This window comes from Lampris incognitus, chromosome 10 (genome assembly GCF_029633865.1).
Source record: "Lampris incognitus isolate fLamInc1 chromosome 10, fLamInc1.hap2, whole genome shotgun sequence".
NCBI classification, from domain to species: Eukaryota; Metazoa; Chordata; class Actinopteri; order Lampriformes; family Lampridae; genus Lampris; species Lampris incognitus.
The window spans coordinates 27,670,752-27,735,717 of NC_079220.1; the positions used below are offsets into that span (position 1 = coordinate 27,670,752).

Genomic DNA, 64,966 nt, shown 5'->3' on the forward strand with positions numbered 1-64,966 from the left:
ATAAAGTTGTGGAGAAGTTTAAAGCAGGGTTAGGCTATAAAAAGATTTCCCAAGCTTTGAACATCTCACGGAGCACTGTTCAATCCATCATCCGGAAATGGAAAGAGTATGGCATAACTGCAAACCTACCAAGACATGGCCGTCCACCTAAACTTAGAGGCCGAACAAGGAGAGCACTGATCAGAGATGCAGCCAAGAGGCCCATGGTGACTCTGGACGAACTGCAGAGATCCACAGCTCAGGTGAGGGAATCTGTCCACAGGACAACTATTGGTCATGCACTGCACAAATCTGGCCTTTATGGAAGAGTGGCAAGAAGAAAGCCATTGTTAAAAGAAAACCATAAGAAGTCCCGTTTGCAGTTTGCCAGAAGCCATGTGGGGGACACGGCAAACATGTGGAAGAAGGTGCTCTGGTCAGATGAGACCAAAATTGAACTTTTTGGCCTAAATGCAAAACGCTATGTGTGGCGGAAAACTAACACTGCACATCACTCTGAACACACCATCCCCATTGTCAAACATGGTGGTGGCAGCATCATGCTCTGGGGGTGCTTCTCTTCAGCAGGGACAGGGAAGATGGTCAGAGTTGATGGGAAGATGGATGGAGCCAAATACAGGGCAATCTTGGAAGAAAACCTGTTGGAGTCTGCAAAAGACTTGAGACTGGGGCGGAGGTTCACCTTCCAGCAGGACAACGACCCTAAACATAAAGCCAGGGCTACAATGGACTGGTTTAAAACAAAACATATTCATGTGTTAGAATGGCCCAGTCAAAGTCCAGACCTAAATCCAATTGAGAATCTGTGGCAAGATCTGAAAACTGCCGTTCACAAACACTCTCCATCTAATCTGACTGAGCTTGAGCTGTTTTGCAAAGAAGAATGGGCAAAAATTTCAGTCTCTAGATGTGCAAAGCTGGTAGAGACATACCCTAAAAGACTTGCAGCTGTAATTGCAGCAAAAGGTGGTTCCACAAAGTATTGACTCAGGGGGGCTGAATACTTTTGCACACCGCACTTTTTAGTTTTTTATTTGTACTTTTTTTTTTTAAATCATGTATAATTTTCTTTGTACTTCACAATTGTGTGCCACTTTGTGTTGGTCTTTCACATAAAATTCCGATAAAATATATTTATGTTTGTGGTCGAAACGTGACAAAATGTGGAAAAGTTCAAGGGGTATGAATACTTTGCAAGCCACTGTACGTTTTCCCCTGTCACCACCTTGCAGTCTTCAATCCCTTTCAGATCGTGCCCTCTACATAAGATATAGTCCACCTGTGTGCACTTTCCTCCACTCTTGTACGTCACCATGTGTTCCTCCCTCTTCTTGAAATATGTATTCACCACAGCCATTTCCATCCTTTTCGCAAAATCTACCGCCATCTGTCCTTCCACATTCTTCTCCTTGACACCATACCTACCCATCACCTCCTCATCACCTCTGTTCCCTTCATCAACATGCCCATTGAAGTCCGCTCCAATCACCACTCATTCCTCCTCGGGTAAACTCTTCACCACCTCATCCAGCTCACTCCAGAATTATTTTTTCTCTTCCATCTCACACCCAACTTGTGGGGCGCATGTGCTGATGACATTCATCAGTACACCTTCACTTTCCAGTTTCATAATCATTACTCTGTCTGACACTCTCTTCACCTCCAGCACACTCTTGACATACTCTTCCTTCAGAATTACCCCTACCCCATTTCTCCTCCCATTTGCACCATGGTAGAAGAGTTTGAACCCACCTCCGATACTCCTAGCCTTACTCCCCTTCCACCTGGCCTCTTGTACACACAGTATACCTACCTTTCTTCTTTCCATCATGTCAGCCAGCTCTCTCCCTTTACCAGCCATAGTGCCAACATTCAAAGTTCCGACTCTCACCTCCACACTCCTACCCTTCCTCCTCTCCTGTTGCCTCAGGACATGCCTCCCCCCTCTCCTTCTCCTTCGCCCAACAGTAGCATAGTTTCCACCGGCACACTGCTGGCCAACAGTACCGGCGGTGGTCGTTGGTAACCCGGGCCTCGACCGATCCGGTATGGAAATCTTATTTATGATTCACATATTTGATTTGGCAAAGATTTTACGTCGGCTGTCCTTCCTGATGCACCTTCCTGATGCAACCCTCCCCATTTATCCGGGCTTGGAATCAGCACTAAGAATGCATTGGTTTGTGTATCCTCAGTGGCTGGGTTATATACTATATTATTATATTTATATTATATGTGTGTGTATATATATATATATATATATATACACACATACATTTTATAGATACACTCATACGTTCTTCGACATGGTGGAAAAAAATGTTAAAAAAAAATCAGAGGAGACACATTGCTTAAGCTTTGTTATCTTAGTCTGTCATCTCCAGTCAAACAAGGAGAGGCAGAGACGAGGTGCAGATAGATACAGGAGATGGAGAGGGAAGGAGAGCAGAGCAGGGCAGATGAAAAGCTGGGACAACTACGAGACAAAACAATTGACTGGGCAAACAAACAAGTGGGGAGAGAGACAGGAGCCAGACACCCTCATATTGACTGGTAGATAGATGCACATTAAAGAGGAAATTGGGGAACAGATAAGTCTTCCTGGAATGCCCACACATGCATTTAATGTGTTTAACTCTCTTTTCTGACCATAGCGATGATTTGGGTAGCAGAAAACAAAAATCTTTCCAGAAGTTTGGAGATAACATTCAGACTCAGAACCTGTTTTACGGTCTTTTGTACATATAAGGAAATTGACTCAGTTGGCTGGTTGCTGACATAAAACACATACTGTAGGAGGTAAAATGACAATATTAAATAAATAGCTAAGTTCTCTTTCTTTTATATTTTTTTTCTTTTTTGGGGGATTTTTTTCCCCTCATTTTTCTCCCCAGTTGTTCTTGGCCAATTACCCCACTCTTCCAAGCCGTCCCGGTCGCTGCTCCACCCCGTCTGCTGATCCGGGGAGGGCTGCAGACTACCACATGCCTCCTCCGATACATGTGGAGTCGCCAGCCACTTCTTTTCACCTGACAGTGAGCAGTTTCGCCAGGGGGGGACGTAGCGCGTGGGAAGATCACGCTATTCCCCCCGGTTCCCCCTCCCCCCAAACGGGCGCCCCGACCGACCAGAGGAGGCGCTAGAGCAGCAGCCAGGACACATACCCACATCCGGATTCCAACTCACGGCCGATTGTGTCTGTAGGGACGCCCGACCAAGTCGGAGATAACACGGGGATTCGAACTGGTGATCCCCGTGTTGTTATTAAATATCTAAATTGAGTAGGCTTCGGAAATTATTTTCACATGGACCAAACTAAGGTAGTTGTAGTGGTTGTGAAACCATGTGTTGTAATTGTTTTTGCCTCCCATGGTTTATTTTACCGACTTCCTCTTTATTCTGTTGAGATGTAATGTTATTAATTAATAATTTGTGTGAAATAAGGATAGGCCCAAGCGTTTATAAGACAGCATGTGGTGGGTTAAAAGCTGAGTGCAAGGCCAGGAGAAGATAACTTATTGACAGTTAAGGGAGGCTGGGCAAAGGGCCAGGGTCCTTCGGCTATTTTTAGGTTGCTGACTGTGTGAAAGCACACTCAATACAGGATTCATGATGCACTGCCAAAATCTGAACCTTTGCTGCATGGTTAGGGCTTGTGTTTTCCTGGACGTGCATTTGCATGCCTGCATTTGCAAGCATTCAAGTGCATACGTGTGTGTTTCTCTGTGTGTGCATCACTGTGCATGCAGATATGTAATACACACCCACATATCCTGCACAGAGTGCAGAACGGTGAGCATTTGTGTATATTGCGGCAGGGCCTGTTGATTGGCATCCACTGTGAGGAACTGCTTAAAGATGGACGTGTCATTGCAGAATCAATGGAAACCCTCTGCAGATTGCAAATGAGTGAGGCCCCGTGTGTCCGTGCTTGGTTTTGCTCTTGTTTCCTGTGTTTAGATATGAGCCGCCCTGAGAGAGACTCTTAGCAGTACAAGCAGTATAATTACTGAATATGGAAAAATGGGCCCACTGCTTTACCTCAGTCTGGGCCACAGACCTTTTACACTGCAACTGAGTAAACTTCTGTTGCTTTGGTCCGGTTTTGCACACACACCTCAGGGAAACAGCACCCTAAAGCAGAACTTCATGGGACTCATCACCGTGAAGTACAAACCAGTGACTGAATGTCATTGTCTTTATACTGTGTAAGACTTGTCCACTTGTCCTAATGTTCTGTCTTTTCACTATTGCAACTCTCCTGTACTCCTGCTGCCGTACCCGTGTGGTGTTTAGGTTTAATATTCTGTCTACTAGAAAGTAGCTGGTACACTTTGCGACCTGTGATGAGCACATTTTGTTTCATTTCTTTGGATTTTTTTTTCTGCCCTTTTTCTCCCCAATTGTACTTGGCCGATTACCCCACTCTTCCGAGCCTCCCCCCCTGAACAGGCGCCCCGACGGACCAGAGGAGGCGCTAGTGCAGCGACCAGGACACATACCCACATCCAGCTTCCCACCCGCAGACAAGGCCAATTGTGTCTGTAGGGACGCCCAACCAAGCCGGAGGTAACACGGGGGATTCGAGCCGGCGAGCCCCGTGTTGGTAGGCAAAGGAATAGACCGCTATGCTTCCCAGATGCCCCTTTGTTTCATTTCTACACCTGCATGACTGAAATGATAATATATCTGGCTTGACTCACCCTGACGCACACTACAGACCATCTAGTTCAATGTAAACAAAGTTCACATATAGAACCAGCAGAGCCAAGGCTCCGCTCCGGGATACGACGAAAACCCACTAACCAGTGACCATGATTTGGAAACCGATTTTGTGGACTTTTTCCTAGTGCCCATATCGATTTTATTTCTTTCGGACAATGGCGGCACCAAACTAGAACTTGTATTTGTTATCCCCAGGAAATCATTTTGTGTGTGCTTGGCACGTGTCCGAATAGTTAGTCTACTATTCAAAGTCCGTAGGGCAGATTGTGAAAGTGCATCTGTAGTTGATGAATGTAAACTGTGTGCTTTGTGTCACATTTTTTGATTTTCCATGGGTCATTGCAGATATGTGTTGTATTCCATACCCCCCCCCCAATTGTACTTGGCCAATTACCCCACTCTTCCAAGCCGTCCCGGTCTCTGCTGCAGACTACCACATACCTCCTCCGATACACGTGGAGTCGCCAGCCGCTTCTTTTCACCTGACAGTGAGGAGTTTCGCCAGAGGGACGTAGCGCGTGGGAGGATCATGATATTCCCCCCAGTTCCCTCTCCCCCGAACAGGCGCACCGACCGACCAGAGGAGGCGATAGTGCAGCGACCAGGACACAAACCCACATCCAGCTTCCCACCCGCAGACACGGCCAATTGTGTCTGTAGGGACGCCTGACCAAGCCAGAAGTAACACGGGGATTCGAACCGGCGATCCCCGTTTTGGCAGGCAACGGAATTGTATTCCATATTTACCATTGATTTGGTCTTGCGGGCATGCTCTCTGTGCACCCTTATTAAGCCAAACTGTATATTTGGAGTAACTATCCATGAAGGTGTCTTCATACATGCTCAGTAATCAAAAGGCATAAGGGTGGTGGGGATACCCGGGCACTTGGATGAGCGATGAAATGTTTCTCTCAATGAACGTTGTGTCTAGATGAACTGATTCAACTTTCCGGGACATCCATTAAGCTGGTGGACGCTGATGTTACGCAACTGCAAACGGAAAATGTCTCTTTTTAGCCAGTGAATGCCTTATTGTTTTGCACTCGTAATAAGGTATTAAGGTGACTTTTTCATATCTGAATTGTGTGTAGTGTAACGTGCATGGATAAATAGACACGGGTCGGATCCTTTAGTCGGCTGGTTAACGTTGTCGCTTGCGAAGCGGGAGACACGGATTCGCGTCCCGGCTGTGGCAACGTCTCCCAGGCTGCCCTCTGAATTCGCTACAGTATATTTCAATGCTTGCACAGTGCAAGTATTTACATTTTAAATGCTCTTCTTCGTACGAACACAGCTCGGAAAGCGTGTCAACGAGGTTGAAGTGGGTCTATTTAAGAATAGGTTTGCTACATGAACTGTATGTACATATGTGTGCGTGAATGTGTATGTGTGTTCTTGCACATGTGTTTGTTCGTGTGTCTTCTCGTGTTTCTTTAAGGGCTTGATCCAGGCTGTTGCTAGGTGCCATGACCTCTAAAAGCAATACTCGTGAATGCAGAGGGCGATGACTGGGGCTGTATTTTATTACTGGACCCCCCCCCCCCACACACACACACACCCGTGGCTAAATCTGTTCACTAACGCTGCATCAGCTCAAGGAACAATATCAAACTCCTTCCAGAAAGCCATTCTTTAGCTGCACAGAAGCAACAGAGGAGTGTGGGCTCCTCTGAATAGTTGAGTATTACAACTTTACTTCTTCAGCAAAACATACCGCAGCGAATTCGGGGGGCAACCGCAGCGAATTCGGGGGGCAACCACAGGAACTGCCACAGCCGGGACGCGAAGTCGTATTTCCCGCACCGCGGGAGACGTCGCTAACCGCTCGACTAACACGTGCGATCCGTTAGCTATCGGCCAACGTGTCTACTTATCTATGCACGTTACACTACCCTTCTCTCTGACATGACGGAACCCAACTCAACACGAAGGTTTAAAGAACGTCACAACCTGATAACGTCACAACCTGAAGTCCGACAACGTATTCTCATGAAACGTGATATCGTACGAAAAGTTATGCACCATTTTTCGTGGGTAATCCTACGAATGTCCCACGACACGCGATTCAGAGCGCATGCGCAATCCTCTGCAGCGCAGAACAGCTTCCCTCCACGACAGGTAAGGAAAGGCTACGTGTTGAAATTGCGAATTCAGGTAGCTAGTTTGCCATGAAACCAGTCGGTTTTGTCAACAAGAAAACAGTGTTTTGACAAATTTGACTGCTCAACGTTTTGCAGAGTAGCTTGTTACCAACTTCACTTGTTAAGATTCTGTAAGATTTGCTGACTTGTAACATAGCTATGATAGCTAGGCTAATGACAATGCTTCTCTGTTTCACAGATAACGTTAACCAGTTTTTACGGAAACCCTCGGTCCCAGTCCCTTGAAAAATAAAAACAACGGCTCTTTTAAGAGCCAACCTCTCTCTCTCTCTCTCTCTCCCTCTTTCTCTCTCCCTCTCGCTCTCTCTCTCACTCTCTCTCTCTCTCCCTCTCTCCCTCTTCCCTCTCTGTCTCTCCCTCTCTCCAGCTGTGTGTGTGTGTGGGCGCGTCTGTGTTGACTAGCTAGCAGTCATCCCAAAGTCATCCCTTGCTCAGAAATCCTCTGGTAAGTATTAGTGTGCACGATGCATAACATACTGAACATGTTCAGAAGTTATGTTAATGACCAGTATAGTTAATGTTCCAGCTGTAATGATGTGTTTGAGTTCATTATTGGAGGGCAGTTAGCCCATCTATTTATTTCACAATCTGCTTTTCAGTGTCCCAGATTAATGTAATCACACTGAAAGCAAAGAATTGTCTTTCAAAAATTGCATTTACTGGTATGTTTATAGGTGAAGCATTTAACAAGTATTTAAGGTTAGGGTTATCTGGCCAACGATTACGTGGGCTACATACAAATTTTAGTGCATCACTTTCCATACGCTTTACTACGACCAGGGAATGAGAATAGCCTGAGTCTGAAGTAACCCACTTCCAGCGTGGGAAGATGGCGGCGCGAATTCACGATTGCTGTGGCCTCACCCAGTAGCTTCCATGCAGTGTCTTTGTCCATGTCTGCGTTTTAAGTTTTGTCTTCGTTTGATGGCTGGGAGAGCTGGCGCAGGTCTGCTGCATCCTGTGGGTCCAGGGACCACGGCCCTGCCAGGAGCTGCGACCGAGGAGGTAACACCAAGGGCGGTCTGATAGGATGCGGAAGCGGGGCAGGCTAAGCTAACTACTAGTCCATGCAGACCGGCAGTTCCAATAACACCGAGGGCGGTCTGGTGGCAGTCTCACCTGGCGTTGACTGTGGTGTTTTTGGTGTTGTTGTGTGGAGTGTGACGGGGTGTGTCGAGGGTTTCTGGCTAGGAGAGCTGGCGCTGGATCTGTTGAAGGAGCCTGGTCTGCGGAGCCGGTGGGCCCAAGGACCGTGGCCTCTGTCTGGAGCTGCACCCGAGGAGGAAGCACCGAGGGCGGTCTGACAGGACGCGGAAACGGGGCAGGCTAAGCTAACTGCTAGCCCATGTAGACCGGCAGTCATCCTGGCTGGCGTTTGTTCCCTTGGACGGTGATTTTATTTATTTATTGGTTTAGATGGGATCTATGTGTTAGTTTGGATATAAGTGTTAGTTTGGACATGTGTGTTCTTGAAGTGCTTGTAGTTTTTGGATGTGTGTTTGTGTCTTTGTGTTCCCGATTCCTGATTCTTGCCTTTCCTTACCTGTTTTTTTTTTTCAAGGAATGGTTGCTTTTTCCGAGTCCTGTTTTAAACTCCCAGCAGGGTCCATTTTGAGAATAATGGTAGCACAAAAGGAGCCATCCTTACCGTTCCTAACCCCCCCACCCTCTCCCATTTGTGCCCCTCACCCCTGTTTGTTGCATTGCTTCTCTTGCCTTGAGCGGCCCATGACCCATCCTGCAGACAGAGCTGTGAGAAGAGCAAGGCTGCCACTGACAGGACCAGTCCTTTCCCGGTCCTGCTACCAAAGATACTGGACCTCGGCCCCGAGGAACTGAGCTGGGGAACGGAACAACACAGCCCTGCAACTCTGGTCAGATTTGTGTGTGTGCGTGCGCACGCGTGCACATATGCATGTGCACTTAAGCATGAGATAAAATAAAAAGGGATTGACAGAGGTTCTAGGCAAAGATGTGTATGAACCCAAAGAGTTGCCTCTATCTAACCTGAATGACCCCGGACTGCTTGCTGCTTGCTAATGTGACAGAGACTAGATTAACTCGCAGTACTATCCAGTGTCCTCCAAAAAAACTCAATGTGAATGGAACCATTCAACTGATGGTTATTTGAACACAAACACAGCAATATCACCCTTTATGCAACCCGTATACTTTCATTATCTGTGACTTGGCGCAACCCTTTTTATCTGCACTCATCATCCCAGCTGCAGTTGTCAATTGTTACAGTCAGCAGTTACTACCAAACAAAGACCAAGGCAGGGCAACAAAAGAGGAAAGACAGAGGGTAAACACACTGCTAGACAGACTAAATATCTGTGGCTTGTCTGCTGTGTGACAGAACCACAACCGAGTGCGGTGTGTGTGTGTGTGTGTGTGTATATATGTGTGTGTGTGTATGTATGTGCTCGTGTGCATTGGCAGCAAACATAGGGAACAAAAGCGTTTCAGCTCTGCGAAGCTCCGGTAGCCACAGCTGTTGTTGGTATTTAAACTTAATGCAGGTGTCAGTGCTGCCGTCTTTGTGGAGCTGTCAGTGTTCGTATATCTCCCAAGTCTCCTGCTGGGGATGAACAAACTCTGGAAATTTTGTGTGTGTGTTCATGTGTGTTTGTCTGTGTGCGTGTGTGTATGTCTAGTCAGCATGACCGTGAAGGAGGTATAGCAACATCTATAGGCCACCAGTCCTTCCTCCAGCACACAAGCCCCAGTCAGTCAGTCAGTCAGTCAGTCAGTCAGTCAGTCCGTCCAGAGGGAAAGTGGAGTCTGATGAGAGCTGAGTGCAGACAGCTCACTGGCTCCTCTGTTGTACTGACTAGACAGAGGCGCAGGGATTATCTTGCCGCTGCCGATGTGAGGAAATCGAATACTCGTGCAACGTTCAAAACGCAGAGCGAATGCGCTGTCATCATCGTCACCTTAACAGACTTTATTGCCAGTCTCTGGTCTTTTAAACTGGCCTCCACTTTGAGTTAGAGGTTGTCTAGCGGGCTCGGCTTGTGGTCGCAGCTGTCACGAAGGCACCGGTCGAGCTAACGGTGTGCAGAGAGCTGCTGGTGACATCCCACTCTTGTGTGTCCCTCGCTGGGTTTATTTTCAAATGGGATTGGGGCCTGTCAGCAGGCGGTCCTATTGCTGTATGAGCACCTGGGACCAGGCTGTATTCATGTCTGTTTGCAGAGGCTAGCCCACCCATACATGGGGGCTTCTAGTTCAACATAGGATGGTGGCTGAAGAAATTGTCTATCCACAAACTCCATCCATCCATCCATGATCTAAACCGCTTATCCTGCTCCCAGGGTCGCAGGGATGTTGGAGCCTACCCCAGCAGTCATTGGGTGGAAGGTGGGGAGACACCCTAGACAGGCTGCCAGTCCATCACAGGGCTCACACACACACACACACACACACACACACACACACACACACACACACACACACACACACACACACACACTCACACTGAGGGACAATTTAGTATGGCCGATTCAGCTGACCTACAAGTCTTTGGACTGTGGGAGGAAACCCACGTAGACACGGGGAGAACATGCAAAGTCCACACAGAGGACAACCCGGGATGACCCCAAGGTCGGACTGCCCCGGGGTTCGAACCCTGGACCTTCTTGCTGTGAGGCGACTGCGCTAACCACCGTGCCACCATGCCTCCCTATCCACAAATTCCATGCAACAAAAATACAAGTTAGCAGATTTTGTCAGTTCCTGGTTTTGTGTTTGGCATACTGTATCATATACACATAAATAAGATCAGTGCTCATCACACAAAAACTTCATGCGTTCCTTCATCTATCTTCTTGACAAGTGGCACTCAGCCATGATGGCACCAATGAAAATATCTATTGGGAACATCAGAGGATGAGTCAGGTGTAGGTGTGTAGGTGTGTGGTTCTATGCCTATGATTGTGGGAATGCTGTTGTGTGTCTATGTGTGAGAATATGTGTTACTGTGTATGTGTGCGATTAGCTGTAGTTTTTGTGCTTGTGCCCTAAACACATGACCTATGAGGTGTACAATGGCACCCTTATGGAAAACGCACTTGCTCCTAATGGGGGTGGACCAGAGTACAATCTGATCCAAAATATCCCTGTGAGAAACAAGGCTATGGTGGGTCTCCACCTGTCAGTTTGTGTGTGCATGTGTGTGCGCACACACGTGTATACATGTGTATTTGAAAGACGTTAGAGAGCAAAAGAGAGGGAGGATGAAGTTATCACTGTGGAAAAAGCTGTGCATGTGTTATACATCCTTACTCATGATATTTGTGTGTTTAATTTCCCATTGATATGCTCTTTAATAATTTACCGAGGATGACCTATTATATCAAGGTAGGTTGTGGCACGCTTGACTCGTTTCATTAACCCACAGGACTTATGGCCACTCATTTATCCATCGTGCTCAAGTGCTTTTCATTTTGTAGTTGCCGTGGCAAATAATCATTTTCGAGGTGTGGAATAAAGTCAAATGACGAATGGGCTGAGAGAGATGTATAATTCATCAGCCAGAGCCCGCGAGGCCCCGCGTTCCGTCTCGTTCAGGAGACCTGCAGCTTCAAGGCTAAGCTTTATGCGACATCTAGCGATCATGTGGCGCATTGCAGTTTCACTCTAAATTAATTACTGTGCCCTTCCTCCCAAAATGGTGTCCTCTCTTGCTTCACGATTCTCTTACAGGCAGAGGTGTAAAAACACGGCCCAGAAAGTAAAAACCCTAACTGGGTCTTTACTCCACCAATGTACTAAACCATCAGATTGCACTGACTAGTTTCCCAAATCAGCTGGTTTAATACATGGATGGAGTAAAGACACGGTTAGGGTTTTTACTTTCTGGACTGGGTTTTTACACCTCTGATTACAGGTTAGTTTAACATAAGTGAACAAGGTCTCACATTTTCACGAATGGACAGAACACATCTTCATGCACCGCAAAATGTATTCACTGGATTATCGCTTTTCCCCGCATTCGTAGTGGGGCCCGGAGAGTAACCTTGCCATTACGTATTGAATGCAGTGCAGCTTGAACTGAGGAGTTTACAATGTGCGAAACTGCGTCTTCTGGATGATTTCTCTTTGAATCCATTTATCACTTTGGCACATCTTTTTCTTTCCCCCTTAATCCCACTGGGCTCTCTAAAGTACAGCCGGCCAGGCCTGAGGTCAAAAGTCAGAGTTCATCTTCGAAACAGATTGCAATCCAACTCACCTCTGACCTCAGTCCCATAAGATAAGTGCAATGTGTAAGGAGGAATGTTTGTATGCGCGTGTGTGTGTGTGTGTGTGTGCACGTGCATGTGCACATTTGACCTTTTGAGGTTCTCTAATCCTCCAATACAGAGACAGCTCTTTGACCAATTCAGTTTCCATTCGCTCGATGTGATGCTTTAGTCCAGTGTTGGGTATTTAAATTTCATTTTCCCTTAAGAATCAGTACATGCAAATCCGCGGTTTCAGTTGTTTCATTTGTTTTGAGAATTTTCTGCAGTCAATAGATGAAATGAAACAAAATAAATAAAACTAGAATACAATGAAAAATAAATAAAATAAAATAAAAAAAATAAAATAAACTGAAATAAAGTCAATCTCCCCATTGGCATCAAGTTATTTAAGCTTCATCAGGTTGATGAAGACAATGGAAACAAGCTGGTTTCGGTTGGAGAAGTGAACAAAACCATCTTCTACTGGCAGGGTTTTGCCGCGGTTGTCTCAAGATGCAGCAGTAGATAAAAAACTGCTTAGATGGATATACGTTTTTCATGGACCACATATGTCTTCCCCTTCTGACTCAGGACACTTTTCTGCCCAATTTTCCTCCCCTGTTTCCTTTTCCATTGACATTGTCCACCGGCAGCAGAATAACGCTATAGTCTGATGGTGTTTCAGAGGGGGCTTACACTCTGACCATCTGATTTGATTGAAAAACATGATAAATCCCTCCCTGGCCTGGACGCTCAATCTCCCCACAACACCCACGTATAATGTCGTCCCACAAACCCACTTATTAATCCCAAAGCCTTTTTTTTTTTATTTTGTGGTCAGTGTGCCACAAATCCCTCCCTGCCTCATTTCCACCCAGCCCCCATCCACACTGTGTGTGTGTGTGTGTGTGTGTGTTGTGTCTGTATGAGACTGAGCTGTGGCACAGCTGGCATTCTCCTCCTGTAACCTGTTCTGCTCCAGACGGACTAATGACCAAAGTGCCGTCTAAAGTGTATGAACTCTCTGTACGTGGCCGTGTGTGGACCTTAATATTGCTGAAGGTCAGATGCACCAGGCTGACTACTGCTGTGATTCCCTGACCGAGTGCTTTGGCTGCATTGATATCGGATAGCCACGTATTCCACCTTTATTTGGATTTTGTTGGGCTTTGCGTTCCTGGAGAGAAAGCCTGTCCGACCATCCTTCCAGATAGTGCAGTGTCCTTCGGCCAGTTGGCAGGAGTCAGAACTGTGCCAAGGAGCAGGATGAGATGCCAAGGCAGTATCTGGAGACACACAAGTCTTTTCTTTTGTTGCATTGATGATGTGATTTATAGTCAAGTTTACTATTTGGACAAATGGCTGGGCCTTTGACCGGATTCTGACGAGCTGTTTGGAGGAGATAACTTGAAACGACACTTTATTTTGTTATTAGGGGAAGAAAAAAACAAAAAGCAGGCACTCCGCGTGGGGCTTAAAGTTTTTTTTCTTCTTCTTCTCTCTCTCTCTCTCTCTTCTCTGCACCAGAGAACACAGAGTCCTGCTTTCATCGGGCTTGGGATCAAACCGGCAGGCTTAACCAGACGCACAGCTACACCATGTTGATAAACTCGACTGGGGGATCAGAAAATTGCTCGAGCCCGGTGTGAGATAACATTTTAAGGAATAAAAGGCTTGCGCGCTCTCGGCGAAGCGCAGCATCAGGAGCAGCTAGCCGATGCGCGTCCCCGCCCCGGCAGAAGCCGCCCGTGATCCCGGGAAGAGTAGTTGGAACTGCGCTAGTTAAAGTTGGGGGGGCCAAAAAAAAACGGGGGGCGAAAAGATGCTGCCGTGCCCGGTGGAGAAAGAACAACCAACGATCTAGTTAACATAGCCTGTGCGGAGAAACGTGCCCAAAGTGAAGGATGATTTGCAAATTAGTCACTATTATCCTTTTCTGTGGGGGGCTCCAACACTGCTCATCACGTAAGTGCTGCGGAACGGCAGTTATTCATCTTCTCGTCTTTTATTTTGTTTGCATTGGTCTGTTGAGGAAGTGGCTGCAGCGACGTTCTTGTTCGTCGGATTGTGTGTGATAACATGTTTAACGTAAAAGAAGAAAAGTTGTGACGTAAAGGGCGGTAAGAAGTCAGTCAAAAAGACCTCCGGAGGGCAAACGAAGAAAGAAAGAGAAAAAAATGGCAGCACGGTGCGAAAGCCATTGGAAAGGATCTGGGCTGGTGGTGCCGGTGCTAAAATGGGTTTAGTGGAGGATCGGTGTGTTGGAGCGCATGGTGGCACGGGGGCTAGATAAGACGGGTCCTAGCGGAGAGTGCGGAGCGGTGCCGGGCTGGTCTGCATTGCAGTCATTTCACACGCCTGCACCCAAGTTTCTGCATCGTGCGGCTTCAGCTGTACCGCTCTGTTTGCGGTCACGGACAGTCCGTCACGTATTGTTCAATAGGACAAAACCCTCATTAAGTGGGTATATAGCCTCGTTACGAAATGCGTTGTGTGCACATATTTTCAGAGTGATGGAGGGGTTGGTTCAGTGCGGGACCACCCCACTGCAGCACTTCTCATGCCCTGTCCCCAAAAGCCGCATCCATCTTATGGGGGGGGGGGGGGGGGGCACACGAAACGAGGGGGAAGCATGTTTCCATCAGGCAGTGTGATGTGGGGGATTCAGCTGTGCAGAGGTGGTGATGTGTTTCTTACGTTATGGGTTTATGAAGACGTCTTTATTTGCCATGCTTTGTGCACGCCAGAATACCTTGTAATGTGACTTCAGTGTTGAAACGACACCAGCTAAATATCATTGGCTATCCATTTGGCTGCGCCAGATTGTGCCATATACTTTGCCATCTATGACTCATTAGTTTTCATGGCGGGGGGGGTGTGTGCCAACGTGTGAGTTGTGCAGAGAGTTTGTAATGTGAAGTCTTGACTGGTGGTCATCACATCTAATAGAAGTTGGAATTACCCGCGTCAGAGTCAGATGTAGCACACATTAACAGCTAATTGCTGAAGGGTGCGAGTCAGTATCCGCTGCCCTTTATATGGTGTGACCGGGGGTCAAGTGTGTCTCAAGGCCCGTCTCTGTTTTGCAGCTCTCGCAGCTGGATGTCGTCGTAAGGGGAGCAACCCAGCATTCCTGCAGTATACCAGTCTATGCCAAACTGTGATGGCACTGCAGCTGAATAATGGCTCTGATCCAGAAGTGTGTAGGAATGGAAAAAAACAACAACTTCTGAATATTTTTTTTCAAACTTGGCGTTGAAAGGTTTTGTGTACTATGCCATATTACGCTGAATATTTTAAGATATGTTACGTGCAAGGGAAATTAATCCCAGCAACCATGTTGTGGGAACAGATGGCATTTAATGTGCATCTAATATGATGAAAAAAGTGTCAGTCCACCCAGACTTCTGTCTTTTTGGTGTAGTTGTATTGAAAAGAAAACAAACGAGAAAGAATGATTTGTTGAAAATTACACCCCCCCCCGCTCCTTTTTCTCCCTAATTGTACCTGGCCAATCACCCCGCCCTCCGAGCCGTCCCGGTCGCTGTTCCACCCCCTCTGCCAATCCGGGGGGGGGGGGGTTGCAGACTACCACATGCCTCCTCTCATACATATGGAGTCGCCAGCCGCTTCTTTTCACCTGACAGTGAGGAGTTTCACTTGGGGGACGTAGCATATAGGAGGATCACGCTATTCGCCCTAGTCTCCACCCCCCGCCGAGCAGGCACCCTGACCGACCAGAGGGGGCGCTAGTGCAGCGACCAGGACACATACCCACATCCGGCTTCCCACTCTCAGACACGGCCAGCTGTGTCTGCAGGGACGTCCGACCAAGCCGGAGGTAACACGGGGATTCGAACCGGCGATTCCCGTGTTGGTAGGCAACGGAATAGACCGCCACGCCACCCGGACGCCCCCCCCCCCCCCCCCCGTTGAGATTTATCTGATCAGAGAATAACGCTATTGAAGTTTCTCCCTCATGGTTAGTTGAGTATGTGGAGGCTGGTGGGTCGGGTTTAGCAGGGGCAGGAGAGGTATTGCCCACATTTTTGCCAGCACCCTAATGCAGGCCGGGCCAGCTGCAAATCTGCTGTGCGGATGTGCGCAGTGGGGCTGTGCCAGATTAAAAATGGAGCTTCAGATCCCAGAACTCACTGGCCCAGCCAGGGGTAGGGCCAAGACACGCTATGGTGTAAGGTATGTGTATATGTGTGTGTGTGTGTGTGTGTGTGTGCATACGCGTGTCTCTTTGTGCGTGTGCGCGCGCATATGCGTGTCTGTGTGTTCGTGCGTGTGTGCACCTGCACATGCTTATACCGTGAGGGTGTGATGCACTTGCATATTCTTCCATGTTCCTGCAGTGTGCATGCCTTGTCTTTCGTCGCAGCTCAAGCTTTTCCGAGACAGGCTGTTTTGCTGCATGAAAAAAAAAAACAACTGATATTTCGGGAGGGGGAGACAAGATGCCTCATGAGGAAACTTTGCCGTTCTATATTTAGAGAATGAAGATGGTGCACACTGAGGTTTAAACTTATGTTTTAAGACGATGGGTGACAATGATGGGTGACTTTTGTGTGCATCATAAGTTTTTTTTTTTTTACATAGCCAGACACTCCCCGTTGTGATGCATGCCCAGGTATGAATAATTCAAACAAGCCCTCCGCCAGTGGGCCGCATAGATTCCCTCCCTCAATTCCCTCCGCCAATCCTTTTTTATGTCAGTTATTTCGTATTGCAACGTTCACAGGCCCGTTGTGCATGATCTGGTTTGTTGCATGAAACCTTAATAGTGTGGGACGCCTAGTAGAGGTGGCAGTGTACATATGCAACCAGCAGTAACGATGTGTCAGCCCAGCAAACAGGCCAGCTATTCTACAGTTGCAGCAGACTGATGAGTCAGCAGCAGCGGTCCTAGAAGTCCACACACCTTTAAGGCCGCTGCACCATTTCCCACGTGCAGCGTCTTCATGACAGCTGGAAAAAAAAGAGCGCTGGTACTGTCAGAGACAGTCAGGGAAGACAGAGAAAAGGAGGCATTATTAGACAGGGGGGAGGGGGGGCCTTGAAAACAAACACAATTTGCGACAATAATGTTGCACGTGGTCCTCAGGTGCACTTTAGCTACTGCGACACGACCATGCCTGCTTGAAAAGTGAGTGGAGAGAGAGAGAGAGAGAGAGAGAGTGAGAGATGTAAAATGGAAGGCTAATGGGAACCAGACGGAGATAATAGAGTGAGGGATCATGGATGGTTTGGGAGGGAGATAAGAAGAGAGAGAAGAAGGGAGGGTAGAAGATGCTTGTTGCGGGGAGATGTTGTGTGTATGTGTGTGTGTGTGTGCGTGTGCGAGCGCGCGTGTGACGTATCTGCAGAGAGGAGGAGCAGAGTAGTGAAGTGAAGTGTCCTCGGTTAACCTGCTCCGCTCTGCTCTGGGATGGAGCAACCTTCTTTTCATTCTTCAGCTCAACCCTGAATCCCTCAACAATAGCTGCAGTGAATAACAGACGGGCCTGCTATGCATTAAGATCGACTCTGAAACAGTGAAGGTCATATTTCCCCTTACTCAGTCCTTTCTTTTTCCAGCTGAGTGATCTACTCGTTCTTGCAGGAAGGGCAGCAGAGCTCACCTTCACATGACAAAGTAATGTACACTCGCTGCTACAGTAAGGCAATAAGCTAACGAGGCACGGATGGCGTTACTCAGGTTGTGTGAGGGCTTATGAGAGCAGGCGGGATGCACCAGATAAAGGATTTCCAAAAGGTTATTCATTCACATTTTCTCAATGGGCGCTCCTCTGCTTTGACGGCCATGTCCTCTGCTGCTTGACAAAAAGAGCTCGGGGATGTGGCCACCGTGCACCCATCTGCAGCCTGCACGCTAAACCTGCTAACAGTAGTGATGCTGTAAATCACAGGCCACTCTCAGAGAAATAACCAAGAAAAAAAAAAGGGGGCTTTTCTATATCTCTAGTTTGCTTCCTTGCCATGATAGTTTGCGATTAGATATGATCTACAACATGTTTAACACCACATGGGATAAATTCACAAATTACCTTGTGCCAAACAGGTATTTTGAATCCCTTGTGTTGCAGGGATAAACAACAATTATCTGTTAAAGGCGAATATAAGGTGGATATTGAATTATTGAATATGGTGCTATGTTTGCTTTGGTTATATTACTCAGCAGGACATTCAGTATTCGCCTTATATACTACAGTGCAAGATCTTCTGTTTTCTAATAAACAACTTTATAATCTACCTGAGAGGATTCTGACGGTGGGAGAGGCAGGTTTTGGGTCTGTACTGGGCTGCTGTACAGAAACATTCACATTAAAATGGACATTAATAGACTCAAAACTATTGTGGCGAATCCAGGAGGCAGTCAGGAACCGCCGCCGCAGCCGGGAAGCAAACCCAGGTGCGCTAACCAGTCAAGTAAAGGGTCGGACCCATTAGTTGACTGGTTAGCGTACTTACCCATGGTGTGGGCAACCCGAGTTTATTTCCCGGCTGTGGCGGTGGCTCCCGGCTGCCCCCCTGGATTCGCTACACTATTTTAATTTTAGTTCGAATCCCTGTGTTACCTCCGGCTTGGTCGGGCGTTCCGACGGACACAGCTGGCCATGTCTGTGGATGGGAAGCCGGATGTGGGTATGTGTCCTGGTCGCTGCACTAGCGCCTCCTCTGGTCGGTCAGGGTGCCTGTTTGAGGGGGAGGGGGAACTGGAGGGAATAGCGTGATCCTCCCACGCGCTATCCCCCTGGTGAAACTCCTCACTGTCAGGTGAAAAGAAGCGGCTGGCGACTCCACATGTATGCATGTGGTAGTCTGCAGCTCTCCCCGGAGAGGCAGAGGGGGTGGAGCAGCGACGGCTCGGAAGAGTGGGGTAGTTGCCTGGATACAATTGGGGGAGAAAAAGGGAAAACAAATTAGTTTTTGTCTAAATACTGTCATATTCATTAACCTATTTGCTTACCGGTCCTGGAGGGTATTTACCAAGGTGTCTGAAATGAGGCCGTCTGTTTCCTGCAGGCCGTCATCAAGTGATGGCGTGTTCAGCGACAGCAGAGACAAAAAGCGAGATTAGGTAGAATTACCGTCAGTTTTACTCGAAGTGCGTAGGGAAATGAGTGGACCTTGGTCATAGAGTGATGCTGATGATATGCGATTGAATTTTTCCCCCTATCAGTTCACCAACGTATTCTGTAAAGTGTGTAAACACAGCATCCATTGGATGTTGTCCATCTTGGGGGAGAGATCCCTCCTCTGTTGCTCTCCCTGAGGTTTCTTCCTATTTTTTCTCCCTGTTAAAGGATTTTTTTAGGGAGTTGCTCCTTATCTGATGCGAGGGTCTAAGGACAGGATGTTGTGTTGCTGTAAAGCCCCTTGAGGTAAATTTGGATTTTGTTAAAATGGGCTAATACAAATAAAATTGACTTGACTTGACCATAAGCACCAGCAGCACAATGGTTACACCTCTCACTGAGATACAGTTGAGGTCTACGACCCCATGGCTGCAGATTTGATGCTCCTGAGCTACATACAGCTTTTTTACATTATATAGCAAACACAAATGCTCGCAGACAGACAGACAAACTCATATCCATCTACAGCATGTGTGCGCGCACGCACACACGCGCACACACACGCACGTGCACACACACACAGAGGCTTGTTTTACACAACAAACGGGCATTCATGCATTAACAGACCTCTGAACTCGCCCCAGTTTGCTTGTTGTTCGGAGGCAGGAAGTCGCTGATGTGTGCTGAAAGCGAAGATGGTTCATCTTCTCACAGACAGTGAGAAGATGGAATAGTTAGGGCTGACCCCCCCCCCCCCGCGCACTCAAGTAGAAATGAAGTCATCGCAGTAAATAAACTCAATGTGGGATAGATATATACTCCGTGTGGGAGGACTGATGGCTAGATTGATAAGTGCTGCGCCACCTCCTCGTAAGGAGACATTCTGCGGTGGAAGAGGCACAGTGGATCCAGGCTCTGCAGAGGATGAAGCTGTCACTTCCCCAGCAGTACCTCTTACACACCAGAGGGAATAGATGACTTGGCCTATTCTCGGCTGAACGTCATTAGTTTAATGACGTATACCGGCTAATTAAAATGCAGTTGATCAATGCAGACTGCAACAGATCTCAGAACCCTCAGATGGGCCATGTTAAGGAGAATGCGTCGATCCACTAGTAGTCCATGGGCCAGACGATATTTCGGTACACTCAAGGTGGCAAAACTTACTTATAATTTTTGAAAGGATCCATGTCTGTAGATGATATTTTGGTATGATAACCATTCCTGAGTGGCAGCTGTATCACAGTTATCAGCTCATGAAGTTAACCACCCGCTAAACTAAATTGCATTTTAGACGCTGGTGCATATCCTGGTTTAGCCTCATGGTCAGGACATTTTTCAATGTTCTATAATATTGTCTTTGGTATCATTTTAAAGGGGACCTTCTTAGCTTTCATTCAAGCCCTGTTGTGGATATTTCTCACAAATATAGAGGTCACTTGAGCTCTTCAACCCGTCAATAACACACATCTTTCTGCAATTTTCGCCTAAACTATATACTTTCTTTTAGCCCTGTGGCATCTAGGAATATCAGGGACACAAAACACAAAAACTGGAATACTCACAGGACTGTAAAGATTCAGGAAATGTATAATATACCCATACTATTTCATTGTGTGAGGTGATTGTGAGCCTTAAATGAGAACTAGACCAAAGCCAGTTAGGTCACAAACTGGTCTCTATACATTTGTTTAAATACACAATCAAAATACATGATAAAAAGGAATACCATAGTGAGGTAATGAACTATTTTAATATTTTAAACAACATTGACATTTACATATACTTAGTCAATGATACATGTAATCCCATATCATTAGTGGGTATATGTAATGGTAATGGGTAGGGTAATGGGTATATGTGAATATGGTTACATTATTGTTATCAAGCTCTGGGTAACCAAGTCCAGAATCAACATCCTGTGCATCAATAGACTACTACCACAGTAATACCATCAGAATCATCACAGCCTTGTTTGTTTTTCGTAAGGACCCATCAGCATTTGCCAGTGCCCATGGTAGTGGGCCCAATGGGTAGGCAAGGACATCCTTCAGATTCACCTTCCTGCTTTCAGCCACCAGGATCATGTGACTGAAAAGGTTTCTATCTGCCTTCAGAACCACATCCTGTGCTTTCTTTCCATGAGCTTGTTTTGTGCTAACATTGGAGAATGTTTTCAGACTTTGCTTGGTCATCTTGTCGTGGAATTTCACAGGTGGTGGGTCTGCATCTAACCTTGTTTGCTGGAATGCTTGGTAGGCCTCTTCTCCTTTCTCAAGAGCTCTCAAGAGATCTATGGTCACATCAGGTGGAGCCATGTTGCCAGTGGAGAGGCTAACCAAATCAATCTCATCAGGGGACATAGGATTGAGCCAGTTATTCTCCATAAGGTCCATGAGAGACTGGACATCTGCTTCATCTCTCTTGATCCTTGGACTCTGTAGATCTGGATGAGACCATTTGCACCTGCCTTGACCTGTCAGGTCTCTCAGCTGTCTGAGGTACATGCTTCTATACTCAGCTGTGAGATAATATTTGGTCACAGCTCCTGGCTTCAAGCTGAATCCCTTTGTCCCTCCAGCTGTTTGGGTGTCTTTGTTCACCGTTTCTTCTATAGCTTGGTCAACAGGGATTCGGCCAAAGGGATTGGTGGAGCCCAGTTGGACTGAGAAGCCTCCTTCCATGAATTCTGTGTACACATCTGGGTGTGTGATGGGCAGCTCAGACATCTGGGCGTAGTAGTAGGGGAGGAAGCATGCATAATTCATCCTGTCATAAGCAAAGCACCATGGGATCATTGCTCGAATGCTAGCCAAGTGTAGCATCCAGTCTCCCTCTCTGGATGCTCGGATGAGCCCCAACAAGATTTCAACCATGTCCAAATAGGACATCCAGAAGTTCGAGAGGCTGCCGTTCCACCTCTAAGGAACTCACGGTAGACTTCAAATAGATCCATGATGCGTGTACAAGAGCTGTTCTCGAGGACCTCCTTCAAAGCATGTTGTGAGACTTCTTTCCCAAGGCTGTCAATGGTCTTCAGTGTCTCATTCAGGTGAATCATGTCATTCCTGTGAGTTTCTTCCAACCAGGACAGGAAACCATTCAAGGTCAGTCGCATGAGAGCCTCATACAGGAGCTTGTGTAGTCGCACTGCCCTGTTGTACTTGCGGCCATCCATAACACCAGCAATTGAGCCTTCTGCAATCATGCCAGACTCAATGCAGAGGTCTTTGAGTCCATCATCTTGGAAACGCTTTCCTATTATTGCCAGCAGTGTGCAGATGGTGTGGAATACCCCAAGCCTAACGATGATATCATGGAACTTGTCATGGTGTTTCCATGTGATCTCGACAGCCTTCGCATACAGGGCTTGGTCAAAGACACAGACAATCTTCCTCAGGCCTAAGCACTGCATGATGCTCAGTGACTGGTTAAGCACCTCGTTGACAGTAGACATTTGTGTCGCTGGAGCATTGATGGTAGGCAGATAGCCTATATTGTCGGGGATGACCGTCATCTCTCCTCGAGTCAGGATGTTGAAGCCTGTCCAGCTGCTGACTGACTGTTCTTCTTGTTGTGACATGCGTGCTAGGACCCAAAGAAGGTTTTTCTCTCTGGCAAGCTTAGTATTGGCTGCAGTATCGGCATCTGACTTTTTGCTTTGTGGTGGCCCTACCCGTTGTCCAGCATTGTGAGTTGGTAACATTGGTGGGGGTCCATCAATGCTTCTCTTCTTTGTTTTGGGAACAGTGGGCATGGGTTGGACAGGAAGTGGGTTGACTGGCTTTGCTTGCACAGCAATCCCATTGACTCTGTGAGATGTTCCCTCACCACTGACAGTTTCTTTAAGACGGTCGATATTGTCCCAGGCTAAAGTTGTGAATATGCCAGGATGGATGTTAGCTGGAAGGGCAATGCCACTCCCTGATGATGAGAGTTTCTGGAGACACAGGGCAGTGTTGATCTCTTCCATCTGTGAATAGGACACACTGTGACCAAGTCGGTTGAGGATGTTTATCAACTCTACATTTCCTGTCAACGATTTGACACTGAATGGCAGAACAATGTGCTTGGAAGGTATTTCCACATGTCACTGCATATACTATGTCATGGCCAAATGACTGCAGAAGGCACTGCACTCTCTGGGATGCATGATCAGGATCATTTGAGCCTGTGAGTAGAGAGTACAGGAAGATAATGAGCGACTCTGGAATGGTAGGACATTCTGCTTCTGGTTTGACTTCAGGCGGCCAGGTTTGAGGAACATCTTGACTTTTAATGTCTGCTCTCAATTTGATGGCTGCTTTGGCTATAACATCTTGTGCACTGACACTTTTCAGGGTCTGCAGCTCCCTTTTGAGAGACTGATTTTCTTTGGCAAGTTCCCTCATGGACAAGTTATCGGGATAGAGGAGGAATTTTCCTTTCTCATCAGGGAATATCTGCAAGGCTCCAGCAAACTCACTCTCCAGGTTTCGCCTTATGTGCTTCTTGGTTGATTCCTTGACTTGGGCAATGCCTTGGGAGTTCATTGAAGCTACCAGTCTAGAAGAGAGATCAGTCATTGTCATCACTTGAGGATTGCCAAAAAGCTCCATCCTGATGAAGAGGAACAGCTCATTGTATGCCTTATTCACAGCAGCTTCATACTGGGCTGCAGCATCATCATCTTCATTGCTGGCAACCTCTCCTTTGGAAACCTCTTCTTTGGTGTAAAGTCTATAGCATGACCTGTGGTAGTGCCCTTCAGCTGCTACAAGGTCTCTACTCACAATGGCAAGGATTCTGCTGTCCCTTTTCTTTGTGGCTGCACTCCTGATCTTTGCATCAGCTCGCAGTTCTCGACACTGCACCAGTACTTCTCTCGTATTCTGTGTCTTGGAATATTTGCTGTTTTTCTGACAAAATATGCACCCTGCATCATAAGTCCTAGATGTACTTGGAGCATGTCGAGCTACTCTCTTAGATTGTTTCTCTTCAGCAGAGACACAACTTTTCTTTTCTTTTGCAAGGAGGCCATCAAGAATTTGCTTCATAGTGAAGATACTGCGACACTTTCTGTGGTAGTAGATTGCTGGAATCTGTCCCTCAGGAATGTCTTTTGCCAGTTTCAAAACTGGTGCATGATTTCGTATCTGAGCTGCCCTGAGCAGAGTTCTCCATGACTCGACACTTTGTAGTGAAACCAGCTTATCTGTATCATCAGAACAGTGGATAATGCACTCCACCCGTGGGCGCTTTGGTATTGGGTAAAAACTTGCTTGTTCACCAGTGGCCATATTCAGTCAGTTTTCACTTGCCACATACAAACAAATACATGTAACTTAGGTGTATGAACACTACTAAAACAAAGTTTACTTTGCTTCACCAGCGTCATATTACCATTATTTATCTTACATAGCCACAAATAGATACATTACCTAGTTGCTATGCAACAGCTGTATTTTGTCCACATGAGGCCGCTAAAATCAACACAAGATGAAAGTTCCTCGTAGCCACTTTAACTAATCATATTAACATATACATTAAAAGAACATGCTAACATTATGGGAAATAAGCTTACAATCTTCTCCAGAGTGAGACAAGAAGATAGATACCAGTTTCCTCTATATGTGTTTAGTAGAAAGCTATCTGGCTGCATGTTAGCCTAGCTTAGCACAATGAATGGAAGTACACAGTACTGGTTATCCTTGGTTGTTGGCCAACTAAGAACTGTCCCAGAGTTTAAGCTAGGCTAATCAGTACCAGGGGTGTTGAAATGCTATATTTGTAAAAATCTGGGCAAATACACAACCGTGAGAGGCACAGAAACAGGTTTCCTGAAAGAAAAATGAAATAGCTGCTCATTTGGAAAGGTTATCATGTATTATTTTACTTCTGTTAGTGTACCAAATAAAATGGCACCAGTGAAGTTGTGTCACCTTGGGTGATATCGATATCTGGTCTGACCCATGGACTAACTGGCTTTGGTCTAGTTAGTTTCTTAGTAATAATGCCCTTCTAATTTAAGGTTCACAATCACCTCACACAATGAAATAGTATGGGTATATTATACATTTCCTGAATCTTTACAGTCCTGTGAGTATTCCAGTTTTGTGTTTTGTGTCCCTGATATTCCTAGATGCCACAGGGCTAAAAGAAAGTATATAGTTTAGGCGAACATTGCAGAAAGATGTGTGTTATTGACGGGTTGAAGAGCTCAAGTGACCTCTATATTTGTGAGAAATATCCACAACAGGGCTTGAATGAAAGCTAAGAAGGTCCCCTTTAAAATGATACCAAAGACAATATTATAGAACATTGAAAAATGTCCTGACCATGAGGCTAAACCAGGATATGCACCAGCGTCTAAAATGCAATTTACTTTAGGGGGTGGTTAACTTCATGAGCTGATAACTGTGATACAGCTGCCACTCAGGAATGGTTATCATACCAAAATATCATCTACAGACATGGATCCTTTCAAAAATTATAAGTAAGTTTTGCCACCTTGAGTGTACCGAAATAGGAAATTTTGGGCTCTGGCCCATGGACTATAGCATCTGGGCTCTACGCCTCCTCCTTCCTGGCCTCTCACTGAGATACAATTGAGGTTTACGACCCCGTGACTGCAGATTTGATGCTCCAGCTTTTTTACATTATGTAGCAAACACAAATGCTCACAGACAGAGAGACAAATACATACCAGTCTACAGCACACACATACACACACACGCACACATATGTTTTACACAACAAACAGGCATTCATGCCATTAACAGACCTATAAACTCGCTCCAGTTTGCTTGTTGTTTGTTCGGAGGGAGGAAGTCGCTGATGTGTGCTGAAAGTGAAGATGGTTCATCTTCTCACAGACGGCGAGAAGATGGAATAGTTAGGGCTGATTCCCCCCTGCGCATTCAAGTGGAAATGAAGTCGCCGCAGTAAATAAACTCAATGTGGGATAGATAACTCTGTGTGGGAGGACTGCCGGCTAGATTGATAACTGCTGCTCCACCTCCTCATAAGGAGAGAGGTTCTGCGGTAGAAGAGGCACAGTGGCTCCAGGCTCTGCAGAGGACGAAGTTCTGACTTCCCCAGCAGTACCTCTTATACACCAGAGGGAATTGATGACTTGGCCTATTCTCGGCTGAACGTCATTAGTTTAATGATGTCCATCCATCCATTATCCAAACCGCTTATCCTCCCACATCCCCGCGACCCTCAGGGTTGCAGGGATGCTGGAGCCTATCCCAGCAGTCATCGGGTGGCAGGCAGGGAGACACCCTGGACAGGCCGCCAGGCCATCACAGGGCAATTTAATGATGTATATCTACTAATTAAAATGCAGTTGATCAATGCAGAATGCAACAGATCCCAGAACCCTCAAATGGGCCATGTTAAGGTTGTATGAAAAGTTCATTGATCTTTTTTGCATTGTCCCTGCAGAATGTGTCGATCCACTGGTCTCTGGGCTCTACGCCTCCTCCTTCCTGGCCTCCTCCAGATATAACTTCCTCTACTCTGCCAATTTTGCCAAACTGTATGGTAAGTTGTCTTCTGGTGCCATATTTAATTGACCAACAAATTGGACCCTTGAGGATGGTCCATCTCATGTTTTCACTTTATTACTTAGATCATGATTGCATCTGTTATGAATTGTACTCTGAACTGTGCATGTATGTATGTATGTATGTATGTATTGTAATGGCCACATATGACTAGACTCGCTAGCCCTTGGCTAACGTGTTGGCCTGTTTAGTTGACTGGTTAGCATAGTTGCTTGTGGTGCAGCCGACCTGGATTTGCGTCCCAGCTGCAGCGGTTCCCGGCTGCCCCCTGAATTTGCTACAGTATGTATGTATGTACATGCTATGTGGTCATACTTCCATGCATCATCCAGGCCGAGTGCCTTTGAGATAACTCTAAAAGTAAGTGTTTGTTGTTTTACACAGGATTTCATATACTGTGGTTTAAGGGTTTAGCTTATGTTATGTGCTATCAGGTATCGGCTCTTTATCGCTGTCTCCCTCTTTGTCTCAATTCCTTTGCTTGTCACTGTCTCTTTCTTTTCCCCCTTCTATCTCTACATCCCCCCTCTCTGTCTCTCTCTGTGCCTGTATTTGTTTTCTCACCCACAGGAAGCAGTGGCTGGTCACCATCCCAGAGGGATCGGCAGCCATGGCTGCAGGTGGACCTTGGCAGGAAGTACAGGCTGGTGGCTATCGCCACCCAGGGCACCTTCAACTCCTATGACTGGGTCACCAAGTACACCCTGCTCTATGGAGACAGACCCGATTCCTGGACCCCTTACATCATGAGAGGGGGCAACTCGGTAGGTGGAGTGTAAAGACAGAACAGTCGGGGAGGCTGATGGTGGTTTCTCTATAGTTGCTCAGGTGGAATCTTTTATCACTCTGCAGATGAGCAGCTTTCCACAGCATGCATTATCACTAAGCAGACTTGTGCCAGATGCAGCACAGCATATTAGCTCCCTGCGCTGACATGCCTAATCTCTTCATTAGTTTTATCTCCAGTCAGATAGTAAACCCTAACACCACTGCAGTGTTCAATAACTCTCTCCCTTTCTCTCTTTCTCGCTCCCTCTCTCTCCCTCTCTCCACCATTCAGACAATGCCTGGGAACTGGAATTATTACCAGGTGAAGAGGAATGTCTTCCACTATGCCTTCACTGCCAAACACATTCGACTGCTACCTCTAGCGTGGAACACTGAGAACGGAGGGAAGATTGGTGTTAGACTGGAGCTGTTCGGCTGTCCCTATGGTAAACCCTAGCCAGATTTACCCACAGCCATCACACCCACTCCAAACCCGACCTGCTGACCATAAAGATCCAATCTGATAAGTGCCATGTGTGAAGCATTATATTTTTCTCAGTAAATGCTAAATAACTTGGCTCAGTATAACCATATTCACGTCAGCTTATTCAACAGAGATGCCTCATATCATTTTATAAACTACTAGTAAGTGACCCGCAACCAAGTTGCGGTGATCATGACGTTTATTAGCTATCCACCCGTCTAAATCTCCCTCCTCTTCATCCTGCCAGCTAACCGCCTTCCCCCTGCCCCTAAACCCCCCCCCACTCCAACTCCCTCCCCCAAAATGCTCAGAATCACTTGAAATGCCGAGAAAAGTGGTTTTTAGCCATTTTTAGAAAATGCATATTTTGCATAATTATGCATAATTATTATAATTATATTTTAATTTTCTGCTATTTTTCTGGTCCTCTCTGGAACAAGACCTACCACCTCCAAAAGAAATTTGGATCATAAATGCTTTAGTTTTCGGTCCCGCTATCTACATTAACACACACACACACTAACACCACACACACACACACATTCCGAAAATATATGAGTAGCAGGTGCGAAAGTACCCACACCTGTACGACACGTCACAGAGAGGATATATACCGCCGTCTCTTCAGTTTATTTTCTTGTAGAGCCAGCAGGCAAGAGCATGTCTGTCTCGTCGTCAGTGTCGGACGCCATGACAGAAGAGTGTAAACACGCAAGCATTGTGGGTAATGTAGTATTTCACGGACAGTTTTACAGGAAACTACAACGCGGAAGCGCGCTCGACTAGAAGCCCAAATGACTGCGGACATTCCTCGTGGAGTCCGCTCTGCGTGCGTTCCGCCCGAGTATGTTTGGGCCTTAAATCTGATTCATCAGATAAGACACTCGGACACTTCCACGCGCGTAACAGCGGACAACTTTATTGTTCGTCAGACCCGCCAAAACCCGAACCGCCCGCACGCGCTGATTTCCATTCAAAAACAGAAAACTTTATTGAGTTCACTTCACGTGACAGCCGCCATATACGCCCGTGCTCGACCCATGCAAATACGACTCTGACGTTGTGGTTTATTTCACGGACGCTTTGTATTTCCAACGCTGCTCGCTGTCTCCGACCGCCATCCAGCAACCCGTTAAGAACGCGAGGTTTGTGCGAACGGCGGAAAGAGCCGAGGCGTGACGTAGCCAGATCCCGCCATCTTGTTGAACTGCTCAGGATTCTGAAGGGATTCCACATATTTTATGCATATTCCGCATATTATGCATAATTTTAATGTTCTTCTATTTTTATAGGTGCCCCTGATCATCCCCGATAACCTCCAAAAAGAATCAAGGCCCCAAGTGCTTTAGTTTGGCTGTTTATAGACTCCCACACAGACACACACCAGACACACATTGTGAAAATACAGGAGTCGATTTCAGAATCAACAAAATCTGCTTTTATGTGCACCAAATATGGTATGCAGTATTTTGGTTGGTTAATGTCGCCATTAAGGCTCACGATCACCTCGTTCTAACCCAGTGTCATTGTACAATGCAGACGTATAATCTACTACTACTACTACTGCTACTACTAGTTTCGGCTGCTCCCGTTAGGGGTCGCCACAGTGGATCATATGTTTCCATCTCTTCCTGTCCTCTGCATCTTCCTTTGTCACACCAGCCACCTGCATGTCCTCCCTCATCACATCCATAAACCTCCTCTTTGGCCTTCCTCTTTTCCTCTTCCCTGGCAGCTCCATATTCAGGATCCTTCTCCCAATATACCCAACATCTCTCCTCCACACATGTCCAAGCCATCTCAATCTTGCCTCTCTTGTTTTGTCTTCAAACCGTCCGACCTAAATGGTCCCTCTAATATACTCGTTTCTAATCCTGTCCTTCTTCGTCACTCCCAGTGAAAAGCTTAGCATCTTCAACTCTGCCACCTCCAGCTCTGCCTCCTGTCTTTTCATCAGTGCCACTGTCTTCAAACCACATAACATAGCTGGTCTCACAACCATCTTGTAAACCTTCCCTTTAACTCTTGCTGGTACCCTTCTGTCGCAAATCCCTCGTGACACTCTTCTCCACCCACTCCACCCTGCCTGCACTCTCTTCTTCACCTCTTTTTTGCATTCCCTGTGACTTTGGACAGTTGACCTCAAGTATTTAAACTCATATGCCTTCGTCACCTCTACTCCTTGCATCCTCACCATTCCACTGTCCTCTCTCTCATTCATGCATAGGTATTCCGTCTTGCTCCTACTGACTTTCATTCCTCTTCTCTCCATTGCATACATCCACCTCTCCAGGCTCTCCTCAACCTGCACCCTACTCTCACTACAGATCACAATGTCACCTGCAAACATCATAGTCCATGAAGACTCCTACCTGATCTCGTCCATCAACCCGTCCATCACCATTGCAAACAAGAAAGGGCTCAGAGCCCTTTCTTCAATGCGGATGTATAACGACACCTTAAAAATGAATGATTCTCATAAATCCAAACTGAGCATTACATTTGCTACATACTGTTATCTCAGTCAGTGCTAACTACTAACTATGCTCTCTATCATTTGATATGCTGTGCATGCTAGTATATACTAGAACAGCATAAGCAAAATTTAATGTGGATTCATCAGCCATCTACTTATTTTAAGTCTGCATTTTGAACATTTTTTAAAACCTTTTTTTCCTTGCATGTTTCAGACTCCTATGTCCTTCAGTACAATGGGGATGACTCTGTGGTCTATATGTATCCCGGAAAGCGGTCCCATACGCTACAGGATCACTTTGCCATCAACTTCAAGACGCTGGAGCAAGACGGCCTGCTGTTACACAGTGAAGGAGTTCAGGGAGATGTCCTCACCCTGGAGCTGAAGAAGGGCCGTCTTTACCTCCATATTAGCTTAGGTAATGTCAGAGGCATTTAGTGAGGGAGAAAAATGTAGAGGATGTGATTTGTGAGGGAAATATTTGAATTACCAGGCCTGGTAATGGCATCGATTTTGTCAGAGGGATGGCTAGCTTTTCCAAAATCCTGAAATGTAGACGTTAGTCCGTTGTATCTGGGGGGAAGTCTTCAGCTCTGCCACTTAGATTAATGTGGAGAGCCCAGCCTACAGGTGTAATAATATGACAGCCTCAGCATTTGATATATTTTTTCTTGATGATCTGGATGTGGTTAAAGTGTCTCATTTCCTCTTTATTTCCCCATTTCCCACATTTTTCAGGGAGCAGCACCGTACACAAGATAGATGGTCGTACCACGCTGACCGCCGGCAGCATCCTCGATGACCAGCACTGGCATTATGTCACCATCAAGCGCTATGGTCGTCAAGTGAACTTCACGGTGGATAGTCATTCAGTGACGGCTGTCTGCAAAGGAGAGTTTACCTACCTGGACCTGGACACTCAGGTATCCCAATGGTGGATATGAATATTTGCCCAGAACGCAAAAGACAGCCACAACTTACAGTATGTGTGTCAATAGGCAGATAGCAGATGAGTTAGACATGATGGTGGACAAGGTTTGTATTCAGTGCATCAGCTATTGTAGTTTGCATTGATTTCCTACGGATTTCTAAGTGAGTTGTGATATGGCAACACAAGCACACCAGTTAATGTGAGATTCTTCTGGCTGGACTGGGGAGATATCGGTGTCTTAACAATGATAATGATCAAAACCTTTTTCTTTTGGGGCGTCCGAGTAGCGTAGCGGTTTATTCCGTTGCCTACCAACACAGAGATCGCCGGTTCGAATCCCTGTGTTACCTCCGGCTTGGTTGGGCGTCCCTACAGACACAATTGGCTGTGTCTGCGGGTGGGAAGCCGGATGTGGGTATGTGTCCTGGTCACTGCACTAGTGCCTCCTCTGGTTGGTCGGGGCGTCTGTTTGGGGGGAGAGGCAACTGGGGGGAATAGCGTGGTCCTCCCACGCGCTACTTCCCCATGGTGAATCTCCTCACTGTTAGGTGAACAGAAGCGGCTGTCAACTCCACATGTATCGGAGGAGGCATGTGGTAGTCTGCAATGACAAATCAGACTTACCAAATTGGCTTATATGGATACATAATCACAAGTATCCGTGCACGTTTCACGAGAATGGCTGGTGGCTGATGAAAGGTTTAATATGTGATTTGTAGTTGTATGTAGGTGGCGTAATAGAGAGCAAACTGCCCCACCTCCCTACCACGCCGAACTTCCGGGGCTGTCTGGAGAACGTCTTCTTTAACGGGATCAACATTATCGACATGGCTCAGAGAGAGGAGCCGCAGATACGGATACCGCGCAAGGTATCTATCAACTGTGACACGATCATTATCATAATGTCACAATATAATAATGGCCTGGCAGAAAGCTGGCATATTAATTTTTTTTAAATACTTTATTCTGTGTAGAGTATTTAAGTTTTATCCTTACTTTTTTCTATACAAAAGAATGGAGTATATATTGTTTTTTTTTTTTTTTCCCCAACAGAAAAAGATGCACTTTGCTTGTCGGGACATTCTGCTCAAACCGATGACCTTTGCTGGGCCCAACAACTACTTGCAGGTTCCCGGGTTTTTCAGGAAGCCGCGTATGTTTGTCAAGTTTAAATTCCGCTCTTGGGATTACACGGGACTGCTGATGTTTACACGCTTTGCTGATGACCTGGGTGCTCTGGAGCTGGGCCTGAGCGAGGGACAGGTCAACGTCACTATATTTCAGCCTGGCAAGAAGAAACTACAGTTTGCTGCAGGTGGGCCCATACAAATTCACATTCAAACTGGGATGTGCTTTATTGGTACATTTGCTGCCAAAGTGTAGTCAGTACATACTTATTTAGATTAATGTTACCGGGCATCCGGGTAGCGTGGCGGTCTATTCTGTTTGTAGCCCATTTTACCCCGTGACTATAGAGGGCAGGGCCCTAGGTTCTTTCACTATAAGCCATTACATTATACATTGCACATTAATCTTAGTTTGAGTTCCCTAATTATACCAATTCCCGTGAAATGAATGACCTTTAGGTGAATCAAACAAGACAAAGTTGCGACTCGAAATATTTAGTTATTGGAAAAAAAAAAAGAGAAACCAAAATAAATAGTGCATTTTCACTATATCAGGATCAATACAGTTTAAATGCAAAATTAAAGTAGGTACCTTTTTCAATATTCCAAATCAAACGCATAAAACATTAACTAAACTAAAGCCAGCATCTATCAAATTAATAAAGCGGTCCTCAAAAACCCACCCTCGTTGCAGGCCTGATTTCATGTGTCCAACCGATGTTATCTTCACTGTTGCGAGCTAAACGGACAAACGTACTGTAGAGATCGGGGTGATCTCCGCAGATTCAATAGAGTGGAATGGATGAACACCAGACAAAAATCTTCATACCTCAGCTGTAGTTTTATTGAGGACAGACATTGTTGTGATACAGGTCATGGTTCCAGCACTGAAAAGCGTATTATTACAAAAATTGGTGACGTAGGTTCACATGAGCGTCTACCCAAATGTAATACGTCACAAAATGAACGCCTAGGCAGCAATCACTACATACCCCCCCCCCCCAAACAAGGGCCGTCCTCGGGCCTCACTAGACGGGAGAGGAACTCAAATGTCTAGACTAAATTTAGTGTTTTGATGAAAATAAAAGACTTCCCCAGCACAATGCTCATAACCAGTATTCCCATATCCAACACTCTGCAGGTATACATACAGCTGCTTTTTCTTCTTTAAAGGCTTATAACAAACTCTTCAAAGAAAACAGAGCACGGTGAAAATGCTGAAATTGCTCATAGATTAAACTAAGTTGACTAAGCACCAGACTAAAAAACAAAACCAAGCCACTCATGGTTAGATGAAACCCCTTGTGTGAAAACAGGTCCTTAATTAGAACGAAATGAAAGACAGTGAACCCCGGTAAAAACAGAAAAGTAAAGGGCCCTTAACTCACAGATCAAACTTCTGAGCAAAATGAGGGTGAGACCAGTGATCAGAGGCCCAGTTAGAGGTCACTCTAGGTGTGTGTCTTGGCCTAAATGAGTATCGGGAGGAGTGAGCATTAGTCAGTGAGATCAATGGCCTACGTTCCTCCAGATCCGTCTCCACTGGTGAGACACCAAGGCTAGCCGACTGTTCTGGCATTGCCGGGCGCTCCTCACTTTCCCCAACTGTAGGGCCAATGTCTTCCCCATTGCCAAAGAGGAAGTCAAACCCGTATTCCTCCTCATCATCATTTCTCCAGCTGTCCGACTCACGGCGGTCAGTCTCTGTTGTTGTCAGAGAAGGATTTTGTGGAGATTGTGCATCACCACCCTAAGTGAAGAAGGGTAGGAGGTTGAACACATGATGAAGTCCAGTGTTGGAATTGTCTGAGACCCTAGAAAATTTGTAATTCAAGTCCGACATCACTTGTTCAACCCTGTAGGGACCCTTGTACAAAGGGGTCAATTTGGTAGTAGAACCGGCAGATGTGTCAAAGCGTGGATGAGTTCTCAGCCAAACCAAGCCTCCGATCTCGAATGTCACCTTTCTCCTTTTCTTGTCATAGAGACATTTCTGTGTTTCATGACTGGCTGTCAAAGACTGGCGCACATGATCATATGCATCCCGCAGAGCGGCAGACAGCTCAGACTTGTAGACTTCCACAGTCTCTGGAGTAGGTTCCAGCTCAAATTGCATCCACAGGTCCAGTGACGTGTTGAGATCCCTGCTGTACAAGAGGAAGGCAGGGGAATCACCCGTGCTCTGATGAGGAGCCGTTCTCAATGCAAAGGAGATAAGTGAAAGGTGACAGTCCCACTCCCTGTGTTTAGACCCAACATAAGCTCTGATTGCAGTTTTTATCATCCGATTCACTCTCTTAGTTTGGTTGGATTGCAGGTGGTAGGCTGTAGTCAGCCTGTGGGAAGTCCCCAATGCTGCCGTGACTGACTCGAACATGTCGCTGATGAACTGGACACCCCTATCTGACACCGGGTGTTTTAGTGCGCCATGTCTGGTGAAGACCTCAGAAAGGAACTTATCAGCAGCCACATGAGCAGATGCTTCTTGCATTGGGCAGATCTCAACCCACTTAGTGAAATAGTCTACGAAGACTAGAATGTATTCGTTTCCCCATGAAGACCTTGGCAGGGGCCCCATAAAGTCGACTCCCACGAACTCCCAAGGGAAAGAAGCCACCGCTCATTGTAGGAATCCAGCATACCATGTAGTGAACTGATAGTAGTGTTAGTGGCCTGTAGTGTATGCAACTGCTCCTTGTCAGTCAGCACCAACAGGGGTTGGCTCCTGAGGTTCAGCAATCCTACTGTAGCATAGCTGGGGAGTAAGTCAATGACGTCACCCGGTGAGACTGGATTGCGGGACAGTGCATTGGAGACTGAGTTTGCTGCTCTGGGTTTGTGGACAACTTCGAAATCAAAGTCATAGAGTTGAAGGCACAACCGGGTTTGCTGACCTGATGGGGTCAGCTTTGACATCAGTCATTGCAGATTGTTGTGGTCTGTCACTACTGTCACACAGGTCCCCTCAGTGTAGGGCTGGAAATGTTCCAGGGCCCAAATCACACCGAGGCATTCCTTTTCTGATGTGGAATATTACCGCTTTGACTTGGAGAGGGTGCGGCTCGCATATGCCAATGCTCTCTCATGGCCACTTTCATCAGTCTGGATCAAAGCTGCACCCAAACCAATATCACATGCATCTGTGTGAATGGCAAACGGTTTCTCAAAGTTTGGGAGAACCAAGACTGGCGCCGTACACAGTTTTCACTTGAGATCATATAGGGCCAGCCGGCAGTCACTAGACCACTTGAATGGGGTCCCTTCCCTTGTCAGCGCAATGAGGGGTTCAGCAACCTCCGCATAGCACTGGATGAATCTACTGTAGGAGCCAGTCATGCCAAGGAATTGTTTGACTGTACGGGGCCTTAGGAAGTCTTTGATGGCACCGACCTTGTTCTCATCTGGGCTTACGCCTTCCTGAGTGACAACGTAGCCCAGGTACCGAAGGGAGGGTTTGCAGAAGTGACACTTCGAAAATTTCAAAGACAACCCGGCATTAGCCAGGCAAGTGAAGACTGTTGAGGTCTTCCAGGTGTTGTGAGAAGGTAGGTGAAGCAATGACTATATCATCCAGGTAGACCACACAGCATTTGTAGGACAGACCAACAACGACTGCATTCATCAGTCTCTGAAATGTCACAGGGGCGTGTGATAGACCGAATGGCATCACCCTAAATTGATATAAACCCATGTGACAGACGAAGGCGGTTTTGGGGCGAGACTCAGGGGCCACGGCCACTTGCCAGTATCCTTGTGTGAGCTCCAGAGTTGAGATGTACTTCCCCCAAGCTAGAAAGTTCAAGGACTCAGCCATTCTAAGGAGAGGGTATGAATCTTTGACAGTGGCTTTGTTCACTTTTCTGTCGTACACGCAAAAAAGTGGTTTGGTGTTGTCATGACTCTGCCTGTCTACAATTACAACAGGAGATGTCCACATTAGCAGGCTTGATAACACTGTCAGCCAGCATCTTGGAGACCTGCTCCCCAATTCTCCTTTTCTGTGGGGAAGTGTGGTAGGGTGGTAGGCACATTGGTTTAGCCGGGCCCGTACAAGTCTGTCTGCATTCTCTTCTTCACCTCTCTTCTGCACTCCCCATTACTTTGGACAGTTGACCCTAAGTATTTAAACTACTACGCCTTCGTCACCTCTAATCCTTGCGTCCTCACCATTCTACTGTCCTCCCTCTCATTCCGCATATGTGTCCTGTCTTGCTCCTAATGACTTTCATTCCTTCTCTCTCCAGTGCATACCTCCACCTCTCAAGGCTCTCCTCAACCTGCACCCTACTCTTGCTACAGATCACAATGTCATCCGCAAACACCATAGTCCACGGAGACTCCTGCCTGAGCTCGTCCGTCAACCTGTCCATCACCATTGCAAACAAGAAAGGGCTTAGAGCCGATCCTTGATGTAATCCCACCTCCAACTTGAATCCATCTGTCATTCCAACCACACACCTCACCATTGTCACACTTCCCTCATACATATCCTGCACCACTCCTACATACTTCTCTGCAACTCCTGACTTCCTCATATAATACCACACCTCCTCTCTCGGCACCCTGTCATATGCTTTCTCTAAATCCACAAAGACACAATGTAACTCCTTCTGGCCTTCTCTGTACTTCTCAATCAACATTTTCAAAGTAAACATTGCAACTGTGGTGCTCTTTCGTGGCATGAAACCATACTGCTGCTCGCTAATTGTTACCTCTCCTCTTAACCTAGCTTCTATTACTCTTTCCCATATCTTCATGCTGTGGCTAATCAACTTTATACCTCTGTAGTTGCTACAGCTCTGCACATCGCCCTTATTCTTGAAAATCGGTAGCAGTATGCTTCTTCTCCACTCCTCAGGCATCCTCTCACTTTCCAAGCTTGTGTTAAGCAATCTATTTAAAAACTCCACTGCCATCTCTCCTAAACATCTCCATGCCTCCACAGGTATGTCATCAGGACCAACTGCCTTTCCACTCTTCATCCTCTTCATAGTTACCCTCACTCCACTGCACTTCCTGATTCACTATCCCTACATCATCCAACCTTCACATGCTACTACACCAGCTAGCTTTGCTAACTAGCGGGCTAACTTTTTTTTCCATTCTTTATTGAACACATTTTCATATACAACGGTACAGACAAAGACAAAGACAACAGAAAACAAAAATAAAAAAGAGACACAAAAAAAGATTACATTTTACAATGCCAGAGTTTGTGTTATACGCAGCATATTAAATTCGCCTAGTAATTTAAAGGTCTTAATAACATTAAGTAACATTACAATAACATTATAACTATATTAATGTATTATTATAATTATATATAATTATTTTATAATAACATTATAATTACAATAATATTAAGTAAGTAACAGTAACATCTAACCGACGTTCACTTTACATCCACCAGTATTGCACTCATAGCTTACAACTTCGAATAATGTGCGATTAAATTTGTAAACCATAAAACTGAAATTTTTCCTCTTCACAAGCATTGAATCTACCATCTGACCCCTTCTCTCTTCCCTTCTTCACATCTGCTTGCCTGTAAAATAAAACATATATAATCATATTTGAAATAACATTGAACATTTCAACATATTTCAACCATATTTCAATATAGTACAACTGTACCAAAATAATAAACTTAAAAGAAACCAAAATAATAATCGGGTTACACGTTGCCTGCCAACACGGGGATCGCTGGTTCAAATCCCCGTGTTACCTCTGGCTTGGTCCCTCGGTCCCTTGGTGTCCCTACAGCAGTGGTTCTCAATCTTTTTGGGGTCCTGGACCCCCTGCGTATTTTTGATCTACCCTGAGGACCCCTCCACCTGATCTTGGGAGAGGGGTGTTGCAATTTGTAGAAACAGTAGAAACTGCATTTTAAATTGCATTATGGCATTTACTCACTCTTTGGGGCAAAAATAAGAGCTTTCAGTTGTAACTTAGATATAGTTAACAAAACAGAATTCTTATGCAGTAACTTTCAGATATATGTAACAAAACAGAATATGTATTCAGTAACTTTCAGATATATGTAACAACAGAATTTTTATGCAGTAACTTTTAACAATGCAAACGGGAGCGAGGTCTCTTATTAAAATACAATAAATTACACTTGTGAAACAGATGTAATTAGAGAAAAAAGTCCTGTTACCCTTTATAGTTTAGGTAGATAAAGGTCTCAGTCACATTTAAGTAAAATAATCCTATTTCTATAAATGTCATAGGATCTTTTTTTAAAGATATTTTATTTTCACGGACCCCTTGCAATTACACCACGGACCACTAGGGGTCCGCGGACCCCCGGTTGAGAAACACTGCCCTACAGACACAACTGGCCATGTCTGCGGGTGGGAAGCCGGATGTGGGTATGTGTCCTGGTTGCTTCACTAATGCCTCCTCTGGTCGGTCTGGGCGCCTGTTCGAGGGGGGGGGGGGATAGCTTGATCCTCCCATGCGCTACATCCCCCTGGTGAAACTCCTCACTGTCAGGTGAAAAGAAGGGGCTGGCGACTCCACATGTATTGGAGGAGGCATGTGGTAGTCTGCAGCCCTCCCCGGATCAGCAGAGGGGGTGAAGCAGTGACCAGGATGGCTCGGAAGAGTGGGGTAATTGGCTGGATACGATTGGGGAGAAAAGGGGAGGAAAAGCAAAAAAAAAAAAAAAGTTACCAATCTTGACAACATGACACAAACTTGAACAATTGTTGGCATATTTTTATTTCTCTTCTATTTCTCTCTTTGCCAGAGATCAAAAATAAAATTGATAATAATGATTTAGTGATGTATAGGAATATGACTTTGTGTTGTGACCGCTTTTGAGTTATAAATGAATCATGATAAATAGATTTATGAATTTTATGTAAATCTCAATGTGATCCAATCTGATCTTGCCTCCCCAGGGTACCGACTTAATGATGGCTACTGGCATACGGTGGATTTGGCTGCCAGAGACAACCTGCTGACCCTCACCATTGACGAAGAGGAGGGCTCCCCGCTGAAGATCACCAACCCCTTCACAATACGCACAGGGGACCGCTACTTCTTCGGAGGTGAATTTCGACTCTATCATCGTGCGATTCTTGGGATCAAAGAAATATCGTTTATCATTCCATACATACCCACATGCTCCTGTGTTTCCGCCATCAGGATGTCCAAAGACAAACAACACGATAAGGAAGTGTGAGACAAAGCTGAACCATTTCCACGGTTGCATGCAGCAGATCTACATTGATAATGAGCAGCTGGACATTGACATTATACTGCAGCGCCAGTGGGGGCGCTATGCTGAACTGCTCCTAGGCACCTGCGGCGTCACTGACAGGTACAGGAGATGGGTTTAGCTTTATCTATAGCATGTCTTTGATAGAGCAGAGGGAAGCATCTGCTGGAAGAATTGCTAAACACGTCACTTAGCTTTGAATGACACATCAAATAATGACTCAGATATCTACCAGAGACTGATGATCAAGATCAGAACCAGAGTTAAAATCAGAATCAGAAAATTTCTATTTTTACCGGTGATAGTCTACCCCCTATTTTTCTCAGGGCCTATGCCAGGCCATGCATAGCTTATATCCCCCTGTTACATTATCCTCATATTCTATTTTAATACTCTTGTTAGATAAAATGGGTTGGTACCATCCATATATCAGGTGAAATGACTTAATAGTTAAGATGTCACGTGTTTAGGGTTAATGACACTACTACTACTACAACTACTACTATTATTATTACTACTGCCACTATTACTACTACTGCAACTACTGCTACTACCACTATTACTATTACTACCACTACTATTACTACCACTACTACCACTACCACTCCTACAACTATTACTATTACTACCAGTGCTACTACTACTCCTATAACTACTACTACTACCACTACTGCCACTATTACTACTACTACCACTATTACTACCACTATTATTACTACTACCACTACTACTACTACTCCTACAACCACCACAACCACTACTACCACTATTACTATTAGTACCACTACTACTATTACTCCTACAACTACTACTACTACTACCACAACTACTTCTATTACTACAACAACAACTACTACTACTATCACTACTACCAGTATTACTACTCCCACAACTACTACTACCACAACTACTACCAGTATTACTACTCCTACAACTACTACTACCACAACTACTGCTATTATTACTACTACCACTATTACTAATTACAACCACTACTACCACCACTCCATGACTACGCCTACAACTACTACTACTACCATTATTACTGCTACTACTACTACTACAACCACTATAATAATAAGAAATTAAACTTATATAGCACTTTTATAACACTCAAAGTCACTTTACAATACTACTACCACCACTACTACTACTCCTACAACTACTACTACAACAACTACTACTGTTATTACTACTACCACTACTACCACTATTACTTCTACAACTACTACCACTATTACTAATTACAACCACCACTACTACTACCACTCCACGACTACTCCTACAACTACTACTACTACCACTACTACCATTATTACTACTACTACTACTACCACTATAATAATAATAATGAATTAAACTTATATAGCGCTTTTCTAACACTCAAAGTCACTGTACAATACTACTACCACCACTACTACTACTCCTACAACTACTACCACTACCACTACTACCACTACTACTACCACTACTCCTACAACCACTCCTACAACTACTATTACTACTAACACTATTGTGACTACAATTTCAACCACTTCTACTTTTACTACTACTACTGCTGCTACTACCACTACAATTAACCAGTACTTTGAAATTAATTGATACATTTAATTTATAATGCAATATTTGTGAAGAAACAATTCTCAAACCTCTAGAAATTATGTAAGAGCAGTGCAGAAACAAATAAAATGAAGACCACTTCAAAGCAAAAGCATGAAATAAGGTCATTAATCCTTATGCACACTCTAACAATGGATTTGAAATCATTCTCTACAGCCTCCTCTAAAGGTAGTCCTATGTGTTATTTACAGATGTACCCCAAACCCATGTGAACATGAAGGAAGGTGTATCCAGTCCTGGGACGACTTCATTTGTCTGTGTGAGAACACCGGGTATAAAGGAGAAGTGTGTCACATGTGTAAGTACTGCCTGCAGCATGCGGCTTTCCACCTTTAAATTTCAAAAGCCACATAATGCCAAATATCTCCCTGGTATTAATTATTTTGTCTTTCCCTGAACAGCGGTTTATAAAGAATCATGTGAGGCCTATAGACTTAATGGCAAATATTGGTCGGGCAACTACACTATTGACCCTGATCTCAGCGGACCCCTGAAACCATTTGAAGTGTACTGCAAAATGAAATGTAAGGAATCAGTATCGTTCATAATTTATCTGATCTACAGGTACAGCCACACTGGATTTTCTTCTTTTGTCATGATGACGTGGAATGGATATGCACCCTATCTCTTCAGACTTGCAAAATTCTCTGTGGGTTGTTAATGAATATTCAGAGAGCATAAGTCAAGTTTCCAAATTTCAGTGTCATGTTATCAGGAAATGTTCTCAAATTCCATGGGAAATTAAATTGTTGTGTATAACAAGATAAGGCTGTCAGTGTTTGGTGTTTGTGTGTGTGTGTGTGTGTGTGTGAGATAAACAGTGAAGAGGAAAATGGTACAGACATCAGGAGGCAATATTCTTCAGCAGGGCCAATCTAATCATTCTCATCCATTAACTTTGTGTGCTGTCATTCCTCAGGCAGGTCAGGGTCCATTGGCTCTTGAATTGCCTTGTTTGTGGAACAAATGCATTCCATATTTGATGGGTATGTCTTCTGTCTTGTGCTTGTGCACAGCGTATAAGGCTTGGACAGTAATAATGCATGACCGCGTGGATAAGACGGCAGTGACTGGGAGCACTGTGGACCGGCCGTTCATAGGAGATGTCAACTACTGGAATGCCTCCTGGGATGAGGTCACTGCTCTTGCCAACACATCCATGTACTGTGAACAGTGGATTGACTACTCCTGCTATAAGTCACGCCTCCTCAATACACCTAGTAAGTAAGATTGACCCACGAATTGTGATGTACAGCAGCGGAGATTGGAAACTCTATTCAAATGGAAGTTGTGAATTTACTTGATTACTCATCCAAACGCCGTGTCCATTATTTCTACTTCTTTTAGATGGACGACCTTTTGGGTTCTGGGTTGGTCGTAACAATGAAAGTCACTATTACTGGGGTGGAACGTTTCGTGAGGTCCAAAAGTGTGGCTGCTCTATCAACCAGACCTGCGTTGACCCCAAATTTCAATGCAATTGTGATGCTGACTATAGACGATGGTGAGGGAATGTCTCTCACAGAGATGGACAGTTTTAAAATGGGGTCCGTAATATTGATGGAGAGATGTAATATCAGTGAATGTGGCTTTACAGGCACTCGGACAAGGGCTACCTGGACTTTAAGGACCATCTCCCAGTGAGGAAGGTGGTAGTCGGAGACACTAACAGAACTGGCTCACAAGCATACTTCGTAGTCGGTCCGCTCCGCTGTCATGGCGACAGTAAGTGTAGATGAAATTGGTCATAAAATGAAGTATAATGTTTTCAAATGGCTTGGGATTTCATTTTAATCACTCCCTCACTGCCTCCCAAAAGGAAACATTTGGAACACCGTAGCCTTCACAAAGCCCACTTACATAACCTTCCCAACCTTCAAGCCCGGCCCCAGTGCTGACATCTCCTTTCACTTCAAAACCTACCGACACAACTGTGTCTTTCTGGAGAGCTCTGATGACCACCTTCGAAACTTCATACGTGTTGAGCTCAACAGTGAGTTACACTGATCAGATCTGTTCACTACAAATCTAAATAACAAAGGAAAGGTTTTTCTGAGTCCTTAACAGCAAATGTCTTTCTGTTTTTTTTCTTTCCCCGTGTCCACTTACAGCTACCCATAATCTTTTGTTTATATTTATGGTTGGCGATGGCATCCTTAACGTGACCCTCAATTCTCCTGTGCCGCTTAATGATAATGAGTGGCACTTTGTCCAGGCTGAGATCAACGTGAAACTTGCCCGCATCAAAGTTGACTACCAGCCGTGGACTGTCAGACGCTTCCCAGCTCAAACCTTCGTCACAATGAAGTTCACACAACCTCTCCTTGTCGGTAGGTTGCCCAAACTAAATTTAGAGTGATGAGTGGTATTTCAGTTTAGCATTTATACCACATAAAGCCAATTGTTCTGAGGCAAGCAGTGTATAAAGATGAATCACTACAATAGCATCCTGCTCACCCAGGCGCAGCCAACAAAACCCACAGACCTTTCTTGGGCTGTCTGCGAGGCTTACGGTTAAATGGTGTGCCTCTGGACCTAGAGGGGAAAGTGAATGAAGAGCAAGGTATTCGGAGGAACTGTACTGGCCAGTGTCTAAATGCTACCATACCATGTCGCAACAGTGGCCAGTGTATAGAGGGCTATGTCTCATACACGTGTGACTGTAACAACACAGCTTTTGATGGTTTCTACTGCCATAAAGGTAAGTTCCCATAGTTCCTTATCATCACTTAAAGCATTAATGCCATCGGCAATTTTAATCTAGAACACTTTTTATAATATTTGGTCAAACTCTTTCTACATCCCAGCAGCTATTAGAGACAGCACTGAGAAAGAAATCTGGTCTCTGTGGCCACCCTAGCCACTGTAAACGGACAGAGAACATTTTCTCTGTACCTGCTCCTTATTAGCAAGTCAGGAGAGTTTGTTGCAAGCCAGCATATCCATTGATCCCTACTTACTGTCAATCAAGTTGCATGTTCATGAGGCTCTTAGGTAAAAGTGAGAGGGTAGATTCTTTTGCAGGATGTTTTCAAAATGTAGCTAGCTTTTGCTAACTTCTGCCCAGGATCGCTTACAACAAAATTAAGTGTTCATTAGTTTTAGCATCAAACTACCCAAAATGGAATTAGATTTAGCCTGTAGTAAAGTTTGTTGTAAAAAAGTGCTACAGAAATAAAGCTTCTAGTTATGATAATGATGATTATGATTATGTCTGCCAAGATATTGGAGCCTATTTTGAAATCGGCTCGTGGCTGCGATACAACATTCGAAAAAAGCCCATATCAGATGAGGCAGCATGGGCCAACTGGATCGATCCGCACTATGACAACTTCAGCCTGGGCTACAATGACACGGCAGATGACATCGAGTTCAGTTTCAGCACCCTCCACACCCCAGCTGTGTTGCTCTACATCAGCTCCTTTGTGCAGGACTACATGGCTGTCATCCTCAAGACTGACGGTAAGAGACATTTGTATCTGCCATTCAAGTACATGCACAAGCTGGGTTGGAAAGTTTTTCAGGGTATGGTTTTTCAAACTGTTCACCTAACCTGATGTCCTCCAGTAAACACAACCCTAAAGTCCTGTTTGACACCATCAACAACACTGTCACTTCTGCACCTCCTGATGTGCCTGTCTTTTCAAATAATGATTGCAATAACTTTCTCTTTTTCTTTGTGGATAAGATTAGAGATTTCAGGGTTAGCGTCATCCCCTCTTCTACTCCCCTTTCTGCTTGTCCAACTTGGACATCAATTTTAGACCGCTTCGCTCCTATTTTCCTGCAAGGCCTCATTGATCTGGTGGGCAGCATGGAACCTTCCTTAATCCCTGTAGATATTTTACCTGGCAATCTGGTTGTGTCCCAGCTTATTATAATCATGTAGTTGTTCAGGCATTTCTGGAAAAAAAACAAAAACAAAAAACAACTAACCTTGATCCATCCTTTCCCAAAAACTATAAGGCTATATCTAAGCTGCCTTTTATCTCAAACATTTTAGCAAAAGTTGTTGCCAAACAGCTCACTGCTGTCTTGACTGAACACAACATTTTAGATAAATTCCAATCTGGCTTCTGTCAGAAGCATTCCACTGAAACAGCTTTTCTCAGAGTCTCCAATGACATAATGATGTCTTCTGATGGGGGTGAATGCTTTGTTTTAGTGCTTCTGGATCTTAGCGCAGCTTGTGGTACTCTAGATCACAGCATCCTGACGGAAAGGCTTAGGCAGTGGGTGGGTGTCTCTGGGTGTGACCTGGACTGGTTCTCATATCTCTCGGATAGGAATTTTTCTGTGATGCTTGGTCCTTACATGTCTGAAACTGCTGCTCCTTCCTATGGTGTGCCTCAGGGTTTTGTCTTTGGTCCTATATATTTCCTTTGTATATGCTTCCCTTAGGTCATATTATTGGCAAATTTAAACATACCTCATATCACTGTTACACTGATGATATTCAGCTGTATGTTTCTTTTAAGCCTGATAAGACTGACAAACTGTTTTGCACAATTGTCTTACAGCTACGTAAATGCAGATAAGACTGGGGTTCTTGTCATTGCTTCAGATAGTATAGTTTCCAAGGTTACTCAGTGTATTGGGTCTCTTTCTTCAGCTGTGCAGTCTGATCTAAAAAATCTCGGTGTTCTATTTAATCAGGCTATGTACTTCGATCATCATCATCATCATCTTCTTCTTCTTCCTGCTTGCTTGCTTGCGCCCCTTAGGGGTCACCACAGCACATCATCAGTTTCCATCTCTTCCTGTCCTCTGCATCTTCCTCTGTCACATTAGCCACCTACATGTCCTCCCTCACCATATACATAAACCTCCTCTTTGGCCTTCCTCTTTTCCTCTTGCCTGGCAGCTCCATCTTCAGCTTCCTTCTCCCAATATACCCAGCATCTCTCCTCTGCACATGTCCAAAACATTGCATTCTCGCCTCTCTTGCTTTGTCTCCAAACTGTCCAACCTGACCTGTCCCTCTAATATACTCATTCCTAATCCTGTCCTTCTTCGTCACTCCCAACGAAAATCTTAGCATCTTCAACTCTGTTACATCCAGCTCTGCCTCCTGTCTTTTCGTCAGTGCTACCATCGCCAAACCATACAACAAAGCTGGTCTCACTACCTTCTCTCTAACTCTGAGTGGTACCCTTCTGTCTCAAGTCATTCCTGACAAGTCTCCACCCACTCCAACCTGCCTGTACCCTCTTCTTCACCTCTCTTACACACTCCTCATTACTTTGAACAGTTGACCCCAAGTATTTTAACTCATCTACTTTCACCACCTCTACTCTGTGCAACTGCACCATTCTGCTGTCTTCCCTGTCATTCACACATATGTATTACCTCTTGCTCCTACTGGCTTTCATTCCTCTTCTCTCCAGTGCATACCTCCACATTTCCAGGCTCTCCTCAACCTGCTCTCTACTCTCACTACAGATCACAATGTTATCCGCGAACATAATAGCCCATGGAGACTCCTGCCTGACCTTGTCTGTTAACCGTCCATCACCATTGCAAATAAGAAAGGGCTCAGAGCCGATCCTTGATGTAATCCCACCTCGACCTTGAACCCATCCATCAATCCTACCACACATCTCACCACTGTCACATTGCCCTCATACATATCCTGTACCACTCTTACATACTTCTCTGCCACTCCTGACTTCCTCATGCAATACCACATCTCCTCTCTCGGCACCCTGTCATATACTTTCTCTAAATCCATGAAGACACAATGTAATGCCTTCTGGCCTTCTCTATGCTTCTCAATCAACACTCTCAAAGCAAACATCATGTCAGTAGTGCTCTTTCCTCGCATGAAACCATACTGCCGCTTGCTAATCATCTCTCCTCTTAACCTAGCTTCCACTACTCTTTCCCATAGCTTCATACTCTGGCTGGTCAAATTTATACTTCTGTAGTTACTACAGCTCTGCACATCACCCTTATTCTTGAAAATCAGTACCAGTTCACTTCTTCTCCACTCCTCGGGCATCCTCTCACTTTCCAAGATTGAGTTAAACAATTTAGTTAAAAACTCCACTGCCATCTCTCATAAACACCTCCAAGTCTTCTTCTCCTTCCTTAGTGTCCAGCCTCTCATATAACTCGCCATGCACCTTTTCCTTTGCCTTCACCACCTCTCTCTTCACCTTATGCCACATCTCTTTGTACTCCTGTCTACTTTCTTCATTTCTCTGACTATCTCACTTCTACTTCACCAACCCCTTCCTCTGTATACTTTCCTCTGTCCAGATGACACACCAAGTATCTTCCTAGCTGTCTCCCTCACTATTTCTGCAGTAGTTGCCTAGCCAGCTCTTCACTACCACCCAGTGTCTGCCTTAGCTCCTCCCTGAACTCCATACAACAGTCTTCCTTCTTCAGCTTCCACTATTTGATCCTTGGCTCTGCCTTCACTCTCTTCCTCTTCTTGATCTCCAAAGTCACCCTACAGACCACCATCTGATGCTGCCTAGCTATGTTCTCCTTTGTCACCACCTTGCAGTCTCAAATCTCTTTCAGATTGCACCTCCATCTTAAGATATAATCCACCTGTGTGCACCTTCCTCCACTCTTATTCATCACCCTGTGTTTCTGCCTCATCTTGAAATACGTATTCATCACAGCCATTTCCACCCTCCATCACCTCCGTTCCATTCACCAACATGCCAACTGAAGTCCGCTCCAATCACCACTCGCTCCTTCTTTGGTACATACTCCACCACTTCATCCAACTCACTCCAGAATTGTTCTTTCTCTTCCATTTTACACCCAACTTGCAGGGCACATGTGCTGACAACATTCATCATCACACCTGTAGCGTAGGCAGAAATCACAGTTTGGGTGGGCACAGAGAAAATTAGGTGGGCCTGGTCCGTCCAAGACCAATCATACTTAATAGGTTCTGAAACGAATATTTCAACTAAAATAGGCCATTAAAACTATACTTGCCTGAATGCACCACAGTTTAATCATACAAGGCTTGTACGTCATCAGAGGTAATGTTACAGGCACCAAGATGAACATTAACAGCCTCGCATAGCTTGGAAGAGCAGCCACATATTCACATATATACAGCTGACGGACGCAACAGTATTATTAATCAAGCATATGGATAGAGGTATACAGAGGGCTGCTGACACAGGGGAACACTGGGTCAGTTATCCTGGGCTCTGGGTCAACGGAGAGTCCCACTCTGACGGCTCCCTCAGCTGCCGCCACTCTATCAGCCCTCAGAGCGCATGATAACAGACGCTGTATAACACCACTGGAGCAGGGGGGCCCGCGTGAGCCCGGTCAGGATTGAGGTCCAGACTAGAAAAGAGGTTTACATACACACCACTTATGTTTGGGCTGTTTCAGGTCTCAGTATTTTTTTTCTATGTAAATCTGATGTATTGTATGTTCAGATCATTAAATAACGAGTTTGTCATCGATTTTTCATGGACAAGTTCAAAGCATTAAAGCTGGGATTTGGGAATAATAGCATGTCTCTAATATGATTGAATTTTGGTGGTGGGACTACCCTTTAATTAGCCTGTATTTGGATTAAATGACGTGTGTGAGAGGAGACCTCTTTTTCAGTATGTAAATGGAACAAGCATTGTGTGTGCGTTATGGCCAGTCAGCAACCTGTGCGCGGTCAGGGGGTGGCTGTGGAGATCATCTTGTCCTGGGCACTAGCAAGACACACAAACATAGCCACATGAACCACACACACACACACACACACACACACACACACACACACACACACACACACACACACACACACACACACACACACACACACACACACACACAGTGTTGTGCAGGAATGCATTGAACATGTTCATGTTTTTGATGAATGGTGAACTGAACCTATCCAGTTTGCAACTAATGAACATGAACGTGAGCATTGTTTACTCCCACAGGAGGGGGGTGGTGGTGGAGGTTAAATTTTTATGCAAATTGTGCCCACCGGGTCTAAAAAAGAGTCCGAATGTCAGCCACATCGGTAACAAATTTGAAATGACACAGCGAGTTGAACCCGCCTACCATTGAAGTAGCTAAAAAAAAAAACCCGGAAGAAATGAACTAGTTCATTTTTTTGGGACTGTGGAGTTCAAAATTGTGAACAATGAACGTGAACTAGTTCATTTTAATCCGTGTGAACTAAATTTTGAGCTAGCTCTTCTGAAGTGTAAATTTGCACAACGCTACACACACACACACACACACACACACACACACACACACACAGACAGAGGAGCTTAAAACTTAAGGTTTCCCATCTGTGCACACCTGAGCTAGAGATGATCACTCATGCTTTTATATCATCCCGGCTAGACTAGTCAAGTCAAGTCAAGTTAAGTCAAGTCAAATCAAGTCAAATGCCTCAGCAAGTTGTCCCTGGACCGCCTACACCTCACATCACACCCATCGTATCTTCTTTACTTTGGCTTCCCATCAAGTTGAGGATTCATCTTCAGCTTCTTATTTTCACGCCCTGCATTGTCAGGCACCTGTGTACGTCTGTGACCTGCTCCATCCTTATATCACCAGTAGGTCACTTCGGTCTTCTGACCAGGGCTTACTGGTTGTCCCTCGCTGTCGCCTGAAAACAAAAGGTGATCGTGTCTCTGAAGTTGTGGCTCCGATACTATGGAGCGCTCTTCCTATAGACATAATATCTGCCATCTCTGTCCTTTAAAAAGTAGCTGAAGATTCTTTTTTTCAAACTGGCCTTTTTCTCGCCTCGTGCTGTCTAGTGATTGCAATTTTGTGTGTTTTTAAGGTGTTTTGTTCCTTATGTTTTATGGTTTGTTTCTTTTTTTTAATACTGTTTTTATTGTCTTATTTTTAACAATTTTACTCTTGTGAAGCACTTTGTGACCTTGCTCTGTGAAAGTTGCTATATTAAATAAACTTTACTTAATTACTTATTTGCCATATGATCATATGGCATTAGTATTTGTAATCAAATGCATTTGTAAAAAATGCATATGATTCAGTACCGGTGTGAGAAGATGGCGGCATGAACTTACGTTTGCAGCGGCCTCACCCAGTACTGTCCATGCAGTGTCTTTGTCCACGTCTGTGTCAAAGTTGTCTTCGTTTGATGGCTGGGAGAGCTAGCATTGGATTGGCTGGGGGAGCCTGGTCTGCTGCGTCCGGTGAGCCCAAGGACCACGGCCCTGCCCGGAGCTGCGCCCAAAGAGGCAACACCAAGGGCGGTATAACAGGACACGAACGCGGGGCAGGCTAAGCTAACTGCTAGCCCATGCAGACCGGCAGTTCCGACAGTCATCCTGGCTTGTGTTTGTTTCCTTGGACAGTGAATTATTATTATTATTATTATTATTATTGATATGTTGAGTATATGTGTTTTTGTAGTTTTTTTGTAGTTTGGATGTATGTGTTCATGTAACTTGGATATGTGTTTTTGTCTTTGTGTTTGCACTGCTGTGGGCTGGTACATTTCATATACGCAAGTGCATGAAATGAAACAACAAATGAATGTTCCTGATTACAAAATGCATTTGTAATAAATGCATTTTCATAATATACAGTATAGGTCCTTTACTTTGTTTTTTTTGTTTTTTTTTGTGAGTAATATATTGACATAATTTTTGCAATATGTTGAATGCATGTCTGAAGAACTTTGAGTCAAACCATTTGATGATTTTTCAGATGGGAATATCCTATTTAATCAAGAAGGGCTATATATTTTTTTATCATATTATTCATATGCGTAATACAGACATGGTGCAATAATTACCTACCAATGGAAATAACGTTGTATTTCGAAAAAAATATTTGTATGTAGATAACTGCAGACTTTAAAAGTTGGTGTTACTGGGCATCCGGGTAGCGTAGCAGTCTATTCCATTGCCTACCAACACGGGGATCACAGATTCGAATACCCATGTTACCTCCGGCTTGATTGGGCATCCACACAGACACAATTGGCCGTGTCTGCGGGTGGCAAGCTGGATGTGGGTATGTGTCCTGGCTGCTGCACTAATGCCTCCTCTGGTCGGTCTGGGCGCCTGGTCAGGGGGGAGGGGGGACTTGGGGAATAGCGTGATCCTCCCACGCGCTACATTCCCCTGGTGAAACTCACTGTCAGGTGAAAAGAAGCTGCTGGCGACTCCACATGTATCGGAGGAGGCATGTGGTAGTCTGCAGCCCTTCCCGGATCAGCAGAGGGGGTGGAGCAGTGACTGGGACGGCTCGAAAGAGTGGGGTAATTGGCCACATACAATTGGGGGTTCATGTTGACATATCCTCACTGTTCCCCAGTATCAGTGCATTAAATCGTTTCCTTGAGGCAGAACCACACGGTTAAACGCCAGTCACTCTTTACATTATTATCTGATGAAATGCAATGATTCTTCATCATATGCTAATACTAAGATAAAGATTATCTTGTCATCACTCACTTTACAGGAACCCTTGATCTGAGATATAAGTTAGGGCTGATAACCCACAAGTACCAGCTGACCCATCGAAACCTTGCAGATGGATACCCTCACTATGTCAACATAACCAGACACAACAGGACTATCAAGACCCAGGTAATGCAGCAGTTCTTTTACACTTTGAACATTGTTTAACCATGAAAAAGTGCCTTGAAAATTAGATATTCTGATTCATTTACCTGTAGGTGGATTACATGGAGCCCATAGTGGAAAAGATAACCTTAGTAGAGGATGCAAGATTTGATTCCCCCAAGTCCATGTTCCTGGGGAGAGTGATGGGTAAAAGTCTTACAGAAATTCACATATACCAGTTATTCCTTTTGACATGTTAAACCACTTAACACTCTGTGATTCTTTAAAGGGGACAGCCTTTTAATGTTTTATTGCTACTGTGCTCTGACAGAGGTTGGTGACATTGACTATGAGATCCAGAGACATAATGCCCCAGGCTTCATAGGCTGCATATCCGGGGTGAGGTACAATGTCTATGCCCCTCTGAAGACCCTGTTCAGGCCAAACGAAACAGACCCTCCGGTAACCGTCCAAGGTTATGTGTCCGAGTCCAACTGTGGCGCCTTCCCTCCCATCCTGGGTTATGTACCATGGGAGGTGGATCCCTGGTTCACTGGAATAGGTGAGATTGTGTGTCTCTCACTTCACCAAGATATAGCTAGAGTTTTTGTGCATGAATAATTACCATGGCATTATTATGACATATTTATAAGTGTACCTTTTCCCTTCCAGAATATATCTATATTCACGATGACTTGGGTTTGTTCTGGATAACAGGTGAGTTTTTACCATACTTTTATACAGTCTTGTTAGATATCGTCTTAAAGGTACCAAGACGATGTGGTATATTTCTACCCTGTATCTGTATTGCATCATTTTGAGCTCAGCACTGGTGGATCTTACTGGTAACCAGCATGGAATGACAGTGATGGATTTAGTTATACTGTAACGACCATGGATGACTAGACTCGGTATCCCTTGGCTAACGGGTCAGACCCTTTAGTTGACTGGTTAGCGCAGTTGCCAGTGGTGCAGGCGACCCGGGTTCACGTCCTGGCTGCGGTGCTGGTTCCCGGCTGCCCCCTGAATTCACTACAATACGTTTCAAGCTTCAGATGCTCTTCCTTTCCTCTCTCTCTCTCTTTCTCTCTCATTCCCTTTTACTCCCCACTGACATAGAGCGTAGTTTAAAATTCCCTTCCTGTTTTCCTCAAATCCCCTAATCCCAAACTAGTGGGGGGTTGTCAGGTTCCAAAGCAGGCTTTTGAGCATTTATTCAAGCCTCTGACATAAAGGCAATAAATGATTGCTTGCCTGTCAGAAGCAAATACGTGGTCAAAGGAGACAATTTTCATTAAACTATTCCTCACTGTGTCCAATGCATGCACTACAGTGCAGTGAAAATACAGTAAACCTATTTGTCTCTCACAGAAACGAATGGGCAAATATCAGAAATCAACTGTCTTTTGCTATGCATGAAATAGACCATTTTTCTCTGTCTTCATGGCTTTGTAGGTAACACCACTACTTGATATCAAATTCCCCATCCATTTCATACTTGTGGGCACACAGTGCCTCATTACCAGGTAAATGATGGAGACGGTCTATAGCACAGTAGCACAGATGCAGGAGAGAAAAGCAAAACATCTCCCCCTTATTGATTTTGAAAGGCATCCCAGGATTAGACAATGGCTCCTGACTGTCTACTCCACCCCTGTCTGATACACCTTACTGGATCAGCTATATTTAGTGTGCACACCCCCGCCCCCCTTTCATCTCTGATATATGCTCTATCTCAATAGATCATTCAGATGCGGCATTGTTAAGATAATCCAGAACATCAGTATGTCATGACAGATTAGCCCACTGTACAGGCATCCTGCAATGACCTCCTATGATCTCTGATAATCAGGCATCATCCCTGCTGGCTGTGCTGCTACTAATGATGTTCTGCATGTGGAGAAATTACACCTCTAGGGTCTTTTGGCAGTGTTGGTGATGTTTGGGGATAAATCTGCAAAAATGATTCGTGGAATGCAGTATCATTTCTCATATTGGTATCAACATTCTGCTCAGGGCTCCCCCGCCATAATAATTATATATATACACACACACACATACATATATACACACACATATATACATATATATATATTTAATGTATGCAATTTCATGCAATTTTACATTATGTATCAAGACTCATGCACTCTTTATTTTACTGCTAAAATCTGGCTTGTGGTGACATTTTAATTATCAATTACCTGCACCTGCAAAAACAATTTAGGCTCTATGACAAAAACTCTGGTTCCTATGGAGACATTTGACCACAGTTTGTCACACTTATCAAAACACTAATATCTTTTGATTTGAAACTTATACAAATTTTAGGTACTGCCCCCAAGGTGTAGCACAGACTTGCTGTACTTGCAGTATTGATGCAATATTTATTTTAAACATTTCACCATCTGCTATTTACTATTTGGTTTACAGTCCCCTATTTGATGCAGGAGGGATTATATAATTGTATTACAATTGAGTCTATATAATAACAATTTATGTAAAATACCCAGCTGAATGTATGAAATCAAATGACTTAATTCAAGATAATCTATAGTAAAATTACAACGTTTTTATACTTACATATATTTAGGCAACAGTGAATAAAAGTTTTCCATGTGTACTTAAGAAAGCCAGAATTATTGTTGTTTTTGCTGTAATAATTTCTGCATCGTGTATCAATCCCCTCAACTCTTCACCTGACTTGTGTTTGCGCCACGCTGCTCCACCTCCACCCTCCATTTGGCTCTGAAGGAAGATGAACAGTATGCATCTTGATGCATGCTCAATAACCCAGGTGTAGAAATCCCAGGAAAGTTGAATTAGTTTCATCACTCATCTAAGTGATTTTGGCATTCTCAGCTGACTGCAGGTACCCCCAACCTTATAAACAGCACAGTTGCAAAATGACCGAAACTGTGTCTCTCACACCGGTTTCATATCACCATTAATTAGAAACACAGTGGACACGTGTACTATTCAAAGATTGGGTCATAGCTGCAATCACAACATTGTAAAATGGCGACAGATGCACTCTTAGCCCCCCATCCTCAAGGATGAGGCTGTTCACACCCCTTGATAGGGAGGAACGCTGGTTTGAGCAGGGAGTCAAAGAGGCCATCTATATAAAGACGGAATGACCATCCCTGAACCGAGGAGAGGGGCTAAGAGTACATCTTTCGGTTTATAAGGTTATGGATACCTGCAGTCATCTGACAACTGATGAAGTCACTTACAGTGGTGCTTGAAAGGTTGTGAACCCTTTAGAATTTTCTATATTTCTGCATAAATATGACATAAAACATCATCAGATTTTCACACAAGTCCTAAATGTAGATAAAGAGAACCCAGTTAAACAAATGAGACAAAAATATTATACTTGGTCATTTATTTATTGAGGAAAATTATCCAATATTACATATCTGTGAGTGGCAAAAGTATGTGAACCTTTGCTTTCAGTATCTGGTGTGACACCCCCCCCCCCCATGCAGCAATAACTGCAACTAAACGTTTCTGGTAATTGTTGATCAGCCCTGCACATTGGCTTGGAGAAATTTTAGCCCATTCCTCCATGCAGAACAGCTTCAACTCTGGGATGTTGGTGAGTTTCCTCACATGAACTGCTTGCTTCAGGTCCTTCTATCACATTTCGATTGGATTAAGGTCAGGACTTTGAATTGGCCATTCCAAAACATTAACTTTATTCTTCTTTAAGCATTCTTTAGTAGAACCACTTGTGTGCTTAGGGTCATTGTCTTGCTGATAGACCCACATTCTCTTGAGATTCAGTTCACGGACAGATGTCCTGACATTTTCCTTAAGAATTCGCTGGTATGGGGCATCAGGGTAGCGTAGTGGTCTATTCCGTTGCCTACCAAAACGGGGATTGCCAGATCGAATCCCTGTGTTACCTCTGGCTTGGGTGGGCATCCCTACAGACACAATTGGCCGTGTCTGCGGGTGGGAAGCCGGATATGAGTATGTGTCCTGGTTGCTGCACCAAGGAGAGGGGCTAAGCCTCCTCTGGTCAGTCGAGACATCTGTTCAGGGGGGAGTGGGAACTGGGGGGGAATAGCGTGATCCTCCCATGTGCTACGTCCCCCTGGAGAAACTCCTTACTGTCAGCTGAAATGAAGCGGCTGGTGACTCCACGTGTATTGAAGAAGGCATGTGGTAGTCTGCAGCCCTCCCGGAATCGGCAGAGGGGGTGGAGCAGTGACTGGGACGGATTGGGAGAGTGGGGTGGTTGGCCAAGTCCAATTGGGGAGAAAAGGGGGGAAAAAAAGAATTCGCTGCTATAATTCAGAATTCATTGTTCCATCAATGATGGCAAGCAGTCCTGGCCCAGATGCAGCAAAACAGGCCCAAATCATGATACTACCACCACCATGTTTCACAGATGGGATAAGGTTCTTATGCTGAAATGCAGTGTTTTCCTTTCTCATTTAAACCACAAAGTTCTATTTTGGTCTCATCCGTCCACAAAACATTTTTTCCAATAGCCTTCTGGCTTGTCCACGTGATCTTTAGCAAACTGCAGACAGGCAGCAATGTTCTTTTTGGGGAGCAGTGGCTTTCTCCTTGCAACCCTGCCATGCACACCATTGTTGTTCAGTGTTCTCCTGATGGTGGACTCATGAACATTAACATTAGCCAATGTGAGAGAGGCCTTTAGTTGCTTAGAAGTTACCCTGGGCTCCTTTGTTACCTGGCCTACTATTACATGCCTTGCTCAAGGAGGGATCTTTGATGGTCAGCCACTCCTGGGGAGGGTAAAAATGTTCTTGAATTTCCTCCATTTGTACACAATCTGTCTGACTGGATTGGTGGAATCCAAAGTCTTTAGAGATGATTTTGTAACCTTTTCCAGCCTGGTGATCATCAACAACACTTTTTCTGAGGTCCTCAGAAATCTCCTTTGTTCTTGCCATGACACACTTCCGCAAACGTGTTGTGAAGGTCAGACTTTGATAGATCCCTGTTCTTTAAATAAAACAGGGCTCCCACTCACACCTGATTGTCATCCCATTGATTGAAAACACCTGACTCTAATTTCACCTTTAAATTAACTGCTAATTCTAGAGGTTCACATACTTTAGCCACCCACAGATAGGTAATATTGGATAATTTTTCTCAATAAATAAATGATCAAGTATGATATTTTTGTCTCATTTGTTTCAATGGGTTTTCTTTATATACTTTTAGGACTTTTGTGAAAATCTGGTTATATTTTAGGTCATATTTATGCAGAAATATAGAAAATTCTAAAGGGTTCACAAACTTTCTAGCACCACTGTAGATGAGTGATGATACATTTTCCTGCTAAACTTGGCATCCAGATGAACTGATTCAACTTTCCTGAGATGAACAGTACTATGCCATCATTAGTTATGTGTTTGATGACACCTAATGTCACCTGATGTCAGAAAGATAGTCAAGCCTCTTTGTCCTGGTAATGCGTTGAGCAGCAGTGTTTTGTACCAACTGCAGATGGTGGAAGCAGCCCTGGCTGATACCAGAATAAAGTGCATTGCAATAATCAAGTGAGAATAGATAAAAGCATGTACAACTTTTTGTAGAATGGCAATTGATAAAAGTGACCTAATTTTAGAGATTACCTTGAACTGGAGAAAACATGACTGAACAACATGTTTAATTTGAGGTTAGTGCCCCTAGATTCCTAGCAGCCTCCTTAAGACTGTTTGATCACAAAGATTAGTACCAAAATGGCTGATGGAATTTGTGGGACCGAACAGAATGATCTATGACTTATCATCATTAAATTTAAGAAAGTTTTGGGACATCCATGATTTAATATCAGAGAGGCAAATTGTGAGATTTGCTAGGCCGCTAGGATCTGTGGGTTTTAGTGGCATGTATAATAGAGTGTTGTCAGCATAGAAATGGTAAAACACATGGTTTTGAATAACTGGCCAAGAGGCAGCATGTATATAGAAAACAGAAGGGGGCCAAGAACTGAGCCTTGAGTGACACCACAACTCAGCTGAGCCAGAGGAAGTAGAGTTACTCAGAACAGCAGAAAAGGTTCTGTTGGAGAGGTATGAGTGTAATAAACTTAGACTCAAGCCTTTAATGCCTAGCCAAGTCTCTGAGTGATGTAAGAGGATATTGTGATCAACTGTGTCAAAGGCAGGACTTAGGTCTAAAAGAACTCAAATCAAGCAGTCTCCTCTGTCTGCAGTCAGTGGTAGGCCATTAGTAACCTTAGGGAAAGCTGTCTTGGTACTATGAAGTGCCCTAAAACCAGACTGGAAACTGTTAAAAACACTATTAGTATTCATAAAAGATATCAATTGAGATTAAATTACTTTCTCCAGAACCTTAGATAAAAAAGACAATTTGGAGCTTGGTCTGTAGTTACTTAAGGACAGCAGATCCAAATTAGGTTTCTTTAAAATGGGTGAACAATGGTATGCTTAAAACTGTCTGGAAAGAAACTAAAGGCCAGGGAATTATAAAGAATTTGCAGAATAACAGGGCTTACAGTAGAAAATACCACCTTGAACAGCTTAGTGGGTATGATGCCTAAGATGCAGGAGGAGGAGTTCATATGGGAGACTGTACTCTCACACATTGGAATTGTAATGGGTTGAAACTGGATAAAAGAGGCAGAATTAACATTGGTAATGAAAATAATGCAAGGATCAGACTGGATTTGGGACCTGATATTCTCCACCTTATTTACAAAATGAGTGAGGACTTTTTTGGACAGCTCAAAATCAGGCAAAAAAGTAATAAAAAGAAGTGGAGGGACCATTAATAACATAATCAATTACCCTAAAGTGAACTTTAAGATTGTGGTTATTTTTAGATATCAGTTCAGAGAAGTAAGCTGATCTTGGATCTCGCAGAATAAAAGAAGCCAAAGAAAAGTGAGACCATTTAAAGAACCTACACAAAACGTTGCCAGTTTGGTTACATAGTTATACCATTGCCATAAACAACACAGGCTACTTCAACAGTAAAAATGGAGAACATGAGAGAATAATCACTGCACCAGAAGTACCTGAGTGCCTTACCCCAACACACCTACACTGAATGAGCACCCACACACACACACCACACACATTCATTTTGAGCACTTCTAGGAGGGCTATTGCTGGATTGTGGGGGATTCAGCCACTTGAGTCCTTGGTACTCTGTGATGTTTGCATAGCACGATAAACATAGCTGCAAATAATAACATTGATAATGGATCTGTTGGATGTAGGTATGCCAAATTACCAGCACTGACAGTATTATTGACAATTTAGTGCTGGGTCTGTCTGTCAATACTGATAGATGCGCTAGTACACCTAAATCAAACCAATGTATTATTCATGTTAGGTTCTGCATCTGCGTTTATCCTGCTATACTAGCATCAAATAGTACCAAGACCAACCTGCCATGTTTTTAACATTTACATGGTTTTAAACCTATATATGTCAGCAAACTCACTACAATTGTCTAGAATTTAGTTAATCTTAAAAGTACTAGCCACGTTCAAAAAGTACACACATGCAGTTTCTCTTGGACTTCTTATTTTTCTCACAAGGGAATTTCAGGTTGATAATAATCACATTGGCTTTCATTCCTCAGTCATCATCATCCTGGCAGTGCTGCTGTTGTTCGGAGGCTTGTACAGCATCTACATATATGTGTACCAGCAGAAGGGCAGCTACCACACCAATGAACCCAAGAACCTTGAGTCACCCAGCAGCTCAAGGCCGCTGACTGAGACCCTGAGGAGAGAGAAGAAGAACCTCCCGCAAATTGAGGAGGAGTTCAGGAGCGACTAGTGTCACAGGACCTATGGGGAAGTGGGTTTGGGTGGGTGGGGTGGGGTTGGGATTGGGTGGGGGCAGGGGAGGGAATGGCACTTAAAAACAACCACAGTTACCTATATTATATTTTTTAATTCCTTCAACTTTCATTTTCTTTCTTTAAAGTTTTTTTTTTGGGTCATGTTCCTTTCCCCCATCGAAGTGGGATCTGATGCCTGGTGCTCTAGTGTTTTGCTAAGTTCTAGTGTTGCTGGGTTTAAACGTTCAAGTCAAGCCCCATATCATGTGAGTAGCCAACAAGTCTCACACTGTATTGCAGGGTGACATACTGAAGTGCCTCATAAGAGCAAGCTTGATCAGAAGTAACCATAATTTATTCTCTAAATAAATACTCTAAATCCTTACTCAGATTAGATACATCTTATTCAGTTAAGGATTTAGATCAGATGATGTTGGAATAGAAATCATAATGATTATAATATTCATTATAGTTATTATAATTACAGTATAAATCTAAATCTTACCTTATTTTTCTGGCCCAGTTTGGAAGGGATTTGAAGCTACCAGTATATTACTATGTAGAGCAAATAGCATTGACTGTATACCTTCTGATGACAATCTCTCTTTGAGCCATCTGTGACATCATAGCTCACTGCTCCTCTCTGGTTATAACAGTGATCAATCAACACACATTGGAGATCTTGTACAATAAAGCACAGTGCTGAAAATATACGACAATGAACAAATGAAACTGACGTTCAAAGAAAAGTAGACAGTTTAATGCACTGCTTTTGAATAAACCGAAGAGAGATAAGAAAAAGCATGGAGCTTTGATTTGTAAAGCTTTGAGATGAATTATATATAAATATGATGGAAGATATATAGCTTAAATTTGTTGTATCGCAGCCTTTAACATTGCATTACTTACTAAAAAGAAATGTAAATGGTTCAGAAATGCCATAGTTTCATTCGATAGCAATTTTGCCAAGAACAGTATGCTCAGATTCCTAACTCAACCCATGGCTTTGGTTGAGGATCATCCAAATGTTAACAATGATAGATGAGGAAACCAATTTAGATTTAGTGTTAGTTTTGTGAGAATCACAGTAGGTGGGCCCCAGAACTAAAATAAAAGTCGAGTTGTTGGCTAACCAGGACAGGACTGTCTGAAATTAGAGAGTTGAGAACATCTTCATTCAAAGGTTCCTGACAAGCTCCCAGTAACTTGGTGCTAGATGATGCGGGTCAGAGATACTGGTTGGGCAGAGATCTCTGAAGACCTCCATTTCAACGTATACAAACAGGTTGCGTTGACTACATCCACAATAAAAAACCTCTTTCAGGAAGCATTTCGGGTATAAACCGGTCCCTATGGAGAAACAAACATATATACATATGCACACATACACACACACCCACTCATGCACATACACTGACATGTACAGAGGACCACAGGAGTGTAAATGCTAATCTTCTAACTTCTCACAGCACTGCAAGAGTATTTTTGCTTATCCTGTAGGATAGGATTGCACTGTCCATTGCTGCTTTTTCCTTAGCTACTTTCATTGGAAAGAGTTGGAAATGCTTGTCTCTAGTCCAATAAAAGTTCCCTCTCTAGGAGGGCAAAACCGCATTGGATCCATTTGTTGTGAAGTGCGACCAAAACTTAGGGCCATATCATCACTTAGCTCTCCTGAAGCACTGAAGCACTAAGATACATTGAGAAGAAAAAAAAAGTAAAATAAATCATGCAAAGCATTTTCCAGTTATTAGCGGATGCATATCTACAGCATGATGAATGCACTTTGTAATGACTTGCAATAGCATCAGCTTCTTATGGTGCACCAGTGATGTTCTTCATGTCAGTATCATTTGCAGAGATGTAATAGCAATTAGAAGCTAATATGTGTATACGTGAACATATGAATAAGGAGTTTATTGACTTTTGTATTCCTATTCTTTAAATAAAAAAAGTGAAAATGGTGGAGGGGAGTGCTTTGAATGTAATCCTATGACTGTAATGTATAGGCGGACCGGCTGCTCTGCTCCTCTCTGTACACTGCTCAGTGCCGAAGGTACAATTACATGAACAACAGCTTCTTTAGCTCGCTCAGGATAAAGAGAGCACAGCATCTGTTCTCTGCAGCTCAACACAGTTGACTTCTTCTGTTATGGGACGGTGCTGTACTTCTAAAGGTTGTATATCTGTTGTAAAGGCAGGAATTGTTACTGTATGAAAATGTACAGATCTGGCCCTCACCGGCTCTTTTCAAAGCTATATTTTTAGGAATGTGCTGTAATGAGTTGAATGAAAGGCATTGAAAAGCAAAACAGAGCGAGACTGTTGATTCTTCGATTGATACAGAATTTGTTTTTTTTTCTCTTTTTGTTCGATGGACAATCACCTCACACAGAGTTCATATTATAGACTGGTGAGCAACTTTGGGTCAAATGTGCTTCGCAGCCGATTAGAAACTAGCCGACTTATTTACGTATGATGTAAATGTATACACGCCACCGTATCATTTTGTAAACTGGATGACATTTGCATTCTGCCTACCAGCATCATTGCAGTGCCACTCATTAGTTTTAATCCGTGCGTGGTCCCTGGAGCGTGTGTATATGTGTGACAAAATGTGTTGGCTTGTGTATTCTGTACTTTGTTTGCTCACCGAAATCCCCTACCGATGTTGCAAAATGACTTCTGACTAACAAACGTGTGCACTGATGCCAATGAAATAACTCACTCATTAGGGTGCACCAATAGTAGTGAAGTGAGCTAGGTGTTTGTCTGGAACGGCTCCTCCCTGTTTGGACGTTGCATGTCCAGCTTTGACGCTCCATATGGGACAATGCCAAGGCAGGTGAAATGCAAGTTTAGAGACCAAACTGGATCCTGATAAAGAAGATAATGGACGTGAGTTTTCTATGGGTAAAGAGGTTAAAGATCAGGTAGCCTGTTGAGGGAGTCCTCGTATTACCGAATACTCATATTCTGGTTGGCTCAAGAGAGACGTATCCAGTAGATGTTAGACTGGAGGAGATGCTAATGCATCAGCGTCCGCAGACTCAGTGAGACTGGACATGGAAAGGCCACAGGGAGGAAGCAGCACAGGAGAGAACAGGGTGCCTCAGATGGCAGACAGGTTGAATCCTTCTATTTTTTGGTGACAACATTGAAATTGAATTGTTGTTGTTGTTTTGGGGTTTTTTTTAAATGGTTTTTGCTCTGTACACTTGGTTTTGTTTTGGAATACTCTTCACTGTAAATGACCATTACTGTGTAAATCAAGGCAAAACCAAACTGTCACTTCAATAAAAGAGGCTTGAAGGAAAGTGCATCCGTGATGGGTTTTTTTTTGTTTTTTTGTTGGTACCTTTGAAATGTGAAGAGTCTTAATATGGCAACTGTGGGCGTCTGGGTAGAGTAGCGGTTTATTCCGTTGCCTTCCAACACGGGGATCGGTGGTTCGAATCCCCATGTTACCTCCGGCTTGGTCGGGCATCCCTTCAGACACAATTAGCCATGTCTGCGGGTGAAGAAGAGTGGAACCTATTCAGGTTCTTCCTGTTCTTTCTCGAGTAGGTTTACTGACAGCTGATGATTGCTTATGGCATGAAACAGGCTTGTACTGTCTCATGAAGAATTTACTTGACTTACTGGATTATAATGCTCCTCATTTGTTGAGCACTTTCCCTACCGTTGAGTGTTTCTTTTAACAAAGTTTATATATATATATACACTACCGTTCAAAAGTTTGGGATCACCCAAACAATTTTGTGTTTTCCATGAAAAGTCACACTTATTCACCACCATATGTTGTGAAATGAATAGAAAATAGAGTCATGACATTGACAAGGTTAGAAATAATGATTTGTATTTGAAATAAGATTTTTTTTACATCAAACTTTGCTTTCGTCAAAGAATCCTCCATTTGCAGCAATTACAGCATTGCAGACCTTTGGCATTCTAGCTGTTAATTTGTTGAGGTAATCTGGAGAAATTGCACCCCACGCTTCCAGGAGCAGCTCCCACAAGTTGGATTGGTTGGATGGGCACTTCTTGCGTACCATACGGTCAAGCTGCTCCCACAACAGCTCAATGGGGTTCACATCTGGTGACTGCGCTGGCCACTCCATTACCGATAGAATACCAGCTGCCTGCTTCTGCTCTAAATAGTTCTTGCACAATTTGGAGGTGTGTTTAGGATCATTGTCCTGTTGTAGGATGAAATTGGCTCCAATCAAGCGCTGTCCACTGGGTATGGCATGGCGTTGCAAAATGGAGTGATAGCCTTCCTTATTCAGAATCCCTTTTACCCTGTACAAATCTCCCACCTTACCAGCACCAAAGCAACCCCAGACCATCACATTACCTCCACCATGCTTAACAGATGGCGTCAGGCATTCTTCCAGCATCTTTTCATTTGTTCTGCGTCTCACAAACGTTCTTCTTTGTGATCCAAACACCTCAAACTTGGATTCATCCGTCCACAACACTTTTTTCCAGTCTTCCTCTGTCCAATGTCTGTGTTCTTTTGCCCATCTTAAATCTTTTTCTTTTATTGGTCAGTCTCAGATATGGCTTTTTCTTTGCCACTCTGCCCTGAAGCCCAGAATCCCGCAGCCGCCTCTTCACTGTAGATGTTGACACTGGTGTTTTGCAGGTACTATTTAATGAAGATGCCAGTTGGGGACCTGTGAGGCGTCTGTTTCTCAAACTAGAGACTCTAATGTACTTATCTTCTTGCTCAGTTGTGCAACGCGGCCTCCCACTTCTTTTTCTACTCTGGTTAGAGCCTGTTTGTGCTGTCCTCTGAAGGGAGTAGTACACACCGGTGTAGGAAATCTTCAATTTCTTAGCAATTTCTCGCATGGAATAGCCTTCATTTCTAAGAACAAGAATAGACTGTCGAGTTTCAGATGAAAGTTCTCTTTTTCTGGCCATTTTGAGCGTTTACTTGACCCCACAAATGTGATGCTCCAGAAACTCAATCTGCTCAAAGGAAGGTCAGTTTTGTAGCTTCTGTAACGAGCTAAACTGTTTTCAGATGTGTGAACATGATTGCACAAGGGTTTTCTAATCATCAATTAGCCTTCTGAGCCAATGAGCAAACACATTGTACCATTAGAACACTGGAGTGATAGTTGCTTGAAATGGGCCTCTATACACCTATGTAGATATTGCACCAAAAACCAGACATTTGCAGCTAGAATAGTCATTTACCACATTAGCAATGTATAGAGTGTATTTCTT

At 44.4% G+C, this 64,966-nt stretch overlaps 1 protein-coding gene across 1 annotated transcript; it reads left to right on the forward strand.

Moving 5' to 3' along the window:
• Window positions 1-13,953: 13,953 nt before the first annotated feature.
• On the forward strand, window positions 13,954-59,736 carry cntnap1 (contactin associated protein 1). Its single transcript, XM_056287702.1, has 24 exons — window positions 13,954-14,080; window positions 26,629-26,727; window positions 27,321-27,514; window positions 27,811-27,964; window positions 30,693-30,896; window positions 31,217-31,401; window positions 32,129-32,278; window positions 32,469-32,724; window positions 39,445-39,594; window positions 39,692-39,866; window positions 41,576-41,682; window positions 41,786-41,908; window positions 42,401-42,604; window positions 42,732-42,888; window positions 42,982-43,109; window positions 43,204-43,377; window positions 43,496-43,714; window positions 43,846-44,085; window positions 44,607-44,846; window positions 51,825-51,952; window positions 52,042-52,135; window positions 52,260-52,490; window positions 52,601-52,645; window positions 59,525-59,736. The coding sequence occupies exons 1-24, from the start codon at window positions 14,020-14,022 to the stop codon at window positions 59,722-59,724; spliced, it is 3,918 nt and encodes a 1,305-aa protein (XP_056143677.1). The 5' UTR covers window positions 13,954-14,019; the 3' UTR covers window positions 59,725-59,736.
• Window positions 59,737-64,966: the final 5,230 nt, after the last annotated feature.

Excerpts from the sequence above, each read along its gene's own strand:
- cntnap1 (XM_056287702.1), top strand. The coding sequence starts at position 14,020 with ATGATTTGCAAATTAGTCACTATTATCCTTTTCTGTGGGGGGCTCCAA. Across the intron at positions 43,715-43,845 it reads CACACAACCTCTCCTTGTCG|GCGCAGCCAACAAAACCCAC; the intron begins GTAGGTTGCCCA and ends CTGCTCACCCAG. Across the intron at positions 52,136-52,259 it reads GTTCCTGGGGAGAGTGATGG|AGGTTGGTGACATTGACTAT; the intron begins GTAAAAGTCTTA and ends GTGCTCTGACAG.